Source organism: Odocoileus virginianus, chromosome 6 (assembly GCF_023699985.2).
Source record: "Odocoileus virginianus isolate 20LAN1187 ecotype Illinois chromosome 6, Ovbor_1.2, whole genome shotgun sequence".
Lineage (NCBI taxonomy): Eukaryota > Metazoa > Chordata > Mammalia > Artiodactyla > Cervidae > Odocoileus > Odocoileus virginianus.
In genome coordinates this window covers 85,719,519-85,791,607 of record NC_069679.1, presented here as the reverse complement: position 1 = coordinate 85,791,607, position 72,089 = coordinate 85,719,519, and the positions used below count along the sequence as shown (strand labels likewise).

The following is a 72,089-nucleotide window of genomic DNA, read 5'->3' as shown; positions in this document are numbered from 1 at the left end:
ATAGCTATCCATATTATTTTCCAAATGGTCCAAAAAAATCCATAAACTACTCATTTTCACTGGGTTAGGGCTTCCCTGGTGGTTAAAATGGTAAAGAGTCTGTCTGTAATGTAGGAGACCTGGGTCTAATCCCTGGGTCAGGAAGATCCCCTGGGGAAGGAAATGGCTGCCCTTTGCAATATTCTTGCCTGGAGAATCCCATGGACAAGGGGCCCGGAGGGCTATGGTACATGGGGTCACAGAGAGTCAGGCACGACTGAGCATTAACACACTTTTGTCTCTCCGTTGCTTCCCCTCTTAAGTTTCCATTTGGACAATTGCTTCATGGGCCTGCTGTACAGTTTCAGTGAGGGCTTTCATTTGTGTTTTTGTGCTAGATCCACTCTTTTCCTGGAAACTCTTTTTTTGGTTTACTCCCTCACTTTGCTGGAACATATGCTCCTGGATTCCTAGGAAGCTGTTCACAGTGATAATTACATGTCTGAAATTCTGTTTTTCTGAAAGTGTTTTTGATCTACCTCTATACTTGGTAGATAATTTGCCTGGAGTGGCCCAGATGGTAAAAGCATCTGTTTGCAATGTGGGAGACCTGAGTTTGATCCCTGGGTTGGGAAGACCCCCTGAGGGAGGTCATGGCAACCCACTCTAGTATTCTCGCCCAGAGAATCCCATGGAAAGAGGAGCCTACAGTCCATGGGGTGTCAAAGGGTCAGACAGGACTGAAGCAACTAAACTCAGCACACAATGCAAGTTACAAATCATTGTACCTCAGCCTTGAGAAACCATTTTGTCTGTTGCTTTCTAATCTCCAGGTTTGTTGTCAGGAAGTCTGATATTATTCCATTCCATAACCCCCCCCCCCTTTTTTTTGTTCCATACCCTTTGTTAATGAAATTTCCTACCCCCATCTTCAGGTAATTTATAGAATTTATTTTTTCCTTTTACTCTCTGGTGTTTTGAAATTTCATAATGAAGAGCCCATGTGTTTGCCTTTTATCATTCATTGTGCTGGATACAATGAGATGTTCTTTCAATCTGAAGAGTCTCTTATTTTTTGGTTCTGGGATATGTTCTTGGGTATGAATTTCAAAATACCTTCCTCTCTTCATTTTTGTCTATTTCGTTAGTCTGTGTTTGGGCTTCTTGGGTCAGTACTCTAGAGGCCATATCTTTCTTCCTCCTAGCTTCAGTCTTTTGCTTTATCTGCACTACTTCATGAAGTGTATCTTAATTTTTTTCTACCAATCATTTTTTGCTTGGACCACCAATTTTCCATTTTTCCTAATTGTCTCTCTTCTACCCTTGTCTATGCAGCATCCCGCCTTATGTTTACGATATCTTTTCTTATCTCTCTGATGTTATTCCTTCTAGCTCATTCACTAGAGCCGAGAGCTTCCTTCTGCACCCTCTGCCCTCTCCTCCCCTCCTTCTCCCTTCTCCTCCCCCTCCAGTTCCTCCTCTTCTTCCTCTTCCTTCTCCTTCTCTCAGTTATCATATTTTTGGGCTTTCCCTAGATACTGAAGCTTTTAGCATGCTGGGGCGGGGGCTCGTCTCATGCTTTATGTTTTTTTCTAAAAGTCTGGTTGTTCATTCACATTTAATAGTGATGACTAAAGACTGACTAGAAGCACTGAGCATATAGATTGAACATCTTCATAAATAATTTTCAAGACACCGGGACTGGTGTCTACCTATAGATCTGACATCAGTATCTGAAAGTAAAATTCGCTCAGTCATGTCCGACTCTTTGCAACACCATGGACTGTAGCCTGCCAGACTCCTACATCCATGGGATTCTCCAGGCAAGAATACTGGAGTGGGTGGCCATGCCCTCCTCCAGGGGCTCTTCCCAACCCAGGATCACACCCAGGTCTCCTGCATTGCAGGCAGATTCTTTACCAGCTGAGCCCCCAGGGAAGCCTGACATCTGGCACTGTTTATTCAGGGATCTTAGATTTCCCAAAAGACTTCTCAGGTCACCCACCTGTAAGGCTTATTTATAGAGGCAGAAATGTCACTTAAACTCTTACTTTTGATTCTTAACCTCTCTTTTCTCTGCATTTTGAAGAGTGTGCTGCGTCTTTTCCGCTTGGCTTCTCCTGAGAATAAGCCACGGGCCCCTTGTGTGTGTATCCACGTGCTTGTAGGCAGTTGGTTGGCTTCCTGAGGAGAAGAAGGAAGCAGGTGCCAACCACTCCACAGAAAGACATTTGACTGTCCCCTGTGTATTGTGGGTTGACTTGTATACCACCCTCTCCGCAAACTCACTTGCTAAAGAACCTCAGATTATCAGGAGGTAATCTTTAAGGAGGTAATCGGGTTAAAATGGGCTTCCTCGGTGGCTCAGAGGGTTAAACATCTGCCTGCAATGTGGAGACCTGGGTTCAGTCTCTGGGTTGGGAAGATCCCCTGGAGAAGGAAATGGCAACCCAATCCAGTATTCTTGCCTGAAGAATCCCGTGGATAGAGAAGTCTGGTGGGCCGCAGTCCATGGGGTTGCAAAGAGTCGGACATGACTGAGCGACTTCACTTGAGTTAAAATGAAATCATCAGAGTGGGCCCTAATCCAATATGACTCATGTCCTCATGAGAAGAAGAGGAAATGTGGACACAGATGAGTAGAGTGGGAAAGCTATGTGAAGACACAGGGAGGAGAGAGCCAGTCAAAAGACAGAGAGAGACCACAGAGGAAACAAACAAGGTGTTCTGGGACTTCAGCTTCCAGAACTGTGAGGAAATAAGCTTCTGTTGTTTAAGCCGCCCCATCTGTGGTACTCACTTATCTCAGCCGGAGCAAATGAGTATACTATTGTTTTCAGCCTTTTGACCCACTCTGAACTTTTGTGAGCCTGGATGACCCCACATTCTGCACCTTTCAAAGGGTCCGTGGGGTGAATTGCCTCCCACCCCCTTGCAGGCATCTGGGGTTGGATGCGCCCCCACCCCGCCACTAACTACTCTTCCCTTGGCTTGCTTTCTATCTTCTTAAAATTTGTCGAACTTAACAAAATTTCTTTGTTTTCCTCCTACTGTTTTTATTCTTTTGAGTTTTATACTTAAAAAAATTGTTTACTGTCATTTTAGTTGGTTTCAGGGGAAGGAACAGTTATACATGTATTTTTTTTGAAGTATTTTATTATTATTATTTTATTTATTAAAAAAAAATGTTGGCCTTGCCACACAGCATGTGGGATACTAGTTCCCTGATCAGGGGTTGAACCCATGTCCCCTGCATTGGAAGTGCATAGTCTTAACCACTGGACCACCAGGGAAGTATTTACATTTCTAACTTAAGCTTTATTTCTAAATATCAGGTCTTTTCAACGTAGCAATAGAAATACTCAACAGAAGCTATGAAGTTACAATTCTTTTAACATATTTCTTGATACTGGTACTGATTTATTGCTTCTCAGATCCAAATTCATGCTGTTTGCCTTGGCTTGTGATGTTGAAGCTGCATCCTGTAAACATTTTTTGATTACCGGGTGGCTAGATCCAGGCTTTGTCAACAGGGGACTTTGGAGGGACATTGTAGGGTGAGGGACTCCTGCTCCAGGTTCTGAAAATGAAAGTGAAAGTCACTCAGTCATGTCTGACTCTTTGCAACCTCATGGACTATGGGGTCCATGGAATTCTCCAGGACAGAATACTGGAGTGGGTAGCCTTTCCTGTCTCCAGGAGATCTTCCCAACCCAGGGATCGAACCCAGGTCTCCTGCACTGCAGGCAGATTCTTTACCGACTGAGCCACAAGGGGAGCCCCTTGATGAGTTTTGCAGACGCCCATCTGTGTATTCCTAGTGGGAATGGGGCTAATGGGAGGGGGCTTCCACGTGGGTCTGGTTAAACCCCGGAAGGCAGTTTCCAACTTGCCAGTACTGGCCTCCAGCATTTAGTGAATTTTCCCACCATCCAGATGGCCCTAACCACACCTTCACACGTGAGGTCTGAATCTCAGCCTGGCAGAGTGGGTGGCTTTTTCTCAGATGATTCTTCTTTGGGTGCTCTATCTCAGTCCTATGTTTGCTATTCCCATACTCCCTGGAGCAGGAGTTAGCATACATTTTCTGTAAAGGGCCAGAGAGTAAGTGCCTTAGGGTTTGCAGGCCATGGAGTCGGTTCAGAATTACTAACTCAGTGGACAGACCGTAAATGAACGGGCCTGGCAGACTGGCCCACATGCCCATCCTTGTCCCCTGCCATCAACCCTGTGCTGCTAGTTAACAATTCCTTACAGTACAAATACATTTTCACTACTAAAATGACTGGTATGATTTCTCCTTCTGACTGGATTTTGATAGAAAACATTGAAATTTTAGGGAAGGTATTGGCTTGGCCTTTGCAAGTGCTAACACCGCAGTAGGTCAGCAAATTTGGAAAACTCACCAGTGGCCACAGGATTGGAGTAAGTCAGTTTTCATTCCAATCCCAAAGAAAGGCAATGCCAAAGAATGCTCAAACTACCACACAGTTTTGCTCATTTCACAAGCTAGCAAGGTAATGCTCAAAATCCTTCAAGCTAGACTTCAACAGTATGTGAACCAAGAACTTCCAGATATATAAACTGGATTTAGAAAAGGCAAAAGAATCAGAGATCAAATTGCCAACAACCATCGGACCATAGAAAAAGCAAGAGAATTTAAGAAAAACATCTACTTTTGCTTCATTGACTATGCCAAAGGCTTTGACTGTGTGGATCACAACAAACTGTGGAAAATTTTTAAAGAGATGGGAATACCACCTTACCTGTCTCCTGAGAAATCTGTATGGAGGTCAAGAAGCAACAGTTAGAACCAGACGTGGAACAATGGAAAAATTGGGAAAGGAGTACGTCGAGGCTATATATTGTCCCCCTGCTTAAATTTAACTTATATGCAGATTATATCATGTGAAATGCCAGATTGGATGAAGCTCAAAGCTGGAATCAAGATTTCCAGGAGAAATATTAAGAACTTCAGATATGCAGGTGATACCACTCAAATGGCAGGAAGCAAAGAGGGACCAAAGAGCCTCTTGATGAGGGTGAAAGAGGAGAGTGAAAAAGCTGGCTTAAAACTCAGCATTCAAAAAAACTAAGATCATGTCATCTGGTCCTATCACTTCATTGCAAATAGAAGGGGAAAAAGTGGAAACAGTGACAGATTTTATTTTCTTAGCCTCCAAAATCACTGCAGATAGTGACTGTAGCCATGAAATTAAAAGACACTTACTCCTTGGAAGGAAAGATATGACAAACATAGGAGTGTGTTGAAAAGCAGGGACATCACTTTGCTGACAGAGGCCTGTCTAGTCAAAGCTATGATTTTTCCAGTAGTCCTGTATGGATATGAGAGTTGGACTGTAATGAAGGCTGGGTGCCAAAGAATTGATGCTGGAGAATTGTGGTACTGGAGAAGACTCCTGAGAGTTCTTTGGTATGCAAGGAGATCAAACCAGTCAATCCTAAAGAAAATCACCCTGAATATTCATTGGAAGGACTGATGCTGGAGCTGAAACTCCAGTACTGACTCACTGGAAAAGCCCCTGATGCTGGGAAAGATGGAAGGCAAAAGGAGAAGGGGGCAACAGAGGATGAGATAGTTAGACAGCATCACTGACTCACTGGATATGAATCTGGGCAAACTGGGAGATAGTGAAGGACAGGGAAACCTGGCATGCTGCTGTCCATGGGGTCCCAAAGAGTAGGACGTGACTTAGTAGTCAAACAACAACAACAAATTGGCTTGGGTGACTTGAGCCAGGTGAAAGTCCTTATTCTGGATCTGACAATTCTTGTGCAGTGTTTGCAAGAGAGAGGGACAGTATGGGAGAAGGTGCAGATTTGTGACAGCGTGAAGCCATGAAACTAACAAGTGAGCGAACATTTGAGGCGAGGTTTGCCTGTCTGTGTGTGACAGGAGCTTGGGGGAAACAGTAGGAAAATATTCTCTTCTAGTCAATTGTAAACTTCAAAGCACACAGAATATTCCCTCCAGTTGTCTGCTCTATGAAATATTCATGTTTATTTGAATATAGTTTCCCCAAGATCTTCGGGTAAAATTGATGCTCTCTCCCTGGGGTTCTCTCTCCCCTTGGTTCAGAACGGCCTCCTCCTGGGGAGCACATGTTGATTGCTCTCTGGAGTGGCAGTCTCACCCACTCCCCAAGCTTTTCTTGGGCAGAGTACCTTGCAATTGATTAGCTTTCTGCTTTCTAAATTGCTGTCAAGTGTCAGACTCTCTCCCCGAGATTGTTCCCATCATCTTTATTGGAGGTTTGGGTGTCTGCAAATTCTTCAGTGACACATTTACAGGCTGTCTTTTGCTTTATGCACACAGATGGCTAAGCACAATGATACCATGTATTTTACCAGTTTAATTCTCAGAGGGTAACCTCTTTTCCAGGATTTTATTTCTCCATGTACTGCCAATACCACGAGAATATTTTCTGATCAAAATAGGACAAGAGACATTTACCCTGAGGCTCCCCCCAAGACATGGCTCTGGGGCTTCCTGAAAATCAGATGCTTCTTCCAGGTTCCCTGTGGCTTGTAATCCATGTGATAGGTTAGGGAGAGACGTGGAAAAAATAAAAACAAAAACCCCAAACAAAAACAAGCTCACAGGCAATCCCGATGTAAGAGCAATAGCAGTTGGCAAAACCTTTATCCTGGCTGCCCATCAATTTTTCTCTTCATTATGATACAAGCAGGGAAGGTTATAAGATCAGCTGTTGTAAATGATGAATTAAGACAGAATTACAAGCAGAGGATGCCTTATTGCTGGTGTCAGACTTAAACCTCAGAAGAGAAAAGGGGAAAAAGAGAATGACATTTTTTGTTGTTGCTCATTTAAGGCTCAGAACAGAGCGTTCAAAGGGGCCCAGCTCACCAGTTGACGGCCCCTCCACTGTCCCTCCCTCCGGCTTCTGGGCCCACCAGTACCCTTCTGTGGGTAGAATACAGGGACCGCTAAATGCCTCACAAGAATTCGAGGTAGGTAAGATTGTTCTCTGAGAGTTAAGCTATAAAACTGCCTTAGATCAGTGTGAGAAAGTACGATGTCATCTTGGAAATAAAATATCTTCTAGGCTGAGACATAGTGATGAATGGACTGTCGGCATTGATGTAGACAAAGAAAGTACGTATGAGAAAGGCGGCGAGGAGAGGCAGGGCCTGTCCAGGTCTGTTCTGCAGGACAGGCTTCATCTCCCAGCCCTGTCCCAGAGAATCAGGAGCACCCGCCATGAGCATCCTTTCACTCATCTTCCTGTCTTTGTTCTATTCTCACCAAGCAAATACTGGTTCTCATCTTGTTCCCCATGTGGATTTGTCTACAGAGGATCAATAGCTTGATCTTCAAGCATCCCCGGCATATCTGCCTGATAGCTATTTTCTCCTGGAAATGAACTAATTAGCAGCATAGCAGCTCTGAACATGATGGATTGATATCTGAAACTGGGAGGCTGACAACTCACTTGTCTGCTGTTAGATGAAGAAACTCCAGCACGGCACCAGCTCGACTCCTGTTTTAAATAATCCTAAAGTTTTTCTGAGCTCTTTAATGATAATAATATGTACTCATTATTTTTATTGCCTGGAAACGTTACAGGGGGAAAAGATTAACTTGTAACTATTAAGACCGGCAGAATACTATGATAGTGAAGAGCATGGATTTAGGATTCAGACAACATGGGCCCAAGCCCTGTCTAGTTACCCTCTTTCATAATGTCCATAGGCACTTGACTGTGTTCTATCTGTGTTCAAGATGTTTTATCTACAAAGTGAGTTTATAATAAAAGTATTTATGTAATAGGATTGTTATGAAGATTAAATGAGATTTGTCCATAAAATGCTTATCACAATGCCTGGCACTTGGTAAGTGGTCAATAAATTTTAGCTGTCATCATGATACTTATTAATTATCAAATATTTTTCTCCTTTTAAAATATCAAAGCCATACGTTATTGCTAGAGTTTACAGCAGCCCAAGAGAATCAGTGTTAATAAATGAACTGTAAAAACTTTTGACCAGACATTGTTCTTACATAAAGTCAAAGGAAATGAAAAGTAACAAAAAAAAGAGAGAGAGGTTCATTTAATTAAAAATATCTAATTAATTTCAGATAGGAATAAATGAAATGAAGATAAACACTGTGAGAAGGCAGTGGTGGCCAATATCAAATAGAGTGACTCTATCAATTTTAGATAGAAAGCATGAGATCAAACAGAGAGAAAGAGTGAGAGAGAGAAATTTACCTCTGAGCTGAGACCCCAAACAGTAAGAGGCTAGCCGTTTAAGCTACGGAGGAAAGATTCAGGAAGATGTCACAAAACATACAGCCTAGAGGAGGGAAAGAGCTTAGCACTTTCTAGAAATAGAAAGAAGACCAACGAGCATGGAAGCCTACAGAGGGGCGGGGGGTCTAGGGGAAGATGGGGTTGGGAGGGAGGGCTGGACGGCCTCCTAGAGAGCGGGCTTTCGTGTCCAAGGCCAGAGGAGCCACCCCAGGGCTTGGCGCGGTGCAGTCACAGGCTGAGACTGGGGAAGGGATTGTCACCAGGGTAATTCACTGCTGAGGAAGCAGGGGGCCTGTCTCGAGGGGAATGGCCAGGGCCAGGTGAGAGACGGTCGTGACTCAGGCTGGTGCAGACAGCAGGGGTGGAGACAGATAGATGCCTTTGGGACGCATTTTGAAAGTCATCCTGATAGGGCTTCCTGAAGAATTACTGAGAGAGGTGGGGCCAGGCAGGCTACAGTCCACAGGGTCACAAAGAGTCAGACACGACTGAAGTGCCTCAGCACGCACGCGTGTGGGGGGTAAGGGCCAGAGAGAAGCCAAAGGCTGCAGTAGATTCTTACTTTGAGTGACTATGTGATGAGTGTGTGAGGGTGAGTGGGCTGGGATAAAATGGATTTGGAGGGAAAAAAATTAAGAATTTTGTTTGGAATATGTTTAGACTATTAGACGTCACTTGGAACGTTGTTTTAGATATGTAGGAGGGCTTTTTAGGGAATATTTGTGCTTTCCATGAAATTAAAAAAAAAACAAAAAGCATGTTTTGAGGAGTTCGACCATCTTAGAACTCGATGCTGGGAACTACTAGTCTTGATCAATCCTTTCGTTACACATGAGAGAACATTCAGAAACGTGATTTGCTCTGTAAGTTCAGTGGTGGAGCTGGTCCTGGAACCTGAGCTTACAGACTTCTTTACTTGATGAGCTATATTTCTGTTCTGAGCATTTCATGAACCCCAAGATCGTCTCTATAATTAGAAAAGTCTTCAGGAAACCTAAGCCTAACAATGGCTCTGGCTGAAACAACGATCTTGTTTTCATGCAAATGTGGCCTCATAAATAAAGAGTGGGAGGCAGAAGTGGATAAAGGGCCAAGCTGTGGAAGCTGAATAGATTTCCCTACATACCACAGCTTCTGAAGGGATTGTCTGCCCACCTGGGTTTACTGAGGCTGCCAGGGAAAAAGAGATCATGGCATCATGTCCAAAGAGGAGGCCTTGTCAGGCATGATATAATTATTTAAATGCATATTGTTGTTATATTATATATAATAATATAGCAATTATAATTGTATTATGATAAATAATTATAATACGCATTATAATTATTAAAAGTGTATTATTGGTTTCCTGTCTGAATCCGTGTTTTGCAACCTAGGGGTTGGGAATGGACAGAGAAGTCTTTTGTGATTCCTGAGAAACCAGGACTATAAATTCCGAACAAACCTGTACACAGCATCCCATAAAAACCTCATTACTCACCCATGCTTCCTCTGAATCAGCACTCTGGGCTTTGTCATAGACATCCTGTAAATTATGCACTTATAAGTTTCTCATTTACAACATCTGTCAGAAGCTGGCTACAGATGCGGGTATTTTTTTTTTTTTTTCCTTTTCAACTCTGTAGCCGCTTGCTTTCAGATTTTGTTTTGATTCTTCTGAGTATCCCTGAAGACCTCAGACCTGTTGCTGACTGGCTCCAGAGTACCTAAGAGTATGTTCCAATGAAGTCAGATCGCCTCCTTGACCCAATAGTGGGGGAAGTTGGATGTCAACCACATGCCAGGGGTTATGCCAGACATCAGGAATGAAGAGGGGAAAGAGACCCGTGTTAAAGAGACCTGTGGAGAGCTGAGAAAATCAGTGAGGGCTGAACAACCTGAAAAGACCTACTGTGGGCATTGGCACAGGGCACCGGTGAGAACGGGAGAAGCATCTGACCCAGCTGGGGTAACACCCTGCCTCTCCTCTGCGTCCAGCTCGTCCCACCTGAGAGGCCATGCACGTGCTCCGTCCTCCGCCTGGAATACTCCTCCCTCGGCTTTTGCAGGACTGGTTCCCCCTCTCACCAGCTCTCAGCTAAGCTGTCTCCCTGAGAGCCTTCCTCCTGGGCCGCTCTGCCAAGTTGCTGGCCTCCTCCAGCCACTCTATCACAGGCTTGAGTTTTGTTTTCTTTGTACGTCTTGTCTCCCAGGTCCTTTCTTGCTCATGATCAGTCTCCTTCCTAGAATGCAAACTCCATGCAAGCAAAGACTTTGATTCATCACAATGTCAGGTCTCTGGCACGTGGAAGCTTCTCACACTCCTGCTTAGAGAGTGTGGCGATGGAGAGGGATGAGATGGAACAAGCATGAGGGCTTCTCATAGTCCACGGCCAGACTTGCACAGGGTGGACGTGCTGATAGTGGCCGGAGGGGAAGATAGGTGGCCAGGGCATGTAATTTCCCAGCTGTATAGTCTCAGCAAAGGCATTCAGTCTCTCCAAGCCTCCAGTTCTCCATCTCTAAAATGGAATCTCTAAAACCCCACTTATGGAATGGAAGTGAGGGCACCAAATGTGCACACATGCATGAAAATCCTGTGGAAACTACCAAGGGACCTATTCATATATTCAGCATTTAATATTATTACCCTATACCTACAGGGTCTGTGTGTGGGTATTATATGCTCAGTCGTGTCCGACTATTTGTGACCCCATGGACTGTAGCCCACCAAGTTCCTTTGTTCATGGAATTCTCCAGGCAAGAATGCTAGAGTGGGTAGCTCTTCCCTTTTCCAGGGGATCTTACCGACCCGGGGATCGAACCTGGGTCTCCTGCATTGCAGGCAGATTCCCTGGTTTCCAGCAGGGAAACCCTATCTCGGTTCTGACAATTGTGAGATTAGTAAAGACTCAGTCTGTGCCCTAAGTGACCCAGGTTTGGTAAGGAAGAGAGAGCTGTAAGATGCCATAAAGATCATCTTCCGTGACTTCAAGGCTTCTCAGCCTCAGGATCCAGCCTCCAATTATAACACAGCACCAGTGCGCTCTGCCTTTATTAGCACTGGGATCCCCTGAGCACAGCAGTGGGTCCTTGTGTCTTCAGCAGGGCCTGAGGGGTCTCTCTGGATCCACCTACTCAGGGGGCCCACCTCTTCCCTTGACTGGAGGGGTCAGGCCCGTCTTCACACCATGGGATCCCAATCCTGGGCCTCCAGACCTTGTAGCTTGAGCTTCCTTTTACAGCAGCTGGATCCGTTACGATGCTTACATCATCTCTCTCAGATGCTTGTTCAGTCAGTGGCCATTCCAATGTGACTCTCTCTTCTCTGTGCAGGTTTTATTCTCTGTGGTCTTTTTACCTTGTATCTCTTCCTCCTCTTCCGAACTTTTTTTTCTTTAATACATGTTGCTCCACCCGTCTTTATTTTTCATGAACTACTGTGATTCTCTGTGACTCTATTTTATTTTATATCCTTTCGGATCCCCAGGGCCTAGCAGTATCCACGGAAACCTCTGTGTTCCCAGAATTCTATCCACTTCCTGTGATCGTTTTAGGCACCACATATGGCAGTGTATTTGTTTCTGAGCTGATGCTGACATTAGGCGGAAATTTTTCAAGGCGAGGACTTGGTCTTTGTCACTTTTTTGTCCCCTTTATGGCACACGCCGGGCACAGAGCGAAAGGTCACTGTTTATGAGACGGTGCTCTGAATGGCCCCAGGGATGGTGGTGACCAAATCTGCCTCCTGCTCTTCATTTGTTGCTGCTTAATCGCTAAGTCGTGTCTGACTGTTTTGAGACCCCATGGACTATAGACAGCCAGCTCCTTTGTTCATGGGGTTTCCCAGGCAAGAATACTGGAGTGGATTGCCATTTCTTTCTCCAGGGGATGACCCTGACTCAGGGATTTATACATGTATTGCCTGCGTTGGCAGGTGGATTCTTTACCAACGAGCCACCACAAAAGCCCATTAGATCTCATTAAAACATTCAAGTAAATAGGCTCTTCTCCGCCTCCCTAAACCCAGCCAGGACGATGCAGCCGCCCCCAGGAGTGGTGGGTGAAGAGGAGGAGGCTGTGTTTCACTCGTGCGCCTCTAGTTTCAAGGTTTCTCAAGGGCACTGGCTCTCTTTACTGGGTATTGGGTGTCTAAGTAGAGTTGGGTATTTCGCTTTGCTCTGATTCACTCCAGGGTTGGACCAGCAGCTGTGCCAGAGAAGATGGTGCTGGTGGGCATGGAAGAAGAATGGGGCGGGGGCGGGGGTTGATTAAAAATTAAAACAAAACAAAATAGGAAAATGCTTCCTTCAAAGATTTACAATGTATTTATTCATTAACTTCCCAAAGTTGATTTCTTTTGGAAGATTGCTTTGGCATAGAGACCAGATACAAGGATCAGAGTCTTTCTATACTTTGATCCATAATGCATTACTCATAGTATCGTGAAAAGCAAACCTTGATATGACAACGGAAACCACATCACCTACTGGCACCATTCACCAAAAAGAGCTTCCCCCTGCATGTCACAGGGAATGCAGAGAGACTGCTCCTCCAGGCAAAGATGAAATGTTTCAGCATTTGTTTACTGAACACCTACTAAAAATAACACCTGTCTTAAAATAATAGAATTGGAAAATTCTAGGCATCCCTGATAGCTCAGCTGGCAGAGAATCCGCCTGCAATGCAGGGGACCCTGATTTGATTCCTGGGTCAGGAAGATCCCCTGGAGAACAGATAGACTACCCACTCCAGTATTCTGGGGCTTCCCTTGTGGCTCAGCTGGTAAAGAATCTGCCTGCAATGAGGGAGACCTGGGTTCGATCCCTGGGTTGGGAAAGTCCCCTTGAGAATGGAAAGGCTCCCCACTCCAGTATTCTGGCCTGGAGAATTCCATGGACTGTATAGTCCGTTGGGTTGCAAACAGTTGGACATGACTGAGCAACTTTCCCTTTCAGGCAAAGGGGAGTCTTAGAACATAGTTGTCCAATCCAGTCCATCTGTGTGAATTAAAAAATATATATTTTTGCAGGGATAAAGAGTGATACGTGGAGGAGTCCATCTCTTTGAAAGCCAGTGAGAATGTGATTGTGATGCCCTGGGCTTGATGCTGTTGCTATGAAATCTTTATGTTTTGCCTAATGATGCCTGCTTCTGATTAGCTTTTTTTGGGAAAGAGTCTTTTTCCCCTTCTAACTACACATCTGACTGCACATTTGTCAAAGTGTTGATCAAGGGCTCTTCTTTCTTTTAATAACTGTGCTGTATCCATTCCAAAGCACTTCTTCAGTAATTAATAACAGTGAGATCGGGTTACCTGTGGAGAGCTGAGACATTGAAAAGAGCCAGGGAAAATGCAAGAGAGCGGTGGTGGTGGTATAGTCGCTAAGTCCTGTCCGACTCTGTGACTCCGTGGACTGTAGCCGGCCAGGCTCCTTCTGTCCATGGGGATTCTCCAGGCAAGAGTACAGGAGTGGGTTGCCACTTCCTTCTCCAATGCAAAAGGGTGGTAGCAGCCTAAGCACAGGGCTGTCTGCTGTCTCTGCCCTGGGCCCAGACCATCCCTGCTACCCGGAGACCTTGCCACCCTTTGGGGCACCTCTTGATGCTTTAGTGTAAAAAAGAAAAAGTTGAATTGCAGGAAGAAGCATATGTCATTTCATGGAGGGAACCAGGCATTTTGTACTGGTTTCCCATTTCAAACCAAGAGCGACTCCCTGATTGGTGCAGGCAGACATTTGTTGTTTTCAACATTTGTCTCACATACTAACATGAGCTGCTCCCCCACGCTGCTGTGTCCAGAGACTGGCTCAGAAGGACCGCTCCATCTCTCCACTTGTGTTCACGAGTGCCAAGCTCAGGACCTGCCACGGAGTAGGTGTCCAACAAACCAACGCTGAAACATTCCATCTGTGCCCAGAGAAACAGTCTCTCTGTGTTCATGTGCAAGGGGAACTGAAGGGTGCCAGTCGCACCATCATTTAAATGTGGCAGATTCATGTGCTGTGGTTTCCATTGTCATGTCAAGGTCACTATGAGTCATGCATTGTGGATCAATGTATAGAAAGACTCTGATCCCTGATTTCTGCTTGTGTAGACAGGACATCTCCGGAAGGATACTGAGAACTTGGTCACAGTATCTCAGTTCAGTTGCTCAGCCATGTCCAACTGCCGCACGCCAGGCCTCCCTGTCCATCACCAACTCCTGCAGTCCACCCAAACCCTTGTCCATCGAGTCGGTGATGCCATCCAACCATCTCATCCCCTGTCGTCCCCTTCTCCTTCTGTCCCCAATCCCTCCCAGCATCAGGGTCTTTTCCAATGAGTCAACTCTTCGCATCAGGTGGCCAAAGTACTGGAGTTTCAGCTTCAGCATCAGTCCTTCCAATGAACACCCAGGTCTGATCTCCTTTAGGATGGACTGGTTGGATCTCCTTGCAGTCCAAGGGACTCTCAAGAGTCTTCTCTAACACCACAGTTCAAAAGCATCAATTCTTCGGTCTTCAGCTTTCTTCACAGTCCAGCTTTCACATCCATACATGACCACTGGAAAAACCATAGCCTTGACCAGACGGACCTTTGTTGGCAAAGTAATGTCTCTGCTTTTTAATATGCTAAGTTGGTCATAGCTTTCTTAAAAGGAGTAAGTGTCTTTTAATTTCATGGCTGCAATCACTATCTGCAGTGATTGTGGAGCCCCCCAAAATAAAGTCAGCCACTGTTTCCCCATCTATTTGTTATGAAGTGTTGGGGCCGGATGCCATGATCTTAGTTTTCTGAATGTTGAGTTTTAAGCCAACTTTTTCACTCTCCTTTTTCACTTTCATCAAGAGGCCTCTTTAGTTCTTCTTCATTTTCTTCCATAAGGGTGGTGTCATCTGCATAGCTGAGGTTATTGATGTTTCTCCCGGTAATCTTGATTTCCAGCTCTGTGCTTCATCCAGCCCAGCGTGCTGTTGGGGAAATAAATTGAGAAATGGTGAAGACTGGAAGTGGACCATGTTTTATTGTATAGCTGTCTTATATTTTGGAATATTTTCTGTGTTACTGTAGTACCTATATAAATAATAATTAAAATAGAAAGGAAAGCTCCTAATGGACAAGTCCATTCATAGGCACCCATGTCCATTCTTTATTTCTCCTCTTTACTGGACCCTCCCACACTCCCTCATCTGGGGCAGAATCCTATAATAAATGTGTTTACCTGAAACATATGAAAACATGAAGAAGGCTGGGGAGATATCCGGGTAGCCCAAGGATACTGGCTTGCTTTTGGACCATCTCACAAAATGAGGGAGAAAAATCTAGAAGTTACAGTCTAAGAGGACACAGGCTCCAGTTTCCAGACTTGTGAAGGTCATCAGTAGACTCTATGGACCTGTGGGAATCAGCATTGTTTTCCCCCTGCCCTTAAATGCACACACTGAAGAAGTAGCATGGGACAAATGCACCCAGAACTTCATAGAGCAAGGAGTGTCTTATTTAGGGCATCAAAATTCTTGGGAATCGGGCTTCTCCATAGCATCTCCAGCCCTCCCACACCAGGAAAATCAGCTGAACCAAGACCTGTCTAACCTTGGGGCAAAACAATGTCCTTGCAGAAAAAAAAGTTCATTCTTTTCAGAATAAAAATATATGAGTATGAAAAAATAACACATGCTCAATGCTTACACAGTCATTTACACGTTTATCCTTAATTCTCACAATCGCTCCCTGGGGAAGGAATTCATATTGTGATCCTTATTCTTTTGCAGATAAGGAAGCAGGCCTTAGAGAAGTCACGTAGCTTCCCCAAACGAGGAGCTCCACGTCATACCTGGGAAGGGCCGACTCCAAACCCATGGACTGTGTCCAACAGGTGTCTCTGTGTGTTGGTCTCAGCGTGCAAAAGCAGACTGACTGCGCCTGATTTTCCGAGACAGTTGTGGGTGACCCTCCCTAACGGCTTGGGTTTGGATCCATCAGGTAGCCTCAGCCGTCCCTTCCCAGTGCCCACGGCCCCGGCCCCACTCGCTTCGTTTCTGCAGCATCCTTCTGCTTTCATCTCTGGGCCTTTGCACTTCCTCTTCATTCTGCTTGAATGCCCTCTCCACTGAACTGTCATGACTGGGATCACCGCCTCTTCCCCAGAGCCTCGAGCTGCAGTCGCCGCCCCTCTCCTAGCAAATCAGTCTGTATGAAACCGAACTACTCCATTCCCTTTCTGGTGTTTGTCTATTCTTGAAATAGCCTATTTATTTGTTTATATGTATTTTTTCCTACATGACTTTAGTTCCTTGCAGGGAGGGACTAAGTCTTTTCATATTCACCACTGTTTCCTTAGCACATAGAATGTCAGTGCCTGACCCATGATGGACTCTCAAAAGACATCTATGGGACCTTCCTGGTGGCCCGCGCTTAAGACTCTGTGCTTACAATGCTTCCACAGGTTCGATCCCTGGTCGAGGAAATAAGACCCCACGTTCTGCGCAGTGCAGCCGAGAAAAGAAAGAAAGCCATGAACTTTCCAGCATGTTGACTCTCAATGTATCCTCCTGTATACGATCAGGATGATATTACTCTCAGCCTGCTCTTAGGGGCTGAGGGAATGCATGCATCCAAGTTCCCTGCTTGGTGCTCAATGAATAGGAGCTCTTCTGATCACCATAGGCTGCTTTTCTTTTCACTTCCCAAGGGCTTGAAAAAATGTTTCACTGAACACAGTCTTAGCAGCAAAGTGGTCCCCAAAGCACTGCCTTGCCTGCCCTGAGCCTTGGGGAAAATAATCACATTTTCTATCTAAGGGTGATGTAACACCGCCACTAAAGAAGTTTATCTGTTTAGCCCTATCCATCATGTGTCTCTCCCACCCCTCCCTTGCTGGGAAGGCGCTCACATTTACCACGCGTGTGATAAGCACCGCTGTATTTCTGTCTGCATGTGATTGATCTTTCGCTAACAAATCAGCTCGGCTGGCGGCGCGGCTGCTGTCCCGTTGCTCCTCGTCAGATGGAGGCGTGGCTGGCCGCCCTGCAGACCACTGCAGGGAGATGGCCCCGAGAGCGCCGGCAGGGTCCTCTTTGCACAAAGCTGGGCTCCGTTGAAAAGACCCCAGGCACGGCCGTGGCTCGCTTCTCCCAGGAGGTGGCGGCATTTTCATCTGCCCTGCTCAGGGGTCGGGAAGCCAGGGCCTCCTGGGGTCTCAGTTTGGCCTATTTGTGACTAATTATGATCACAAAAGGATTGAAGAAGGGTCTTCGAACACGGTAGCAGTTAAAATAGTCACACTCTGTGAGGCTCCCCTCCCTCCCTGCCCCATTCACGCCGTAAGGAGAGGTCTGCAGGGCCGGGGTTTCTTGGACGACCTCCAGCAGCCCCGTAGACAGAACCCAGCAAACTCTCCTCACCTTGATGTTGGTGATGAGCGCGAACGTCTATGAAACCTTCCCAGGTGCTCGGCTCTGTTGATCACTTTGCATATGGTGGACTCATTCTTCCAGGAATAATGAGTGAGGAAGCAGGTCCAAGACCGATCTGGTGGGAGTGCGTGCAGACTGTAGAGACAGGATCGTGACTGGGAGATTCCGAAGGTGTACTGTGGGTGTGCTCAGGCACACCCTCTGGACCGTAGCCTGCCAAGCTCCTCTGTCCATGGGATTCTCCCGGCAAGAAGACTGGAGTGGGTTGCTATGCCCTCCTCCGGGGGATCTTCCTGACTTGGGGATCGAACACGTGTCTCTTACATCTCTTGCATTGGCAGGCGGGTTTTTTCTCCCTAGTGCCACCTAGGAAGGGGTGGGGTTGGCATTATCCAGTACTTAAACTAATTCAGCCCTTTCCTGCAAGATATTCCTTTCACCAACCTTGCAAGTCAGGTCACCTCTTACCTACATTTTTGCAGGTGAAAATTGAGATCCAAGAAGATTTAGTAGCCCATCCAAGATTGTACACGGTTACTAGAGGGGCAAGCCCAGGATTTAAATCAAGTTTGTCTGACTGCAGGCTCTCATTGTGTATAGAGATGGTCTGAAAAGGTCAGTCTTCTATGCAGACAGAGGGACGAAAAAGATGCCAGACAGAAGGGTTTTTCCTCTGAGCCTTATAGTTTTCTTCTATGACTAATGCAAAGGCAAGTCTGTCTATACACGCACACACACCCTTAAGAGTAAAACTAGACAAACTTTGCAAAGCACCATGAAGCCAAAAAGACTGAACTATTCAAGGCATCCACTTGATCATTATTTCAGCTTCTACACGTCATCTTTATAGTCTATTGAATTAGTAAGAGAAGTGACTACTTCTTGACACTGACAGAGAAGTACACTGCATATTATAGAAATGGCTCTGTGCAAACCCATCAGATTGCTATAGAGACACAAATTCATACTTTTCACCATCGTAACCCATGATCGTAACCCAACATCCATTCAAATTAAAGCACTGTAACTCTTTTTAGAAGTAGAAGAAAAAAAATACTTGCTGCCTTTTGCTGGTTGATTTACTGGTACATGACAATATTGGGCATATTAAATTTTAATATTGGCTCTGTCTTTTTCACCATAAGCTTTGTGCTGAGGAGCTTAGAAATTATTTCACTTTAAAAGGGACATTTATTGCACTGTATAGGCAGGTAGGTAATTCTGTCCTCTGAGAAACTCATGGATTATTTTCCTTCTGAGACATGAGAACTTTTGATTTGTACTAGTTGTGTCATTTGGATGCAAAAGAAGGGTGATTTATTGTTTCCACTGGCATAAATAATGCTCTGTTTGTTTCTGCACTGTTTTCCAACACCCGCTGTGGATAATGTCTCACAGTTTGCTAGGCAGAGAACTCAGCCTGTTACTGTAAATGTCTAGGAGAGAGAAGTGGAAAACAGCTTTCGATTTCAGCCTAAGGTTCTAATGCATCCCCAGTCATCTTAGAAAGAGATAATCCAGTTATGGTGGCCAGTGCTACGAAGCACACGTTCTTTCTGTAGAACTCTTTAGGGAGCATGTCAACCTTCTTGCCCTTACAACGAGATAATTTCCGGGATAATTTATGCTTTTCTATCAAAGACGAGACATCTCTTTAACTGTGACTACTCTGCGCCCACCCATGTCTCCCATTCCCTTCTTCTCTGACTTCTTATCACCAGTTTTAAGAAATATATGCCTGTCTCTGAAAGTATCATGTGAGAATGCTAGCATTACACAACTTTTGGGGATCTGTACAGAACAGATATGACAGAAACCATTGGTTGCTGATCCAATGTCCCTCTTCTTTTTTTATTTAGTTATAAAAACTGATTTTATTTGGAGTGGCAATATGCTAGCCTGAGATATGAATTTTCCAGCCTCCATTATAAATTAATGTGACCATTCTGGATAATGACATGGAAACAGAAATTATTGGGTAGATCCTCTGAAAACTACAACTCTGAGACAGAAAATTGGTAGAGGTCCATTTTTTTTCCTTTCCCTAACTTCTGCTATCTGTTGGATTTTGGACAGATGGCCGGATCTCTAGCAGCCATATTGGAAAAGGAGGCAATCTTCAGTTCTTGTAATAAGGGGAGTAGAAAGAATGAAAGAAGAATCCTGGATGCCTGATGGTGTAGTGGAGCCACTATGCCAAATCGAGCACCACCTACCTTAGGACACTTTATAAGTGAGAGAACGCATTTCTACTTTATTTAAGCAAGTATACCCATGTGCTATTATGTCCACCTGGGTAAGCCAGTCTCCACAATGTGAAGACATTGATGTATCCTATGGGGAGGTCCACACAGGAAGGCATGATGATGTCCTGCCAACGGCCAGCATTGACTTGTCAGTTGTGGGAGGGAAACCCTGGCTGGCAGCTTGCCTATGACCTCATAAGAGACTCCAAGCCAGCCAAGCTGCTCCTGAACCCCCGATCCTTAGAATCTGTATGAGATATTAAGTGTTTATTATTAGTTTAAGCTGCTACAGTAGTATATAAATAAGACAGACTTTAGGATTCGGTTTGTATTCTTGTGTATCTATTTTTAAACTGATGGGTTAGGTGACTAACACAAAACCTTGATATTCTGAAACCCTATATATGAAAATATCCACAAAGGGATTAAAATGCTTCTTGTTTGCAAGACATCATAGTTAAATATGGTTGCAGACTTAACAGCTTTTTAGCCATCCTTAGGGATATAGCAGATAATTATCCTCATGAATTTCACATTCCACTAAACAGGCATTTTCTTGACCTAGACTAAAAAACCCATGTTCTCCTCACCTACTCTCTCACCATGAAGGTCCCCCTCCCAGCCCCAGAAGGCTGACGTGACCCATATCATAGAGGACTGAGGCTTCTCAGAGCATTTTTCTCTCCTTCTTAACGAAATTTGGTGTTTTGCAGGGAAAACCAGCCTTTGGAAAGGAAAATGCCTTCCCCAATCTCAAATTCAATTTAACTTGGGAGAGTGAAACTGCCTTCCCGATTTAAGGTGAGGTCTGCCTGCTTACTGCTCGAGTTCTCTGATGATGGGCCCCCAGATCTTTTCCTGATTTTCATAAACACATGACATTTCCAGACACCTGGCTTAGCTTTACAGTGGCCAGCACCTTCCTCACAGATCATGCACTCAACTTCAGCCTTTGTGAAGCTTTTCTAATCTGTCCATCATGACCCCAGTGACCCCTGAGCAATATAAGGGGCTGTCTGAAGAGCTGCAGATCATGATGCTTATGCCTGTACTGTCCTTGGGCAGCACCTTTTAAACCGGGTATTAAGTCTCAGTGGGCTTCCGCAGTGACTCTGCGGTAAAGAATCTGTCTGCGATGTAGGAGGCCTGAGTTCAATCTCTGGGTGGGGAAGACCCCCTGGAGGAGGGCATGGCAACCCACTCCAGTATCCTTGCCTGGAGAATCCCATGGACAGAGGAGCCTGGGGGGCTACAGTCCATGGGGTCGCAAAGAGTGAGGCATGAAGCAGCTGAGCACGCACAGACCCATAAAGTTTCGGTACCGGAGGTTTATTAGTCAACTGGTTATGATCACCTACCAACAGTGTTCCGTCCTATGATGACCCAGGTCCTGTCTGCCCGGGGTTCTGCCTGCCCAGGGCTGCAGGATAGCAGCCCTGCGGCATTGGCGAAACTGGGAATGTCGCACTAGTGGCAGGGGCAGGGGGCCGCTGAGGGTTTCTGGGCCAGCCGCGCGTCTGTCGCAACATCAGAAGTGAAGACTGTCGTATCCACAGGGCAATCCATTACCCTTCACTGCAAACCTGTCGATTCGTTCTGAGATTCCAGTTGTGACTACACTCTGTTGATAAATATCAGAGACTTTGGCAGAGTAATGGCAAATTGTCCAGCTGAATTTATTTACATTCCCCTGGATAATCTATCTCCCGGCCTAAAGCTATCATCATCACTTACAGACTGCCTTTTAATTTGGACTTTGTCATTCTCCTCTTTCTCTTCTGCTTCGTCTTCCCCTTTTCTGTGCATTTGCTGGCAGATTAGAGCATTCCTTGTGGCTCAGACAGTAAAGAATCCGCCTGCGATGCAGGAGCCCTGGGTTCCATCCCTGGGTCAGGAAGATCCCCTGGAGGAGGGCGTGGCAACCCACTCCAGTATTCTTGTCTGGAAAATCCCATGGACAGAAGAGCCTGGTGGGCCACAGTCCACAGGGTTGCAAAGTCATACAAGACTGAGCGACTAACACTTAATTAAAAATAAACTCTTGACTCCATTATTAGTTAGTTGGACTCACTCTCTCTTTCTCTCTCCTTCTCTCCTTCCCTTCTTTCTTCCTTCCTTCAATCTTTTTTTTAAGGGGTGTTGAATTTTATGGTTTGCAGACTATGGAAGACAGAGAAGCAGTCATTTTTGGTTTTGCGCTATGCTAGAACATTTGGAGGCTATATATGTATCCCAGCACCACCCGCCACAAGGCTACTTAGGAATATGCATTTGTGATAACACTGGTTGATAGACTAGAAGCTGGGATTGTCTGATCAGAGCTCCTTCTAGAGGAAGGAGGAAGTTGTACACCAGTAGCTTTGGTGTCATCCTGGTGGCTCAGATGGCAGAGAATCCATCTGCAATGCAGGAGATCCTGGTTCGATCCCTGGGTCAGGAAGATCCCCTGGAGGAGGGAATGGCAACCCACTCCAGTATTCTTGCCTGGGAAATCCCATGGACAGAGGAGCCTGGCGGGCTACAGTCCATGGGGTCGCAAAGAGTTGGACAGGACTGAACTATTAACACTTCCGCTTTCTTTCAAAGTTAAGTCATCTGGTGGCAGATCTGGTTGGAAAGGTTTTTTGTTTGGCTGGGGGTGAGATGAGAGAGGGAGAAAGAAAAAAGCCTGGTTAAGATACTGTTTCACTCTTGCTGAACAGACAGCATAAAGGGAATGTCCCACTTACGAGATATCCCGTCCATGGTCATTAAAGAGTGACTGCTTTCTTTTCTTTTAAGAACGGGAGCCTTATTTCAGGCTCTCATCCTGTGTCTAAGGTAGCGATCTCAAAGCAGCACGAAATAGGTGGCAGTGAGCAATTCAGACGCAGTTTATTTCCCGAGCTCAGCTTGTGTATCTGTATCAGCTTCACTTTCCCGAGCTCAGCTTGTGTATCTGTATCAGCTTCACTTTAAACCATTATCAAGTGAGCATATGAACGCACATACACAGTAACATATAAAAATAAATCCATAATGTATGTATTTTCTGATCTCTCTCTCTCCTCTCACCAGCACCTTCACTGTCAGAGGAAATCAACCTTAACCCACTGATGGTTTTGACTGAGATGAAGAGTATTTGTGTTTTTTATGTTTGCAGAAACCAAATGAGACAAGCATCCTGAGTCAGCTTGGTTGCTCTGAGACCCATCAGAGCATCAGAAGAGCAGACCCTGCCTCCACGAGAGTTGTACTAACAACGACAGTTGTCGTTCAGGGCGTTCCGACTGTGTACCAGGCTCACAGTGGTTTTCATTTGTCAGCTGACTTCCTCCTCCCATCAGCCTTGTGAGGTTGGTGGCTGGAGAATTGAGTAGTCAGCCAGTGGGAGAGGATCACCAGCTACACCAAACTGTCCTAAGGATCAAGAGTAACCAGTGAATCTCCTTTCTTTCCTATCTTCCCAATAAAGCTCTCACTTTCTTCACACAAGTCCTTCCGGATGCTTTTTTGGACATCTGGGTTTGCAAGTCCTACCCAAGTCCACTGGGTCATCGACGTTTGACTTGGGCAGAGAGACATGTAATGCGAGCCATTGTCCCTGTTCCGAAGGCCTTTCTGGGTAACTCTCAGAGACGGCTCTGTGGGGCCTGCCTTGGATACACTGCCTTTCGTAGAGCAGGGACTCGGTCCACATTCAGAAAACTCAGGTTACTACCAGTGTGGTTGTTCAGTCACTAAGTTGTGCCCGACTCTGTGACCCCAAGGGCTGAAGCATTCCAGGCTGCCCGTCCTTCTCCATCTTGGACGTTCGCTCAAGTTCATGTCCATTGAATCAATGATGCCATCCAACCATCTCATCTTCTGCTGCCCTCTTACTCCATAAACAGTGACTAGGTTGAAATGAAATCATTTATGAATTAAATGAAAAAAAAAAGAAGGTGTCTGTTGGAAGTCAGGCACTTTTCTAGGCATTGGGGATATATGTGCTAAGTTCTGCCTGTAATTATGGGGGTGATGGACTTGCAGGTGAATGCATATGGTACCTAAAGCAAACAGGAAATAAGATAATAGGAAGTATATGAAGAAAATAAAATTCATGGCTGTAATGACGGGGAGAGGGCTTACTTTGCACCAGGTGGCCTGGAAGACTTCTCCAAGGAGGAACTGAATGAATATGACTGGTGTAGCCCACTGTCTTGCCGTAGGTGAGAATCCCACACATGCTGTTATACTAACAAAAAGAAGTGTAATTATTTACTTCTGTTACATTCATTGGAATTTGCAACCTGAAGGTGGTTATAATTATCGCCATTATTCTCTTTTCTGCAGCTTCCAAGTAATGGAGCAAATGATAAAGCAATGTGCTTAGAGAAGACAACTTTATTTTTCTTCTTGTACATTGACCTTGCTAGAAATCAGAGAAGGAGGTCAGACCTGGATTGAATGCGGACACTGGAATTATCCTCAAGGGGAGGCTTCACGTGGAGACGTTTCCTTCTGGGATTCTGGGATCTGCTGTGATTCCCTGGGTATAAATAGATGGGAGTTGAAACGGACTCATTTCTGGATACTAGTGAAATGGGACCTCTTTTGTGGCATGACGGCACTCAGGATAACATCCCCTAAGTGAGGGGGGGTTGCTCGGGAAAGCCCAGAACTGTGTGGGGAGACCTCTGGACATCGGTCCTGTGCCCTGGGCCTCGGCTTGGGGCAGGTGAAGGGCTTCAGGGCTCAGCCCCGCGTGGGGCGTCTGCTTGAGGCCCCCGTCTACTCCCTCTCTGCCTCCAGGGGCCGCCTGCTCCTGCAGCTTTGGCCCCTTCCCTCCTCACCCGTCACCCGTCACCTCTCCAGCTCCGCTGCCATCGTCTCCTCTAGGCCCCCAGCAGCTCTCTCCCATGGGTCCCCCACCAGCTTCACCTGATGCTCTTGAGTCTGGTCGTTTTTAAATGTTAGGATCTTCAAGGACTAAAACCAGATCACTTTCTCTTTAGTACACCCTGAACTTTTGGCAATTCCTAAGTTATGGACGGAGGACTCCTTGGAGCATCCTTGGAGATGCTTGCTTCTGTAGTCTGTGGACTGGATGAATAATGCGTTTTAATCTGTGAAGGTGGCTGTACCAAAGTGCCATGGACTGGGTGGCTTATAAACAACAGAAGCCATTCAAAAGCTTCAAAGTCCAAAGTTACAGAGCTGGCATGGCTGGGTTCTAATAAGGCTCTTCTTCCAGACTGCAGATGTCTGAAGGGCTTGGGAGCTCGGTGGAGTCTCTTTTAAAACATTAATCCTGTTCATGGGGGCTCTATCCTCATGACTTGGTTACCTCTCAGATACCTCTGAATACCCACATACTGTGGGCTGGGGGCTTCAACACATTAAAAGTTTGGCATGAAACAAGAACATTCAGTCCGTAACAGTGTGTCAAAAATAGGTGCACAAACGTTTTCAAATGTAAATACTGTTTTGATTATTGGAGTAGGAAATAGCAACCCATTCCAGTACTCTTGCCTGGGAAATTCCACGAACAGAGGAGCTTGGTGGGCTACGGTGCATATGGTCACAAAAGAGTCGGACACGACTGAAGAGACTTCATCCAAGTATGCACTGTTTTGATTACAAGATGCAAATTTATTTTAAAGAATAGCTGAATTGATTTTTCCATTGTATACTTTAAAAATCCACAAATAGATCTTTTATCCTACAGTGGCCCGTGATAGCTCGCTCATCTAGTAATGTGTCTGCAGACTTGAAAGGGGGTCTTGGATCGCTACCAGCAGGATGAGGCCTGAGATGGATGATTTGATTTAACACCTGCTAATCCCCTGGTGCTCCATAAATGTACCTGCCAGTTCAGACCCCTGGTTGTGGGTTTGCGGAGGGGCCAGTGAAGTCAACAGAGCTGTGAGCCCTGAGGTAGGTCGAGGCACGGAGAAGCAAGTTCCATGGCCTCTGGCCTCCTCTGTGCAGAGGGATAAACTAGCCTGGGCCCCATTCAGACGTCATTTTCATCTTGGACCTTTGGGGGAGTGCTCAGTTAACACAGCAAACACAGGAGGATTTTACACGGCAGTTTCCAACAATTTGCATTCGTGTGAAGGGTTGTGTCGGAGCTGTTTCCATCTCTGCTTGCTCCGTTTATTCAGCATGAGGGTCTGGAACATGCAGTCCTGCTGGCTTTTATCAGCTACGTCATCTCAAGGTACTACAGGGAAGATCTTTATTATTAGCATAATAAGAGGGAAGCGGGATGCTTGTGGCAACTGTCTGCCTATTTATAGAGCTTGCTCGGTGTTATGTACTGGCTGCTAATTAAAGCTCAGCTGTCAGCGGCAAGACAGGAAAGGAGGAAGCCTTCTCAGCGAACAGGGCGGGCCGGTGGGACAGCGGTCAGGGTGCCTGCTTGGTCCAAGTCTCCCTGCCGGGGGATGGAGCATCCCGAAGAGCTTCTGCTCCGTGGGTTTCTTGCTGCGAGAGAACCAAGCAAGCCCGCGCTCACTTCTGGGGAGAGAACGCCTGCGCCTGTATCTGCTCTTCCCATCCTTCTTGTCCCGGCAGGAGGGGACTGCATCTTTGCTCGCTGAGGCATCCCTGAGGGTGGCCAGGACTAGCTCTGAGGGGTGCAGAGAAGGAGGGTCAGAGGGGAAGGGAAGGAGACTTTGCTTCCTCGGGATTGTCTTTAATCTTTGCATTAGTGCAATTTTAAAAAAGTTATTGCTATATGTATGTGATATAAAATATAATAGTGCAAATATTCAAATATTTACCAAGTCTGTAGGCAAAGTGGACGTTTCCTTTCATGAACCCACCGGATCCCACTTTCTCCTCTAGAGATTGTCACAAGCATCAGTTTGTTCCATGTCTATAACCCATCTATTTATATATATATCTTTTTAAAGATATGTATAAATAAAATATGCATATATTTTATATAAAATATATAAATAAAATAAAATTTTGTATATATACATAAATTTTTTTTAATATCTGCAGTAGATTCACACTGTTTATACTGCTTTTTCTAGCTATTATGTCTTGAACATCTTTCCATGAGAGGAAATACAGTGTTATTACATGATGTCCTAACTCATTTGAGATAACTGCTCCATACTATTTCCATTATGGACGTTCAGTTCAGTTCAGGTCAGGTGCTCAGTCGTGTCCGACTCTTTGCGAGCCCATGAATCACAGCACGCCAGGCCTCCCTGTCCATCACTAACTCCCGGAATTTACCCAAACTCATGTCCATCGAGTCGGTGATGCCATCCCACCATCTCCTCTGCCATCCCCTTCTCCTCCAACCCTCAATTTTTCCCAGCATCAGGTTCTTTTCCAATGAGTCAACTCTTCACATGAGGTGGCCAAAATATTGGAGTTGCAGCTTCAACATCAGTCCTTCCAATGAACACCCAGGACTGGTCTCTTTTAGGATGGACTGGTTGGATCTCCTTGCAGTCCAAGGGACTCTCAAGAGTCTTCTCCAACACCACAGTTCAAAAGCATCCATTCTTCAGTGCTCAGCTTTCATTATAGTCCAACTCTCACATCCCTACATGACCACTGGAAAACCATAGCCTTGACTAGATGGACCTTTGTTGACAAAGTAATGTCTCTGCTTTTTAATATGCTGTCTAGGTTGGTCATAGCTTTATGTACATATTATTTAGTTGATAATTCTTATTCACAACATTCTTTTAGGCTTTTGAGGAAGAGTCTGATCAGGATTCCAGCCCTTTTTATTTTCTTTCTTTTCCTCCTAATTTCTGCTTTTCTTACTTTCCCCCATGTGAGAGGCTGAGTATTTCACCACTAAGCTTTGTTTAGCTCACAGGTAACCTCCTGACCAGGCCCACCTGTCAAAGGCTGTGAGAAAGTGGAAACTGACCCATCCGCTCTGGAGTCTACCTGGAACCAGGACTTTACTCCCTCCCCTGGTAGTATTGAAGAAGCCTGGGTTCTAACTGGGGGAGGATGGTTCTTTGAGACACTAGTTCACCACCTTCTTGGTCTGCTGACTTTCTGAATAAAGCCACTATTCCTGGCCCCAACATTTAATCTCTTGATTTATTGGCTGTCAAGCTTGGACTTGGTAACAAGAGCACCCCAGGTCAATAGATTGACCTTCTGGCCCGTAGGTCACATTCGCCCACTCCTAAATAATGAAAGCAGAGGTAAAGTGCTTGGTTTGCCTCGGAGTGGCAGTGTGGAGAATGTGCAGTGAACCAAGGCCACAGGCAGGCAAATCCTTAGATACGTTTTAAAACAAGCAGCATGTACTGCTCTGCACCTTGCCTTTTTAATTTACCAATATGTTCTGGCCATCCTTCATTGTTGGTGGAGCTAGAACATCTCTTTCTCTTAGTAGCTGCAAGGGATTCCACTAAGAGATGCTCTATAATTTAATTTACTCTTGTCTTACTGACCGACTTGCACGTTGTTTCAAAGTTGTCACTGAATTAAAAAAAAAAAAGGCTTGGATAGTGTGAAATGAAAATATCAGGTGCCATATCAATAAACAAGAAATGTCCCAGCCATCAGCGATTTCTAGCCTTGCAGTCTAGTAGATGCTGCCACCCCCGCAGTGATTGCTGAGGAGCTGGGGGAATGCAGGGAGCAAGGGGAACAAGGAAGAGGGACTGGCCCCAGACAGCTGAGGTGCAATGGATTCGGTGAGCCCAGAGGCTTGCATCTTCCCACACAGAGAACGCTAAGTTCCTTAACTTGACACGGGGTCTTTGACTTCCTCAGACTGCCCGCTCCCTTTGCTGCAAACCTGTATACTGCCTGACCTCCCTTCCTGCCTCCTTGGAGCAGTTTTCTCAGCCCCCTGAGATGCTGTCAGTATCGGACCCCAGCTCCGAGTCCTAAACAGAAATAAAAGAAAAGAAAACAAATAAATATTTAACTAACTAAATAAATAAATTTATTAAAATAAATAAATAACATTTAACATAACTCTCTCCTTTCGGGTTGTGACTATATTTTTAGTTGACAATAGGCATTCTTGCTGCTTTATCTAAAAACAATGTAGATACCTAGTGGAAATTCTAGAAGGTTATACACCAAAACGTCACTCTGGTTGTCTTTGGAGGTGAAGAATTTTGGAGAATGCTCTCTTTCTACTTTATTGCTTCACTGTTTAAATTGCTTTTCACAAGCATGTATGATTTTTATAACTAGAAAATCTGTGCAAGACAATATTTCAATGTTTTAAAGAAGTACAACTTAATTAAAATAGAGTTTGTGTTTAAAGAAGTACAACTTCATTAAAATAGAGTTTGTGTTTAAATGCTCAAATATTTACAGGACGAGCATGTTTCTGGGTTTCTTGGAAGGACTAACAGTTGGTCAGTGTTGTTTCAGGGCCCCTGCAATCAGCACAGGTGTTTTAAGGGGCTCCTTGCCAGATCTTGTGTTGGGGTGGCCGGAAATATCTTTCCTCCTATTTAAGAATTTCTGGGTACTCTTGATCATGGACTCCAAGGAGAAACGCTGAGTTAACTCACCTTTTCTCAGTTTCCAGGCACAGGGGAAAACAGACTTGAAGGAGGCTCCTGGTCATTTTGTGGCCCATCCTGGCGTGAGGCTGCAGCCATCCACCTTTGCTTCGTTTTTAGTAAGTTTGTTTATGTTTCACTGCACTGGGTCTCCACTGCTTCGCATGGGCTTTCTCTAACTGCAGTGAGGCCGGGCTGCTCTCTGTGGGGGGCTCGGGTTTCTCACGATGGCGGCTTTTCTTGTTGTAGAGCACAGGCTCCAGAGCACAGGCTCAGTGGTTGTGGCGTGTGGGCTTCCTGGCCTCGTGGCCTGTGAGAGCTTCCCGAACTAGGGATCAAACCTGCGCACCTTGCCTCGGTAGGGGGATTCTTAACCACTGGACTACCGAGAAGTCCAACCTCTGCTTCTGAGCCATCAGGTTTGGGAGAGGGAAAAGCGTCTCTGACCAGATCTCCAAGGGATTCGTGGGAAAAGGCGAGGCAGCCATTCAGTCTCCAGGGTGCTGATCCTTGTTCGGAAATGAGTGTCAGTTGTGAGTTCAGTTCTGTTCAGTTCAGTCGCTCAGTCGTGTCCAACTCTTTGCGACCCCATGGACTGCAGGCACGCCAGGCCTCCCTGTCCATCATCAACTCCCGGAGTTTACTCAAGCTTATGTCCATCGAGTTGGTGATGCCATCCAACCATCTCATCCTCTGTCTTCCCCTTCTCCTCCTGCCCCCAATCCCTCCCAGCATCAGGGTCTTTTCCAGTGAGTCAGCTCTTTGCATCAGGTGGCCAAAGTATTGCAGTTTCAGCTTCAGCATCAGTCCTTCCAATCAACACCCGGGACTGATTTCCTTTAGGATGGACTGGTTGGATTGCCTCACAGTCCAGGGACTCTCAAGAGTCTTCTCCAACACCACAGTTCAAAAGCATCAATTCTTCGGTGCTCAGCTTTCTTCACAGTCCAACTCTCACATCCATACATGACCACTGGAAAAACCATAGCCTTGACTAGATGGAACTTTGCTGGCAAAGTAATGTCTCTGCTTTTTAATATGCTGTCTAGGTTGGTCATAACTTTCCTTCTAAGGAGTAAGCCTCTTTTAATTTCATGGCTGCAGTCACCATCTGCAGCGATTTTTAGAGCCCCCCCAAACAAAATATGTCATTGTTTTCACTGTTTCCGCATCTGTTTGCCATGAAGTGATGGGACCAGATGCCATGATCTTAGTTTTCTGAATGTTGAGTTGTCAAGGGATCTTCTAATCTAACAAGAGCTCTCCAGATCCTAGATCTAAAATCCTTTTCTGGAAAAGCTGCAATGCGCATTCTGAATCAGGACAGAGCCTGTGGGACCAGGTTTATTTTAATGAAGGGTTTGTTCTGCTCCCCAAAGGATGCTGTGGAACAGCGAGGCAGGAGGCGGGGAGTCAGAGCGGACCTGGGATCCAGGCGGGCAGCATCATCCAGCAGCTGGGGTCTCTGCTACGCTCAGCCACCTATGCTGGGGAGGAGATGACCCTCTATCATCCCAGGAATTGGAGGCTGTAGGTGAGGTAGCATTTCGTTTCCTCTTCTCACAGCTGATTGGTTCATGCCGTTCAGTGAAGGGGCAGGTGCCCCTCCCAGAGCAGGAAGGGAGAATGGACATCAGGAAGGAGGACCACAGTGGGAAGACATCAACTGTTCCCGTAGCAGGCTTTTTTCTGGATTAAAAAAATAATGGCTATAGCAAACAGGCAAATAATAACCATCATTTTGATAGCAAGAGTTGGCCTTTAGGCCCTTTGCTTTCTCATTGCCACTGAAAATAGTCCTGAAAGTGGGGCTTCTTGCGTGGTTTGGAGCATCCTGCAGCTGCAAATAGCAGAGCAGCCAGCCCGATGGGAGGGACCTTTAGCCTGACCATCACCTTCTTTGTTTTGTAAGCATTACAGGAGAGAGGAAGGGCAAAAAGCATTTGAAGAGTGAATAGCTTTGCTTTCTGACATTCTTTTATTTTGCACAGACTTTTGTCCCAGTGGGGTCAGGTTGACACTGGATGACATCAGGAGATAAAGAAAGCACAGCAATTAACATGAATTAAGCATTTATTTCCCTGGAGAAGGAAATGGCAACCCTCTCCAGTGTTTTTGCCTGGGAAATCCCACCGGCAGACGGGCCTGACGGGCTATAGTCCATGGGGTTGCCAAGAGCTGGACATGATTTAGTGACTGAACACAATAACAAAGCATTTATTTCAGAGCCAACACAGATGATTTCAGAGATTTCCCCTTTTTACTCCCCTGTGTTCTCAATAGGGATGATGCTGACTGTCTTTACAGAAACATTCAGGAATACAGGAAAATTAATATTTGTGCATTAGACCAGATATGGCATTGGAAGAAAAACTTAAAGACAGCATTATTCATGGAACAGAGGGAGTCCACTTAGGGTGGGAAGATGTGTGAGGCTTGATGAAACAGTCCTGGATGTAGGTCACTCCAATACTTTGGTCCTCTGATGCAAAGTCGACTTATTGGAAAAGACCCTGATGCTGGGAAAGATTTAGGGCAGGAGGAGAGGGTAACAGAGGATGAGATGGTTCGATGGCATCACTGACTCAATCATGGACATGAGTCTGAGCAAACTCCAGGAGACAGTGAAGGACAGGGAAGCCTGGCGTGCAGCCCACAGGGTCGCAGAGTTGGACGCGACTTAGCGACTGAACAACAGGTTTACATGCTTTAACCTCCCCTCCATGGTAAGCAGTGTGGGATGCTAACATCTGAGCCCTTGGAGGAGGCCTTGGGGGCACAGCACCTACGGTCCTTCCTTAGGTGCCCCTCCTGCCAGAATTCCAGGCAGCAGCAGCAACCTGGAGTCTTTTTCTTCCACAGAGAGGGAGTCCCCTACTCGCTCCTCTTGCCCTAGATCTCTAGGTCCTGGGTTGTTCTCAACCCTCAGGGTGAGAAATCACTTCTGTTCTCCTGATATTTCCCCTGCTTCCTCTGGTGCCCTGGCATCACCTTTCTGCTCTACTTTGCTGGGCTGAGCAGGTGCCCAAAGAAAAGCCTTCCTTGTGATGAGTCATCATCTTAAATTACAGCCAGGTGGCCTTTTAAATGACAAAGCTGTTTGACAGTCATTTTTCAGGTTTGAGACTAAGCAGCCCCTTGAGATCAGCAGAATAGCTCTGATTATGTGCATTTTCCAGATATGGAGAGAAACAGAAGCTCCCCAGAGGTTATGCAGCCAGTCCACAGTCTCTCAGCCACTGAGTAGCAAAGCACGAGCGCTCACGTGAGGATGCCTGGCTTCAAGTCCAGGGCCTGCCTTCTGTAGTCCGTTACCCCTCCTGACGTTTCAGCACACCGTGCCCCTTACGAACGTCTCCATCTTGCAGAACCCTAAGACTAGAGGGCAGTAAGGAAGCTGAAGTGCTCAGTGAGGAAGCTAACTCAGGAGAGGAGAACTCTGATGTCTAAGGTGACAGAGCTAGGTGGCAACAGCGTCAGGATTTCGACTCCCTTTTTCTGACTCAGCCCCAAGTTCTTCCCTTCTTCTCAGCTTCCCATCAAGGAGGCAAATGCCCCTGTACCTTCCTGTGTGTCGGTTGTGTATCTTAGAGTCAAATATGTGGCTGGAAAACGGACTTTCTGTATGGCACAGCCACAGTGATGGCTAATTGAGTTCTTGTGATAGAGCAAGCACTATTTTTTGTGTGTGTGTAATTTCCTATTTAATTTAGTCTTTGCCACAAACCTGTGGACTGTGTTCTGTTGTTGTTTAGTTGCTAAGTTGTGTTTGACTCTTTGCAGCCCCATGGATTGCAGCGTGCCAGACTTCCCTGTCCTTTGCATCAGGCGGCCAAAGTATTGGAGCTTCAGCTTCAGCATCAGTCCTTCCAATGAATATTCAGGGTTGATTTTTTTTTTTTTTTTTAGGATAGACTGGTTTGATCTCCTTGCAGTCCAAGGGACTCTCAAGAGTCTTCCCCAGCACCACAGTTCAAAATCATCAATTCTTCAGCACTCAGCTTTCTTTATGGTCCAACTCTCACATCCATACATGACTACTGGAAAAACCATAGCTTTGACTATATAGACCTTTGTCGATGACAAACTGATGTCTCTGCCTTTTAATAAGCTGTCTAGATTTGTCATAACTTTTCTTGAAAGGGGCAACCATCTTTTAATTTCATGGCTGCAGTCACTGTCCACAGTGATTTTGGAGAACAAGAAAAGAAAATCTGCCACTGTTTCCACTTTTTCCCCATCTATTTGCCATGGAGTGGAGGGACTGGATGTCATGATATTTCTTTTTTGAATGTTGAGCTTTAAGCCAGCTTTTTCACTCTCCTCTTTCACTTTCATCAGGAAGCTATTTAGCTCCTCTTTGCTTTCTGCCATTAGAGTGGTATCATCTGCATATTTGAAGTTGTTGATGTTTCTCCTGGCAATCTTGATTCCAGCTTGTGATTCAAGCCTGACATTTGTGTTCTGTAATTATAACCATTTACAGTAAGAATATGAAGACACTGAGGCTCAGAGAGGTTAAATAACTGCCCAAGGACGCACAGCACAAAGACAATATTTGACTGCAGGTTCGCCTGCTTTGGGGCTTCCCAAGTGGCACTAGTGGTAAAGATGCAAGAGACTTGGATTTTATCCCTGGGTTGGGAAGATCCCCTGGAGGAGGAAGTGGCACCTCCCTCCAGTATTCTTGCAGGAAGAATCAGATGGACAGAGAAGTCTGGTGGACTACAGTCCATGGGGTTTCGAAGACTCAGACAGGACTGAGTGCGCAGCACAGCATTGCCTGCTTCTATCTTTTATTTACCAATATGCAAGGCATTTTCAGGTTGAGAGGAGATTATCCCGTGGTAGACATGGATAGCTTTCAGGGGCTGATCCCTTCTTGACAATGCTACCTGGTTAGCTGGCTAGCAGGAGTGCTGCCTTGATCAGAACCCTCGAACAGCTCCTCTCGGCTCATGAGATGAGGCCCGTAGAGGAATTTGGCTTATTGGGTGTCAGATGTGTGGCCTACATCACCGCAACTAACCTCTTAGCAGCCCAGGGAAGGGATATTTCATTAATAGCATCATGGCAGTCAAGAAACGGAAGCCTAAAGCTGTGGTGTCACCTGGCACAGCCAAGAAGCCCGTGACTGTTGTATCCAAGATTTGAGCATCTCTGTCATCCCAGTCCTCAGTGAGGGTCTGAAACTCGAGTGGGACCCCGTCTCCCACCATTATGAAACACAGAGTAGGCACTCAGAAGAGACATGACATGAAGGCATGAAACACGCCCCCCTGTGATTTCAGACTTCTCCGGAAGGCTTTGAGGGAGTGGGCAGGGGTGGTGGTTCCTGGCCTCTTCCCCAGGTCCCTGGCGACATTGTCACATAATCCAGACTTCAGACTTGGCGGCCTCAGCAAGTGCAGTGTGCTTTCACACGCAGAACATACACGCCCTGTATTTTCCCATCTTCAGGGGAATTCTGCAGGAGCTTCGGAGGGGAGGCATGCATCTTCATGTTGTTACACATCCACTGTGTTATCCGTGGTGTTTGGACAGTTTTCTGCCGTGGAGGAGAGAGGACACTGATCTCACACCTAAGTTTGCATCTAGCATTCTCAGAACAAACAGGAAGAGAGATGATAAATACTTCAAAGTCGGAATGCAACTTTTTTTTACAGTGCTACAGCCTTACAAATGGACCAGCGCTGCTGCAAATCTCCTCGATGAGCTCATTAAGGTGATTCAGAAGAACAGAAGATTTATCCTTGTCAGCCAGGGTTGGGCAGGACGGATCACCAGTGGGCCCATCCTCACACCTGTTCTTAGGACTTCCAAGATCACGCTGACATTTATTTCTAATAGGCCACAGGAAATAGATGAGATAGTTTACCTGTGCCAGAAGACAGAAAAAATATCCTTCTTTTTTTTTTTTTTTGGCAAAAAGCATATTCTTTTTTGTGGGTTTATAATAGATAAGCCACTCAGGAAAGGAGACGTTCTATAAAAGATCCCAAGACACAGCTTGTCTTGGGGAATCAACACGACTTGAGAGGAGGCTATGGCTAGGGGGCCTTTCACTATGAGGCTGCTTGGGGCTAGTCTCCAAGGAGGGAAGAAGGACCATTCCGTTTGCAGCTATCAATGCACGGCTAAGCAAATCACAGTTTTAAATTGTCTGAAAGGAGGCTTTTGCCCAGGTAGCCACTTAATGTCCAGGAAAGGTTATGCTGTCTGTGTGTGTGTTTGTGTGTGTGGCATTCCTTTATCTTGACCACCCTTCACAGACTCCTATGTGTGGCTTCTTCTTTAACCTGGCTTTTGGCAGCTGGCTTGGAATCACACCTGCCCAGTGGGCTAATGTACACCATTCTGGGGGCTTGTAGGAAGTCAAAGGAACAGAGGCAGGAACCAGGGGTGACAGAGAAGCATGAAGTGGGATGCCCTTGCAATCTTGGTGGGACCTCTGTCCTCTTTATATACATAGAAGTAGCCGTGTATGTAGCGATTTGTCTCCAGGTTTACTCGACAGGAGCCGCAGGAGACTTGGGTTCGATCCCTGGGTCGGGAAGATCCCCTAGAGGAGGGCATGGCAACCCACTCCAGTATTCTGGCCTGGAGAATCCCATGGACAGAGGAGACTGGCAGGCTACAGTCCATGGGATCACAATGAATCGGACTCGACTGAGTGACTTAGCATGCACACATGAATGCACATGGGCAAAGAATGAGTATGTAAGGCTGTTTGTTATAAAGACGAAAAAGAAATGGCATGGCCAGTCATAGGTAACTGCTAAGGAAATTATGGTCTAATCATACAGTGGGCTACTATACAGCAGTTGAAAAGAAGGAGAGTTTGTATTTGCTGAATCTGAAACAATTTCCAAGTTGCAGAACAATATGTATCACTGATTGGCTTTTGGGAAAGAAGGAAAGAAACAGACAAACAGGCATGTCTCTGTTGATTCATCCCTCCTGGGGCCCCGCTGATGCCTTTACAGCTCCCTGCCTTGGGTCGAAGGTGTGGGAGGCAGGTGGGTCCACACTCTTGCTGAGAGCGCTGGCGTCTGACCCCTGGTGTTGCTGAGCCAGGGGGCAGGGCAAGCTGCAGGGTGGTGCTTCGCTGCCTCAGAAGCAGCTCTGGACCGATGATGGGTGGAGAGTCTTCATGCTCCGCTTGTAGCTCTTCAACTGGGGTGACTCGGGGTCACAGGCACCAAGTCACCCTGGAGCTCCCGCTGCTCCTGGCGGTGACCCAGCTTGACGATGCCCTTTTATCACCTCCCTCCCTTCCTTTCTTCTCACCTCCTTCCTTCCTTCCTCCCTCCAGCTCACCTCCTCACTCTCTCCCTAATTCGTTTCCTGGCATCACCTTCCAAATAAACTTGAAAAAAGTGTCATATCCAGGAAGAAGTACCCTTAAGGAAGTGTTCTCAAACATCATGCTTGAAAACACAGCAGAGGCGTTTCTCATGTTAAAAAACATTAGTACTGTGAGAAGTTCATACCCCCACCACCTCACCCCAGGAGACGCGGAGCCACCTCCTAGAAGTCCCAGCTTGAGCTGTGTCAGAGCCTGTTATGTTAAGGATCTTCACAGGGAAGATCCTCCCCAGGGCTAGGTTCTTATTTCAGCCCCTGCTGGCTTAGTCCTTAGCTGTAAAGTTCTGCTCTTTCAATCTGGCCTCCAACGTAAAGCTCTCTAAATGCAAGCTTTTGTGGTGTGAACTTCTCTTCCTCTGAAGGGATAGTCAGGTGAAAAAAAAGAAAAAGGCCAAATCTGTTTTCCAAGTAAATCTTTCCACAGTGATTTATTTCCCTGGGAAAGGCTTAAGCTCAAATGTCATTTCTGGCTCTCACTGTGGTCTCTCTTTGAGCTGAAGGGCTGAGGGCAAAGAGCTTGGGCCCAGGGTTACCCCGTGGGGCTGAGTCTGATGTCAGATTCAACCATGTTCCCACACTGCACTCTCTGAAGGTTAGAGACTGGGGCTTGGTGCAGAGAGTAAGCCACGGAATCTGGGGGCAAGCTTACAAAGACATTCCTAGGGGTGCAGGACACGGTACCTGGGGTCTCACAGGATGCTGCCCAGATGCATTTGAGAAGCCCCAGCTACCCGAGTACTAGCTCTGAACGTGAAAGTGAGAGTCACTGCGTCATATCTGACTTTGCAACCCAAGGACTGTAGCCCACCAGGCTCCTCTGTCCATGGGATTTTCCAGGCGAGAATACCAGAGTGGGTTGCCGTTTCCTTCTCCAGCGGATCTTCCTGACCCAGGGATTGAACCCAGGTCTCCTGCTCTGCAGGCTGATTCTTTACCATCTGAGCCTCCAGGGAAGCTCCGAGGAAGCAGCTAAGGGCTCCTGCATGGTGTTCAGACCTCTTATCAGGCCGTTTCCAAGAATGGCCCCAGCTTCGTCTGCTGTGCTCCTTGTCGGTGATCAGAGGCACCTTTCTCTAGAGAGTTCCACCAGTGGAGACCCTTGGATGGAAAAGGTGGGAACGTGAGGCACCTGGGACCAGGGTGGCCTTTTAGACTAGACCCTGCGGGAAATTGACTACTGTGGCTCAGAAGCTTGCTGACTTTGTTGGGAAGAGGCCACTCATTCCTCTCCATCTCAGGGAACTCTGTACCAAGGTCATGGGACAAAAATCTCTGGGACTGATCAAGCCCCCTAGCAATGGTTTCCATGAGCCTCCGGATCTAAACTGGCCAGGTCCCTGACCCCATATTTGGTAAAATAGCCACCCTGTTACCCACTCTATAGCGTCCTAGCCAACCCCCTAGTGCCACTGTTCCAGTAGGTGTTTTCTCTGTCTTGAGGCTATAAAATTTGGCTGCTGCTGCTGCAAAGTCGCTTCAGTCGTGTCCGACTCTGTGCAACCCCAATTCGGCAGCCCACCAGGCTCCTCGGTCCCTGGGATTCTCCAGGCAAGAACACTGGAGTGGGCTGCCGTTTCCTTCTCCAGGCTACTAGCCTGTGAAAGGGTTCCGCTCTCCCTAGTCAAGCGGTGTCTCCCGCTTGAACAAACTTCATTCTCCTCTCATTTCTGCCTCATGTCTGGAAATTCTTTCCCAACCCATTCCCATGACACATCTCTGTCTTCAGGTTTTACAATCTTTGCAGTAAGGACCCTTCTGACTGAAAACAAACAGGCCCAGGAAGTCTTGCTGCATTGCGGTCAAACGCCTGTGAACAGGATGCTGCCTCAGGGAGTGGGGGTTTTGGGGGTGTTGAGAGGCGGCCTCTTAGAATCAGCAATGGTTTACCAAAGGGGCATCTCAGCCCTGGATAACTCACCCCTCCTACCTTGATGCCTGTGTGTATGGTATGTGTGAGGATGAATGCACGGTATGCAAAACAGTGAAGGAGGGGTAGGAATTCTTACCTGAAAAGGACAAATTGCCTCTACTGGGCCTTCTCCCGTTGTTGACAAGCAGGTAGGGGGTGGGGCTGGGGAGCAGCCCTCTACGTGGTGTCCTGGGCTTATTTGTTAATTTGAATCCAGATGGAACCAGGTGGCTCAGTGGTAAAGAATCTGGCTGCCAAGGCAGAAGACGCAGGAGATGCAGCTTCCATCTCTGGGGCGGGAAGATCCCCTGGAGGAGGAAATGGCAACCCACTCCAGTGTTCTTGCCTGGAACATCCCACAGACAGAGGAGCCTGGTGGGCTACAGTCCCTGGGGTCGCAAAGAGTTGGACATGGCTTTGCAACTGAGCACAAGAAAGAGCTTGAAAACATGCTCCCACGGGGGACAGCTGCCCGACTCTCGAGGGCTTGCAGCTTTGAGCCTTCACCCTGGCCTGTGCTGTCATTCTTTCACGTTCTTTCGCTCTCTGCAGCGCTCGATTCCTTCCTCCTCTGCTTCTTCAATACGCCAGTTTTGCTGCAACAACCAACTAGAAACTGGGTGAGCTCCAGCTCGGGAACTGCAGATGGGTAGAAACCGCACTGGACTTCCTGGTCCTCGAAAACATGGATGCCCCCCAGGGGCAAAATAAACCTAAGTCAAAAGGCCACCTGTGGAGAATCAGTCAGCAGAGAACAGGGGTTATTGTTTGACCTCTTACAGCCAGGATCTTGGCAAAGCTATCCTTAAAGGGGGAGGGATGGTGCAGGAGAGTCTAGGGTCAAGGATGTGGACCCTCCCAGCTCTGGGTATTTAACCTCAATTTCCTTATCAATAAAATCAATAATAACCCTGGTTGGATTGTCGGGAGGATTAAATGAGACAGCAAGTGAACTGTTCTTGACACAAAGGGCCTCATTCAGGCTTAGCTATTATTGGTCTTCTTTTGATTTCTATCTGTTACTTACTGTCTTCAGTTAACCCTCAGAGCAACTCCATGGATGCATTTTCCCCATTTTTCTACCCGAGTGTTTAATGGGCGTCTCAAACCTAAGCTGTCCACAACATAACCCCAGATCCTCCCGCTATGATCCCCCACCTCGGAAAACGACTTCAGTTTTCTCACTTCTCTCCATGTTTTTCCTGCATCCTGTTTCCTCCTCTTCCTCTCGCACCCCAACACCCAGCCCCAGCGGCTTTAACTGCAGAACACATCCTGAGTCCAGCCACCGCTCATCACCTCCCCGCCGGTGCCCAGGTCCCAGGCTGGTGGAATGACTTCCTCACTGTTCTCCATTTTCTACTTTGTTGTCTCTCCGTCAAGTCTGTTCTCAACGAAGCAGAGTGGATTTGTACCCTCTCATGCCATCCCAGAAAAACCGCATCATCCTCACACAGACAGACAATTCTAGCCTGTGCTCCCCTCCCGAACCACCTCCCCCCAGGACCCCCATGGAACTTTACCGCTTTGCCATCTCACTGTGGCACTAGCTCACTCATCTCCAGCGATCACACCTACCTCCTAGCCTCTTCTCAGACACGCCACCGCCTCAGCACCCTCTTGAAAGCAAGCAGGATGCTGCGGGCATCCTGGGTGTGGAAAACTTTTTCATGTCCATTGTTTTAGGTTTGTAGGGAACAGATGACAGCTTCCAGGACCTTCCCTGAGTTCCCAAGGCCAAATTCGAACAGTTGCTAATCAGGAAAGGGAGGGGATGTAGAGACAAGGGAGGAGAAGCCAAGAAACAGCAATGCAGCCTCGGGGCAGGTCCTGGCTCCTCAGTCAGTTCAGTTGCTCAGTGGTGTCCGACTCTTTGAAACCCCATGGACTGCAGCATGCCAGGCCTCCCTGTCCATCACCAACTCCCGGAGCTTGCTCTAACTCAGGTCCATCGCGTCGGTGATGCCATCCAACCTTCTCCTCCTGCCTTCAATCTTTCCCAGCATCAGAGTCTTTTCCAGTGAGTAAGTTCTTTGCATCAGGTGGTCAAAGTATTGGAGTTTCAGCTTCAGCATCCGTCCTTCCAGAGATACACATAATAACATCTTTGGGCTCTTCTGCAGAAATAAACCCCAGTGAATAGAAGACGTTAGCTACTTGGTGAAGCGTTCTCCATCCGAGAGAGAGAGAAGGTAACCTTGAGACCCACAGAAGCCCATCAGGAGATCGCCGGAGGCCAGGTTAAAAGCATGCAGGCCCCGCACACACCCCAATCCTCATCAGCCACCCCTCCCTTGAACCACTGCTATAAAACTCCTCTCCAAGTCCCCCTGGGTTGGGCACATAGTTGAGAGGGACATGAACCCACCGTGTCCCCGCTCGCCTGGCAAGGCGATAAAGTTATTCTTTTCTATTTCACTCCAAACTCCATCTTTGAGATTCAATCAGGCATCTCTATGCAGAGCTTTTTGGTATCAGTAGTAATTCTGGGTGCCTACTATGTGCTTAAAAGCAAAGGAGAAAACAGAGCAGAAAAAAGAAAAAAAAAAAGCAACAGATTGAAATTCCGAGATCAAAGAGAACCAAACACTGGTACCTTGAGCCCTAGGCATCATGGGTGCTAATGTACAACATGTGCTTGTTTGCAGAACTCACATACACGGGGAATGGAAAGGATTGGAAGGCAACCTGTGAGTGGTTACTCCCAAGGTGTCGCGTATGTCCTCTTTAGAGCGCGGTTTGGGAAATTGTCGGCACACGATGAAAACCCAGTCTCCCCCGACGTGTTTATGCGTGCTGCACCTTGGCTCACAACACCCGTCCTCTCACATGCAAGGTGGCAGGCTGCGGGCCGCTTTCCAGGGAACGGTAACACAGTCAACATGCCATTTTCTGGAAACGAATGTTTATTGTTTTAACAGCTGTACTCCTCCCTTCCTGAATTAAAAAAAAAAATTACTTGTACCACGAATGACTTACAGAGGTTGGAAAAAGCAGCTTTGAAATTCCCCATTTAAAATATCCTACAGGTTTTACAAAGCGGCCCCCAAACCACAGCATTTTTCCATTTCTGACTTCCTTCTTATCCCCAGAATGATTAGGGAAACAAGCAGCACTTTTTGGCATCCAGAGCTTGAGGTTTTGGGCAAAATTGTGTGTGTCTATGGCAGTGTTCAGTGAGGACCAGCCTTCTCTGGTTACTTGCTGATTCAAGGAGAGTCAGAACCTGCGAGATTCAGAACTCTTTGGAAGTTCCCACTTAATTTTCTTTGAGGTATTTGTCTTCAAAGAAAGATTTGCTTTTGAAGGGCTGCTGATGATATTACAGAGCTAAGCTCCCTGGGTTATTTGTTTTTGAGATTGTATATAAACTACGAACATTATTATGACACAATTACCAGTAAGTAATCATCCAATTGCCATAAACATGTCCCTCTCGAAATATTGCAAATTAATATTCATGCTTTCCTTGAGTCCGCCATTCTGAGCTAATGTGTATCTGCATAGTTCATCAAAATGTACATTTTTTTTTTCTCCCAGCCAAAGGGAAAATTATAGTTCAGTTCTTCATCTTGAGGCATGGGAAGATTCTTTTGACGGGAGCATTAGTTGCTTTGAAACACAATTTCCCTGTTTCTGATGTAGCCACCAGCAATGAGCTATATGCTTTCAGGTAAAATATTTGCACTACCTTAGAGTTATGTTGTTCAAAAATGCTTTTAGTCATTCAGTCCTGGCTGTGGAGAAAGCACTCCAACTACATGATCATATATAATTGTCATATGTCATGATCATAGTGTGTGTTTTTTAATTGCTGATAATTTAGTCACTGTTAAGGGGGGAGATCCTAGAATCTCACTGCCAATAAATCACTGAAGATTCTTCTCCCTAAACCTCATAAATCCACCTAAAGAAAGAAACTCCCTAACATGCTATGATTTAGAACTATAAAATTTGCCAAGGTGATTATAAAGAGAAATCAGGACTGAAAAAGTAACCCTGGAATAAGTTAATATATTTTTATACTGAATGTCAGTGAACTTAATTTAACTCTATACAAAGCATCAAATGATAATACAGATTTCTGCTAATTCAACAGGCTATATCAAAGATGATAAAAGTATCTTATCAGCATTTTTCCATTTCTGACTTCCTTCTTATCCCCGGAACGATTAGGGAAACAAGCAGCACTTTTTGGCATCCAGAGCTTGAGGTTTTGGGCAAAATTGTGTGTGTCTATGGCAGTGTTCAGTGAGTTCCTTCAGTAAAAGGAAGTGATTCTCGAGCCTCAGATAGACTCTGGATCAAATGCATATCTGTAAATGTCTATGCACAGAGGTCTGCTTGTAAATGTTTCACAACTGGCTTTCCCAAAACAAAGTGGGAAAAGGCCTGATTTATCACTTATCTTAATTTTTGTGTCATAAGTATTCACCATGGCCAATTTCAAGCTACCAGTGTGACATCTCTGGTTCCTCAAAATTGGGAAAGGAGTACAACAAGGTTGGATATTATCATCTGTTTATTTTACTTACATTCAGGATACATTGTGTGAAATGCCAAGCTGGCTACAAGATTGCTGTGAGAAATATCAACAATCTCAGATAGGCAGATGATAACACTCTAATGGTAGAAAGCGAAGAGGGATTAAAGAGCCTCTTGATGAGGGTGAAAGAGGAGAGTGAAAAAACTGGCTTAAAACTCAACATTCAAGAAACTAAGATCATGGCATCCAGTCCTATTACTTCATTGCAAATAGAGAAAAAGTGGAAGCAGTGACAGATTTTGTTTTCTTGGGCTCAAAAATCACTGTGGATGGTGGCTGCATCCATGAAATTAAAGGATACTTGCTCCTTGGAATAAAAGCTATGACAAACCTAGACAGCATATTAAAAAGCAGAGACATCACTTTGCCAACAAAGGTCCGTATAGTCAAAGCTTTGGCTTTTCCAGTGTCATGTATGGATGTGAGAGCTGGACCATTAAGGCTGAGTGCTGAAGAATTGATGCTTTTGAACTGTGGTGTTAAGGAAGACTCTTGAGAGTTCCTTGGACTGCATGGAGATTCAACCAGTCCATCCTAAAGGAGATCAGTCCTGGATATTCATTGGAAGGACTGACGCCGAAGCTGAAGCTTCCATACTTTTGCCACCTTATGTGAAGAATCAACTCATTGGAAAAGACCTCGATGCAGGGAAAGACTGAAGGCAAAAGGAGAATGGGGCAGCAGAAGATGAAATGGTTAGATAGCATCACCACCTCAATGGACATGAACCTGAGCAAATTCTGGGACATAGTGCAGGAGACGGCAGCCTGGCATGATGCAGTTCAAAGGGTTGCAGAGTTGGACGTAACTTACTGACTTAACAGCACCAACAACATGAGCATGCAGAGCTGGGAAGAAGTTGGTCCTTGTGAGCCAGGATATGATGTACATGATAATCCAAAATTAAGGAGAGAAATTCATTTGAATGAATTTGAAATTCATTTCAATTGAAATTCATTTCAATGTATGACAAAAACCACTGCAATGTTGTAAAGTAATTAGCCTTCAACTAATAAAAATAAATGGAAAAAAAATAAATCAATGGGAATAAAAGCCTAAAAAATGAAAAAAAAAATTATGGAGAGAAGAGTTCTCAGCGGGTCCTCTGTCTTTGACATTAACATGTCAGAAATAAAATGTGACATGGGTTGCTATGATACTGTCTTGAGGACCAATGGGCTAAAGCAGAGAAGTGAAAAAGAGTTCTGGCTCAACACTGCTATTGTGACCTTCGGAAGCAGACCCGTCCTCTTTGGAGAGATCAGGACTTGGTGGGAACAACTTGGGATCTGGCATCCGGCCTGGGTTTGGGTGTGGTCTTTGCCACCTCATAGCTGTGAGTCTGTGAATGAGACTCTTAATCCCTCTCAGCCTCAGTTTCTTCATTGGTAAACAGATTCTACAACTCACTCTGGAGGATTATCCTAAGTGTTAGCTACAAAGCAATAGCCTCTCACATACTGCTTGGCAAATGGTAGGTGTTCATTTTTGTTATATGAACCTGTTTGTCCATTCTTTATTTGAAATAGTTGGGCTACATTATATCTTAAGTTCCTTTTTAATATCTAAATCTCAGAAAAGATTCTCTTCTATTACACAGATTCAATTAGATAAAAGATGATAAAGAAGTATTTAAGAGCATCTAAGAAGTATTTAATAAAAGTTTAAATGGATGAATAGATACCTGAAATTTATATTATCTCTTGGTTTTACTCCAAGCTAGAAATCTGAGGGACAAGTTTCACTGCTTTTTTGAAGTAAATCATCCTCCAGATGTAATAACCAGGGAGCTTCCTTGGTCACTCAGACAGTAAAGAATCTCCTTCCACTGCAGGAGACCTGGGTTCAATTTAGGGTTGGGAAGATGCCCTAGAGAAGGGAATGGCAGCCCACTTGAGTATTCTTGCCTGGGAAATCCCAGTGGACAGAGGAGCCTGCTGGGCTACAGTCCATGGGGTGCAAAGAGTCAGACACGACTGAGCAGCTAACATATCTAATAACTTAGCAAGTACTAGTGATTCTTCTCTCTTAAATTAAAAAAAAAAAAGGTGCCCCTTTTTCTTTATCTATCTGTGGTCTTCTAGGTTAGTCTGCCATTATCTCTTCATCTTGAACACCTCATCCTTGACAAGATTGTCTCCAACTCAACATTTTCAGCTCTTTATAAGGATACAGACTTTCTTTTATTTATTTTTGTCTCAAATTCCAATATAGCTCCTGGCACAAAATAGATGCTCAATACATGTTTGTTTGATTGCATAATGAATGAGCCAACTTTTGGGAAAGTGATTAACATAGTTTTCTGTTCTGGAAGTTACCTTCCAAAGTGATATTATCCATGATTCCTCATGTGTCCCCTTGTATGCCATCAACTTTGGTGATTTCAAGTTCCAAGTTGTAGGCCGTTCTACACCATGGACCTCATGTCTCAGGGTCAAGGGTCAGGGTCAGGACATTTCGTGGCGCTGCTCCTCCTGGGTGGACCCAAGTGTGGGGAGTCTGCCCGAGCCTGAAGTCTGGCCCTTCTTGTCGTATGTGTGCCTTTCCTGTGTCCACACGCTCGGGGGTTCCCTTGGACCCTCAGGTGAGCCTTTTTACAAGAAGGGGTTACTAACCGAGCAATTAAGACTTATTAATAGTTTCCTGAATTAGTGCAGATTGGGCTAAACTTTACAGGGTTGAGCACGCTGAGGTTTTACATGACCTCAGCTCTCAGGAGTAGCTTTCATGAGCCTGAATGAAAATGGCATGTAAAGATAGTATTCAAATTACGTGTAAGGATTATTTGCTAATACAGGACAGCACAGTCACCAGGAACCCTGGAGAAAGACACAGCCACTTTTCTTTCCTTCAGCTTGACATTTTCCTGATCATACCTGACACTGAAGGATCTCACATCCAATATGTTGAAGGGAGGATTTGGCAACTTGGGCTGGAATGGACAGAAGTGAGCCAGCGACAGAAATATCTGCCTCTGATCATTTAAGGTAAGACAGGAATAGAGCTTTCTGTATGCAAGCCAAGTGGAATTATTAAGGCTAACCTTCTCACTCAGCACTTAATAGATAATCAATTTTTGTTACTAGTAGTGGAGGGTAAAAATCAAGGAGGGAATGAAAATGCTCCTCTCTCACACTTGTGAAGGGTTCTGAGTGTGCAAAATGACACTAGATATGTTATTTCATTGAATTTTCACAGCAACATAAAATTGACCGGGGCAGGCCTGCATGCATTCATTCTGGAAGATGCATTTAACAAACATTTGGGGGGCCATCAGCCACCAGCCACAGAAATCTCTCTATGGTCTTTGCTTTCCACCACTCAACTTTGACACCCAGTTCCTGTCTCACTGGGCTCATGCCAAACTTAAGAGGAGACCCATTTACCCCTGGTTTCTGTGAGAATCCTGGGGCTTAGGTGGTTCCATCCACTGGGGAGGGGATTTTGTTCAGCTGTCATCTTTCCGTAGAGGTTTACATGGGGAGACGCCAGCAGTCTTTGCTTAGTGACCTCAGGAAGGCAGGCTTTGTTCTGAACCTACCACCTTTCTTCTTTGTTGCCAAAAACATGTACATCCTTCCGTCTTCCACCTGGTTCTTCCCCTTCGCTCCCCTCAGGGTCCTGTTCTCAGGGAAAGCCTTATCCCTTCATACCTTCCAACATGTCCTTGCTATGCCTCCACTTACGCCCTTCTCTTAATCGGGGATTTGGACACCGAAGCCAGGAGGTCCGTGGGATGCCTTCTTCATTCTTTGGCTGAGGCCAAGAAGACAGAGCCAAACACCTCTCCAAATGGGAGGAACAGAGAGAGATGGAAGAAGGAAGCAACAGACAGAGGCTTGATATCAAAGCCGTCTAACACCAACACAGCAGCAAGAGCAGGCCTGTGGCAACTGACCAGCGTGAGGTCAGCCTCTCTGCCTATGGTTAGGGCTACAGCTGCAGAGAAAGCGGAAAACCCGCCCTGCAGAGCCGCTGGCTTTCTCCGTGGAGTGTTGATAAGAAAGCCCCTAAAGCTCCAAGCTCAGCTCTATCAGATAAGAGAAGACTAGAAAAATGTGAGCATTAGAGGAAGAATTCAAAGTGATGAATGGGATGGAGGCCCGGCCTTACGGTTTGAGACTGAAATAATAAAAAGTGCCTAGTTTATCCAAGCAACTGTTAACTGGGAAAGCTGAGAAGTGCCAGCAATTCCAAGCAGAGGGGGGTGAAATGAAATAAGCCAAGGGAAACTTTATATGGGAACATAGCTGGGAACTGTTCTCACCAGTGAAAGCGTTTAGCCTCTGGAATGATTTCCTTTTGGAGGTAAGGAAGGTCAGAGGCACAAAAGATTTAAGAAAGATGCTTAATGTGATGTAGGAGACACATCCCCGGATTTCACAGCCTGGAGGGACACTGGGGATCCCATGAATAACAATGTCATGATGGTAACGACCCTCATCCCTTTCACGGTTTGTGGGTATTGAGCCAAAACTGCTTTTTTTTCCCCCTGCTACAAACAATAAGAAGGTGAAGCTTCCATTCCTATTAAGTTGAGTTATAAACCCCTTGGAAAGATCTATACTTTCCATAGTGGTAGAGAGTCTCACACTGGGTTCTGATCACTGCAGAGGAACCTAGGATAATTCTACCCGGGTCGAGCAGACAGGAAGGAATGGGATGGGGTAGAGAGAAACTTCCTGTTCCTTCCAAGGAGACTGACCTGCCAACAGCCCTCGCTGGTCCCCGGAGCATCTTAATCTCCCACAGCAGAGGGGCGTGTGCTTCCTTCTGCTTCTGCGGCCTCGTGGGCCCCGCGCTCTCGGCATCACCAGATGGCAGCAGAGATCGCTCCCTGCCTGCGGCTCCCCGGTCCCCGCCGCCCAGCAGGACACGAATGTTCACCAGCGAACGCGGGGCCGCCTCCTCTGCTGAAAAAACATATTGATTTCATTCGAGGAAGATAAATTCATAAACTGTACAACCGTATTCATCAGTTCATTTCGGGGGAATGTGATATAGGAGTGGTGCAAAAATAAAACTCCCAGCAGCAGGCATCATCTGTTATCTCTTCCATATGTGCAGTCCCTAAAACTCCTGAGAGGGTGAACTGCTACCGAATCTGACAGCTGCCTTTCTGAGTATCCTTGTTTAACCCATAACCACTGTGTGGAGCCTGTCCAGGGCGCTGACTCAGTCTTTGTTTTATCATGTAAATCACGTAATGCAACCTCTGACTGGCCTGAATGCCTGCCTGCGTGGGTTCTGCCCAGATCGCTAAATTCGTTTTTTTTTTTTTTCGTCCTGGCCCTCAGCTTTGCCTTGGACCTGGTCCTGAAGCTTGCTATGTAAACACATTCTTGCCAGGTTCTACCTAGAGATGAGACATAAAGGGGTGTGTGTGTGTGTGTGTGTGTGTGTGTGAGTGTGTGTGTGCATGTGAGTGTGTGTGCATGCTTGTGTGTTTGCGGATATACACTGGGTGACCTTCTATTCTTTCTAATCCCTGGGGAAAATGTTCACCCTAAATTTTTGTTTTGTTTTTTTTTTTCTCTTCTACATTTTCATTCTCATGGCTATTGCCCAAAAAGGTGTTTAAATTATACATAGCTGCTAACCGTACATTTATATAAAGCTCTCATGACAAAATAATAGGAATTGTAAATAGAACCTGTAAAATGTTATTTTTAAACAGAGATCAGTTCAGTTGCAGCAGCATGCCTGACTAAATGGACTTAAAATACCACTTCCCTAACAGGGAGGCGGTTGCAGGCATGCTTACTTCAGTAGCTGGATGACAACTGGGCGCTGGCCAGCTTTTTCCTACCCTCCTGCCTTTCTCCTCATGGCTATAAGCCTTAGTTCCAAAATTACTGCTTTACCCTGTGATAAAGGTCCATCTAGTCAAGGCTATGGTTTTTCCAGTGGTCATGTATGGATGTGAGAGTTGGACTGTGAAGAAAGCTGAGCGCTGAAGAATTGATGCTTTTGAACTGTGGTGCTGGAGAAGACTCCTGAGAGTCCCTTGGACTGCAAGGAGATCCAACCAGTCCATCCTAAAGGAGATCAGTCCTGGGTGTTCTTTGGAAGGACTGATGCTGAAGCTGGAACTCCAACACTTTGGCCACCTGATGCGAAGAGCTGACTCATTAGAAAAGACCCTGATGCTTGGAAAGATTGAGGGCAGGAGGAGAAGGGGACGACAGGGGATGAGATGGCTGGATGGCATCACCGACTCAGTGGACATGAGTTTGGGTGGACTCTGGGAGTTGGTGATGGACAGGGAGGCCTGGCGTGCTGTGGTTCATGGGGTTGCAAAGAGTCAGACACGACTGATTGACGGAACTGACTGACGCTGTGATATCCAAGAGACACATAAAAGAGACACTTTCTCCCATGTCTTTCTGTTTATCGGGAGAAAAAAAATCACTTCTAAAAGTCCTAGAATTCCTTCCAGGTCCCACTGCTGGGAACTAGGTGACAGATGTATGGAATGACCGTTGGATAGGCAAACAGCGTGGGATGGTGGCATCGTTCAAGAGTGATTTAGTCTTATTCTAAAGATCATCCCTAAAAATAGCTTGAAAGGAAGCTCCTTCCAGTGGGCAGCACTTTGAGCCATGCACCTGGCTATTCACTTTGCCTGGAAGGAGAGACCTGCGCAGTGGGTAATGGTTTGGCTGGTGCCCAAGGACTCGGAACAAATAAGGTTGGGGCACAGGCGACAAGGAGGTCTGGGGAGTGAGATACGAGGATGGAGCTCTCAGGATGGGCACAGAGTGTGCATACATTTGTGCCCACGTAATGCCAAGCAAAGAACAATGGTGGAGGAAGAGGCTTTTGACAACTAGATGGCAACATGAGTGCCCAGTCTGCCCATGACAGAAACTAAACCTGAGCTCCTGTGAGGGCTCCATCTCTTGGAAAGAGCGGCAATTTGTCCTCCCTACAATGCTTCTTCCAGATTCCCATGTGTGAGTTTTTGAAATGCCACATTTGTCGTGATGATCTTCCATATAGCATCTCTTCTGACCAGGAACTCAGTTTAGAATGAAAGAAGCATGGCAATAGGTCCATACCTATGAAATTCATGTTACTCAATGGACATGAGTTTGAGCAAGCTCCAGGAGTTGGTGATGGACAGGGAGGCCTGGCGTGCTGCTGTCCATGGGGTCACAGAGAGTCGGACACGGCTGAACAACGGGACTGAACTGAACTGATACATGTTTCATCATCCCAGAGAAGCTGGCCTAAGATAGCAGTAGCATGGCCAGTTGAACACTCAGTTATCACACTGTATATAATATATGATGCCTTTTCTTCCATGGGTAGAATGCATGGTTCTAGGGTCAAATGGGAAGAACTAGTAGTGGCCTCTATCACCATTCTCCCTAAAGATACAAGAGCAACATTTTGTTTCCAGTCTTACAACTTGGGCTCCGCTGGTTTGGCGGTCTCGGTTCCCGAAATGGGACCTCTTTTCCCAGATATGTGACAAAAATTCCACTGAACTGGAAACTGAGATTGCCACCCGGCCCTTTGGGCCACTTATGCTGCTGAACCAACAAGCTGAGAAGGGAGTGCCACTCTGAGCTTGCTGAGATGGAGATTCTGACGGCCAAGTTAAAAGTAGGGTTGCCACTATGTGATGGAGCACCCAGAGGGAGCTGTGATGTGACCTGTGGATTCTGGATGATTATACTGTGTCAGTGTGGGTTCATCAGTTGTAAAACCTGTACTCTTTGGTGGGGAGTGTTGATAAGGGGGCAGCTATGCAAGTGTGGGGGGTGGGGATAAACGAGGAGTCTCTGCACCGCCTTCTCAGCTTTGTTGTCAACCTAAAACTACTTTAAAATTTATTTTTTTTTTACATTAATGGAAAATGATAGTGACCTAATACAGATCCTTCATTAGCAGAGTCCTGAATCACCCTGACAGGTAAAGCACCATGACCAGCTGAGGTATTGAGTGAGGGCAAAGGTAATATAGAGTAGGCAGTGAAAGAACTAAGTGATAACACTTTACATTATGTTATTATATTTGTATTTATTACTATTTGCTGCAGTTATTTATTTTACCATTTTCTCACTGATGTATAAAGTGACTTAATTGTTATTAACTCATATTTTGTGAGTTATGAGCCATCCACAGGGGACTGTGACTGAACTAGAAAAGAAACAAATAATACTTAGATAAGGATAAATTCACATATAGGATGTGTGTCTTCCCTTCAGGTGAATAAGTGAGTACATCTTTAATTTTACAAGGCAGAGGCATGCCATTGTTATCGCCTTTAGTCAAGAGCTAAATACGGGCTAAAGCGCTGGTCTGGACGGCTGAGAGAACAGAGGAGTGGGCTGCACCTGCTTATCTGTTTCTGTTGAGACGGTGGTTGCAGTTCTTTCAGAAATATATCCAGAAATAGGACTGCTGGGCCACACAGCGTTTCTCTTTTAGGTTTCAAAGTGACCTCTCTACTGTTCAGTAGCCGCACCCGTGGCAGCTGCACCAATTCGTTTCTACCAACAATGTATAAACGTCCCCTTTTCTCCACAGCCTCAGCAACATGCTACTTGTCCCCATTTTAATTATGGCCATTCTGACAGGTGTGAGGTGATACCTCACTGTGATTTTGATTTGCATTTCCCTGAAGATTCATAATGTTGTATATAACCTATGGCCATTTGCATATCTTCTTTGAAAAATGTCTGTATGTCTATTTAGGTTCTTTGCCCATTTTTAATTGGATTATTTGTTTTGCTATTGATTATTGACATATATTTTGGATATTAGTATAGCTCCTTATCAGATATATATTTTTCCTATCTTGTATGCTGGCTTTTCATTTTGTTGATTATTCCTCATGCTGTGCAGATGCTTTTTAATTTGATGTACTATCACTTGTTTTTGTTTGTTTATTGCTTGTTCTTTTGGTGTCATGCCCCCCAAAAAATTATTGTCAAGACCAATGAGCTGGAGATTTTCCCTAGGTTTCCTTCTAGAAGTGTTGTAGCTTCAAGCTTAAGACTTGAGTCTTTGGGCCATTTTGAGTTAATTTTTTTGTGTAGTGCAAGATTGCTACAAATTTATCTCTTTGCATGTGATTAGTTTTTCCAGCACCATTTATTGAGGAGACTCTCCTTTTCCCATTGAGGGATCTTGGCTTCCTTGTCAATATTAGCTAATTGTATATGTGTGGGTTTGTTTCTGGACACCAGATTTTGTTCCATTGGTCAGTTTCATTTTTATGCCAGTACCATACTGTTTTGATAACTATAGCTTTGTAATATGATTTGAAAATAAGACATGATGCTTCAGGCTTTGTTCTTTCTCAAAGTTGCTTTGGCTATTTGGGTGCTTTTGTGGTTCCATACAAATTTAAGGGTTGTTTTTAATATGTGAAAAATGCCATTAGTTTACCTGTTGTCAACTCAGCATCACCATCATCTCCTTCTAGGTTCTCTTCTGTACCAGAGAAGAGAAGCTGAGAGCTGCATTTCCCTTCATCGTGTGGTTCTGGGATTGAGTTTGCCAATGAGAGGAACTCAGACAGGATATGTAAGACAGAAAATAAGGATAGGCTATTATGATTCTGTGGCAGTGGCAGTCCAGGCATGTGGGATTATATACAGACTTCACAGCAAGCTCTTGAGGGCAACTCTCTTTGCTGATGTAGACTGAAAAGCTTGGTGGGAGATTTACAGAAAGTGTTAAAAATTCTAGAGGCTTCTCAGTGAGCCCTTAAGAACTTTGGGGTTTCAGGCTTAGAGTGTCTGTGTGGTTTCTATGACCTCCACTCCCTAGGCACTTCCATCTGCTAGGTAAGCACCAAATTTCTTGTATTAGAAGCATTAGTTTCTGGAATACTTAAAATGGCTTCTGTTATTCTGATGGATTTTGGCTGATTTAAAGATCCATTAAAGGTCTATCTATTATATCTATGAACTATATTATACTTTTTATATATCTATGAACTATATTATAATTTTATATGTCTATGAACTATATTATATATATACTATATATATATCTATGAACTATATTATATATATTATATATATGAACTATATTATATCTACTATATCTATGAACTACTACATCTAGTGAGTGTATGTGTATACATGTGTGCAAAATGAAAAAAGTTATCTTCAATTATACAATAACATATCATTACTGTGAAAATGAACAATATAGAAGTTTAGAAAAGAAAGCCTCTTTCTATAAGCTCCTTATTTCTCAAAATCACTTATCAGTTTTGGCCACTGTAAAAATTTTACAGCTGTTAGTTGGTGCCTCCCAGAATTTTTCTATAGATTCAATTTTCTCTACTTTTTAAAAGAACAACAATGTAATTATGCTGTATCTATTGTTCTAAAGTTTGTTTTCTGGGTGTAGCAATATTTTGTAATCATTCTCTCAATTATATGAACACAAACAGAGCTACCTCATTTTTTTTTTAATTTAGCATTCCAGTGTCATCATTTACTTAGCCATATTTACCACTGATGGGTATTCAAGTTATTTCCAGTTTTCCCTTTTCACAAATATTACAAGTGAATACTCTTGTGGGTATATACTTGCGTATCTGCATGAGTATTTTGGCAAGAGAGACATTTATAAGTAGACTTGCTGGGTCAAAGTGCTTGCTTATGTCACAGTGTGGCTTGCAAAAATACTTGGAATCTTATGAAAAGCTCTGAAATCATACGTAGGTACACATTCCTACTAAAACCAAGGAAAAGTCTTTTGAATTTGATACTTAACATGCTGCTAACCAATATCACGTCAACTCTTCACCTGGAGTCTATTTGGAGGAAGACTGATTTTGGACGCACTACATTTAAAGGGCGTTTATATTTTCACTGAAGGCTGAAAAGGCCCCAGGAAGAATAAAAGTGAGCCTGGTTCTAACCTGAACTCATCAACATTGCCTCAGGGGCTTCTACACTAGGACTACATTCTCTGTCATTTTCCAGAGCGCATCACAAACTGTAGCTGTGTTAGAAGATATTTGCTTCCAGCTTCTTGTTTTCAGACTTGCGCTTAACCATTCCTGAAACCCCAGTTCATCGAAGGGCTGTTGGGCTTCTTAGCTGGTCAACAGACAAGTGATATGACATACAAGCACCAAACTTCTGTAATAAGTGGGCAGAATCCAGTTCAGATGCTCCTGGAAGCCCCCTATGAACTAATTTGATCCTTTGGGAATGGAAAATAGAAGCCAGGGATCTCATTGGCAGAAATTTTTTTCTCATTAAGTACTTGCTGGCTCTTTCTGGCTGGCTAGTCCCAAAACACCAGGGCATGAGACCCAGGTTTGAAATTAAGAGGAGTTTTAATATGAATGAGTGAGAATTGGTAATTACTGAGTGCTTACTCTGGGCCAGAGAATTTATATAGATCTTCTAAATTAATCTCCCCCATAACCCTGTGACTTAGTTGGCCATATTCTCATTTTCCCAAAAAGGGAAACCGCAGCAGAGAGGGCATAGGTAAATTTGACCAACACCATCCAGCTAGTCATTGGCATAGCTGGGGTCCAAAGGCAGGTCTGTCTAGCCTCCTCCACGCCCCCTGCATCCTTCTGCCCCGCTGGGACGACTGTGTGATTTAAAGGGAAGAGAAGTACTAGGCATAGGCATGATGAAACTTGGGACCAACAGTCATGGTTTGTTCCTATTTCTATAGTTTAAGTAAAGCACTGTTCTCAGAGTAGATTGTCTTAATGTAAAAGAAAAAAAAAAAAGAAGATGTTCTGCGATGTTTGTTGGTATCAGCAATCCATGCACTGATACATATTTAATGCAGGATTTCTCAAATCAGCACCACTGACCTTTTGGACTGAATCATTTCTCGTGGGGGATTGACCTTTGTACTGTAATACGTTTAGTCGCATCCTTAATGTCTGCTCACTATATGCCGGTAGAATCCCAAGATGAGGCAATCAAAGATGTCTCCAGATATATCTCCTATTTGACAGCCACTGATTTAATGTAGACATAAGTCAGGAGACAAAAAGTAAATAAATAAATAAATAAATAAATAAAATCTGTAAAGAATTGCCATCAGTTTCCTAGTTATCCAACGCATATGGCTAAACAGATTGGGGAATAGGGGAGGATTTTTAGCATGAAATGCAGAAAAAAATAGTCTCACTTTGACTTGAGCATAAATAGGAACGATGTATGTGCAGTTAGTGAAATGTAGAAGTGTTATCCTTACGGGGACTCTGGGTAGGTGTAATAACTTCAGCTTTTTCAAGCCTGCGTCATGACCTCCCAGGAAAGTAAAATTAGGCAAACAGCTTATAATTATTGAGCTATTTAAAAAGCTCTGAGGAGGCAGTGGCACAGACTTAAATTTAGGTGTGCATCTCTCTCTACTCACAAGTACACCATGTGACCCCAAGCTCACTTACAAGAACTCTGAGTTATTTCATACCAGGCCTACATGGGCTCAGGGAAATGGGGGCCTATGTGGTTCCCTTTTAGGGAACTGGCGTACTGGAATGGGAAGAGCACTGGATTGGCTGGAGGTCTGGATTCTGGCTGGACTAGTCAAGGTGTGTGCCCGGGGCAAGTCACTTTAATGCCTTGAGTTCAATTATGCAGGGATGAAAGAAGAAAACACCTAACTGACCATAACCGCTTCTGTCTAAAGTAAGGGGTAGTAGATGGCTGGCTTTAGAGGCCCCGGTCCCTTTCCCCCAGTCTAGATTCTCTGTAATACCTCATTATAACCCCCTCATCTCTGATTCTGGGGGTTCAGCCACGTGGAGCGCTTTGGCCAGTGGACATTAACAGGCTTGACGAAGCAGAGGGTGAGAAAGTGCTCGTGTGTTTCTGCTTACACTTGCCTTCTACCATCACTGTGAAAAAGGCACACCCTGCTCGTCCTAGGAGGAAGATGAGAGACGAGTTGCTTTATCACTCTAGTGGAGGCCATCCTAGAATCCCCAGAGGTGTGAGTGGGTTCAGCCAAGGTCAGCAGAGATGCTGAGCTGAATACCCCGGTTGCGTGAGCAGTAGGCGTTTGCTGTCGTGTGTCACTGGGCTTTTTCTAGCACAGCACGATTTTGCTACAAATTAGCATTTTCTTCCATCACCTGTGCTGGGCAGCACCCTTGGTAGGCAACATCACCATGACACTGATGTCAGACACACAAAGCATGTGGGAAAGTAAACTCAGAAGAAATGAGATTAGGCTTGGAAGGGCTTCCTTGAATCTAGAAGTTAAGTCTATCCCACCTCCAGGGAGGGTCCAGACTGAGAAGGAAAGAGAGTTGGATCTCTGCATTACCAAAGGAGAAAAGAATGTTGAGTTTCTAAAGAATCCTGAGAGAAATGGGGCTAAGGTTAGAGAAGAGGGAAAAGGAGAGATTTGAGGGACAGAAAGAAGATAATCAAGCTGGAGGCTGAGCTGGGGTGAACTCTGCCAGGGGGAGCTGGTGTGTTGGTGGTGGGGGGCCTGGGAAAGAATGTGATGTGGAAGAGTCTGCTTTCCAGGGTTTGTTGTCCTGTCGACTATTATTATCCTCCTAAGTCAAACCTCAGTGACATATAAGTATGTCCACATCAATCAATCCCTGGTCCTCTAGGTTACCAGGCAGATCCCTGTATGGGGCAGGTGCTATATTCAATATTTTATAATAACCTACAATGGAAGAAATCTGAAAAAGAATATATGTATATGTGGTTCATAAGAATGTGAATCACTTTGTTGTACACCAGAAACTAACACAACATTGTAAATCAACAATACTTGAATTTAAAAAAAATCCACGATGGCAAAGAACTTCCCGTCCATGAGAATTGCTAAAATGAAAACAAATAATGAAATAAAAAAATTAAATGATTTCAGGCCCTGCCCTGCTTGTGGTCCTTCCTGCCCATACCTTGCATTCACTTCCTTTCTCACTGTGCCTTCCACTTGGGTCACTTTTCAGCTCTCAGACTCTTTCCTTCCAAGCATCTGCCTCTCACAAGCCCTACCACCCTCTCACTCCACATTCACACACACTTTTTGGGGCAGAGCCAGGGGTGGGGGTGGGGGGTCCTTTTTAGCGTCCAGACCTCAGCCTGAATGTCTGGTCCTCTGTGAGAATTCAGATCCCTAGCTCCTGGTCGGCTGCTTCCCCTTCGTTCTGTCTTGCTTTTACCATCGTTAGTGATTCATGATCGTTGTTTGTGTATCCGGGCTTCACGGTCGTCTCTGCCATTCATCTGTGCACTCTGCCAAAACACAGGCCACGGCCTTGTCACTTGCCTTTGTGCATGCGGTGCTCAGCACAGTGTCTGGCACCCAGCAGGTGACCTGACTTGCCAAGAATGAATGAACACATGAGGAGCTTTATGGCGATCACAGGAAAGAGGATGTGGTCCACAGTGGGCTTGATGTAGAGAAGACACAAGACATCTATAGATGGAGAAGTCAAAATGAAACCCATTTCTGGAGGACAGAAACTCAGAGTGAGCATTTCTAGGCAGCCAGAAGAATCCAAGGAAGGGCCCTGGGCAGAGGGTCCACTGATACAGGACCGTATTATTTTTATCCAAACCTTAGTGAAAGGGTCATCCCAGGATGATGGGATGACCATCATACTGGCTCCTGGGATGACCATCATTCTGGGAAAGACTGGGGGTGTCTCAGTGACAGCCACTGGGGTTTCATCAGGGAGAAGGAGGTGACAGAGGATGAGATGGTTGGATGGCATCACTGCCTCAATGGACATGAGCTTGAGGAAGCTCTGGGAGATGGTGGAGGACTGGGAAGCCTAACATGCTGCCTTCCCTGGGATCACAAAGAGTCTTAGTGGCCTAACAACAACAAGGTTTGCATCTGAAAAATGTGGGGGATTGGGGACTTGATCAAGGTGATTGCCAGCATCCTTTCTAGCTACAGGATTCTCAACAGAGTGGGGAAAAACAGGTAATTATAGATGGGAGACAGACTTCTATGGATTTGCAGAAAGGAGGTGGGGGTGATGACTGGTGAATCAGTGCACAAGACAGCCAGTGCCCTTTGGGAGAATGTTCAGCTCCACGGCTAATCTCTCCCCCTGCAGGGCTCCCTCTGATGAATAAACTGGCTCCTTTATTTGGCTGCGATTCCCTTTGTAAATTAAAGGATATTCTATGCATGCTAAATGGTGAAAATGCATTTGTAGCCTAAATATCTGATATTTAACTATGATGAATTACCCAGGCTAATGAAAGGTTGACAAACCTCAGCCGTGCGTCACACGCTCCAAAATGAAATAGAAATCAATGAAGCAGCTAAATGCCCCCTTAAATGCCAATCCCCTTTTCCATCTAAACCCTCTTCTCATTCTTTCATGGAAATAAATGGAAGGGATCTTCATTACATATTCATTTTTTTTAATCCATTTTGATAATTAGGCTGAAATAAGGGGTAGGTGAGGGTTTATTAGGGAGTAAGCATATCTGATAAGCATTAAATTGCTTCTGATGGCTTTATGTATTTTATAGTGTTAGCAAATTAGCTCAGTGTTTGATCTAATGGAGCCCAATGTTGATGAAGACTAGAGATTTAACTGCGTGTTCAATAGAATGCCGCTGACCTGGGGAACAAGACAGGAGATGGAACAGTCCAGGCATACTCTTCATTCTTGTCCTTGGAAGCACGTCCCTTGCTTAAGATTCCTCTAACTGCCTCCCTGTAGATGACGCCTCAACTATTATTGCCAATTGAGACCCTCTGAATGTTGGTCTTTGGGGTCCGATTGCCTCCCGCACAACTGGACCTGACTGTCCCATGGGGCATGCAGTCAACAAGTCAAATTCCCTCCCCCATGTCCCCTTCCCTTCCAGGCTCCCCATCTGTCATCTAACTCACCACCCTCTTCAGGACTCAGATTCAAAATCTCACGGCTTTCCATTCAGCACACACACAGTGCCGTTTTCCTTCGAGCTCACTCTCCTGATCACATGCGGTGCTTCTGCATGATCTCAGAGAGGAGGGTGTTAGACTCTGGATTACATGAGTGAACACGGGGGTGACCAGGCAGGGCTCCTAGCACTCAGAGTCACCAAGTCCAGGTGGGAGCTAAATGTGCCAACAGGTAATTAGAGTCTCATGCCTAAGGGGTTATATGGCACAGAAAAGGCCACCTGAAAAGGGTGGGAGTGGGTGGTGAGCAAAAGCTTCAGTGATGAGATGACCTTGACCTTGGTCTGGAAGACTGAGTTAGTGTACCAAGTGTTGGTGTTGGAGATGGCAGGATGGAGCCAGTGAAATGACTAATTATCCCCGTAATTTACCTTACAGCTTTTGCATTGTGATATTCCCCAAATGGGGACTAGTTGCCCTCTCACAACTGTTCCCCATTTTGAATATAGCAAGTGTAGTTCCAAGTTTTCCCATCTTCAGGTCAAGTTTCTTCCATCTTTGAGAGGATGAGTTCACAAGTCAGTTACAAGATGTGTCCATCATGCTTGGTCTGTGGGGCAAATGTGACCTGGTGACTGCTTTTTTGTGAATAAAGTTTTATTAGAACACAGCTATGTTCAATCATTTTGTTTCTCTGTGGCAACTTTTGCTCTGGAATGGCAGACCTGCTCTCTGGTCCTTTACTGAAACAGCTTGCTGACCCCTGATCTTGTCTATTATGACCACATTTTGTGCCTGGGGCCCTGAGGTTTGGACATGACTCCACAGTTTAAATTACAGAAAACAGCAGGACGGCTGTTGCTGGAAAGTTATTTAGAACCTGCTCTCCTCTCACCCCCACCCCCAAGGGTGCATCGGCGTACTCTAAGTCAACCAGCGACAGTGTCAGCAGTGTCTTAGGGAATTACTGCAGCTACAATTGACAGCACTCATGACTGTGTTTGAGGGGTTTTGAGAAAAGAGTCATTTGAACCTTGTTAGGGTTTGGCATTGCCTTGAGACAATTTACTGGAAGGTTACTGGCTTCTACCAGGGTAAGTTTTAGGACAGAGGAGCTTGGGAAAGGGAGGGGAGATGGACACAGAGCACCCGCCAAGGGTCAAGCATTCTCTGCGGTATCTAGCACACGGAAGCCCTAAATACTGGGGTACCCTGATTTGTTCTAATTTGTCACCTATCCAAATAACTTAAGTAATAAACTATGCTAAGGCCCAGATTCTCCTGACAGAAGAGTGTACAGTTGAGTTCAGTTCAGTCGCTCAGTCGTGTCCGACTCTTGGAGATTCCACGAATCACAGCACGCCAGGCCTCCCTGTCTATCATCAACTCCAGAGTTTACTCAAACTCATGCCCATCGAGTCGGTGATGCCATCCAACCATCTCATCCTCTGTCATCCCCTTCTCCTCTTGCCGCCAACCCCTCCCAGCATCAGGGTCTTTTCCAATGAGTCAGCTCTTCGCATGAGGTGGCCAAAGTACTGGAGTTTCAGCTTCAGCATCAGTCCTTCCAATGAACACCCAGGACTGACTTTCTTTAGGATGGACTGGTTGGATCTCCTTGCAGTCCAAGGGACTCTCAAGAGTCTTCTCCAACACCATAGTTCAAAAGCATCAATTTTTCGGCACTCAGCTTTCTTCACAGTCCAACTCTCACATCCACACATGCCCACTGGAAAAACCATAGCCTTGACCAGACGGACCTTTGCTGGCAAAGTAATCTCTGGAAAGAGTGTCCAAGATCCGTTAATTAACGTATCTGAAGGCTGGTTCCACCATTTAACAGCTGTGTGACCTTGGGCAAGTTACTTGCCATCTCTGTGCCTTTTTCTTCTTAAAAATTTGTAAATGGGAAAAATAGTAGTACCGTTAGGATTATTGAAAGAATCACCTGAGCTCACTAAGCATGTATCTATCTATCTATATATATGTGCATATATATATGAGCTATTATTTTTTATTGTTTGAATCATTTTCTTTTTAATCTTAGGTCTCCTGTTTCCATGCTAGCTGGTAAAGCCAGCCTGCCAAAAGACGACATAAGGTATTTTATTCGACAGTGTGGGCTGTGTTCATATACTATTTATCTCAGTGTTAGAAACCCAATAAAATACTTCCTATCAAATAAAGTCTTGCTCTGGGTACCTTCGTCCCATGTTTTTCTTTTTTTTTGTTATAGTTGTGTGTTTATAAAGTTGCATGTACACCTATTCATTAAATGAACCCACAGCTTCAGTTAGCTTAGGGAATAGAATATTGATTTAAACCATACTTTAGGAGGCTTATCTATCACTTTGAACAAATAAAAACCTATATGAAATTGGATTTCACTGTGTGAGACAGGAAAAAACATCCTCCACTGAATACAGCCTATGGATGTAAGGCCAAGTTCTGGAGGCATCGTCAATATATTGGTTCCTGCTTTCACTTTTTAATGATCTCTGTCAACTCTGATAAAGATACGCTCACTTTTACTGAAGCAGAATTTACCCTGTCCCCATTATTATTTTTCTAAACACACTGAGTCTACCTTCAGCCGTCACCATCTCAGAATTGACATCTCTACTTTCCAGCTTTGTGAGAGTTGGAGAATCAATGTGTTTCCCAGAAATTTTGTCTTCCTTTGGCCGGGGATGTTGAGATTTCTCTGTGTGGTGTTTGACTTCTTTCCAAACTACTTTCATGGAGGGAAAAAGACTTTGAATTGCAAATACCGCCTTCATCAGCTCTATCCTGCTCTGTCCCCCTTTCTCAGCTTCTAGGCGTGCAGATACATAGTTGAATCAGAAGTTGTCTTAAACCTGATTCAGTTTTCCAGTCCTGAACAGAGCCTTTTCAGGCTGATGGCAATTTTCTTCTACTCTCCTAGTTATAGACCCCTAGAAACGTGCTTATCCAACTCAAGACTCATTTCTAGCCTCATAAGCAAGCAGGGATGCGTAGCTGATTTCTGGCTTGTTGGGGTGTCAGCCAAAGGGAGCCATGTGAATTCCATCATCAGTCCTCAAATCAAGGTCATGTTCTCTCCATGGCTTCCATGCTTCCTGGTGGTTGGAATCCTGCAGGAACTGAAACAGTCATGGAAACCACAAGGTGGGAACAACCCGTTGAGGATGGGAAGCGGCTAGACAGATGGATCCTGAGCTCCTGACAGCACAGACCAGCTATAGCAGCCGTGGGCTGTGTGAGCTCAGACTGTCCCAGAAAGAGGCATAAGCTACTTGCTCTGAAGTGTGACGTGTTAGTTGCTCAGTCGTGTCTGACTCTTTGCAACTCCATAGACTGTAGCCTGCCAGGGCGCCTCTACCCACGGAACTCTCCAGGCAAGAATACTGGAGTGGGTAGCCTTTCCTTTCTCCAGGGGATCTACCTGACCCAGAGATCAAATTCAGGTCTCCCTCATTGCAGGCGAATTCTTCACCCTCTGAGCCAGTAGTGATGCCCACTTGCTCTAATCTCTCTTGTCTTAAGTCCTTCCTGAGAGGCCGAACTGGTGCCCTCACTAATCTAGAGTTTGGGGCCTAGACATTGGGGTGCTACTGCAGTAGGACATAAGATATGAGGCCTCTGTTTTGTAGTTAGCCTTAGGCAGCTGAGCCATAGACACTGTTCAGAAGGTGGCCTGGGAAAGTGCTGGTTAAAACCTCCTGCATCTCAGGAGCCAGGCCTCACGCCAACAGAGCTCATGGCTCCAGTGGGACCAGCTGGAAAAACTCAGGATGTTGGTCTGTGTTGGATGCTTCCTCCGCTTATTTGAAAGGCCACCAAAAAGGTTAACTCAAACGGACAAAGAAATAGGAAAATCAGGAGATGACACAGCAGTCCCCAGCCTTCCTCAGGGGTCTTGTAAGCTCTTGGCCAGACAGTGGGAGACATCCCTGCTGGAACACCATATCACAGGCACCGTCTTCCCATCCGAGGCTTTTGTTTCTCATGTCCTTGAAGAAGTCACCATAAAGAAGAAGGAAGAGGGAATTGGCCGGAGCATGGAGGCCAATAAACAACAGAGTTTATGCACAAAAAGTAGACCTAGACGAGACTTTTGGTCCATCTAGTGTCCAGAAGCAAATGTATCTTCAAGTTTTTGAGGACATAGTATTTCCAAAGAAATTGCAAGCCTGGTTTGCAAAAGTCTGTGATTATTCACCCTCAAAGTAACCCCATTTCTTGTATCTACTACCAGGAAATAGCAAATGTGTGCAGGCCTCTGGTGGCTCAGACGATAAAATGTCTGTCTGCAATGTGGAGACCTGGGTTCAATCCCTGGGTTGGGAAGATCCCCTGGAGAAGGAAATGACAACCCACTCCAGTACTCTTGCCTGGAAAATTCCATGGACGGAGGAGCCTGGTAGGCTACAGTTCATGGGGTTGCAAAGAGTCAGACACAACTGAGAAACTTCACTTTCTCTTTCACTTTCAAGAGACGCACACCCTACAATAACCATTTCAGATGAAGCATGGAGGATAATGGGCAAGGATGCCTCTCCAAGAAAAACATGAGCTTACAGATGGCCTATCCAAGGAAATGGTTCCACTGCCCAGCAGGACATGAAAATTGCTATAGACAAGGAGCTGCTATGGTTTCATTCATTCCTTTCCTAAATGGGAGTTTACATTGCTGTGGTCTGGATCCCACTCAGCCTTGTTGCCGTGGTGACGATGACTTTCCGATAGCTCAGATGATGAGTATCCGTAACAGACCTAGTGGAGAGAGCTGCACAAAGCCCAGGGTGGCTAGATTTGAGCTGTCCACGGGAACAGAGGACAGCTCCGGGGCCTGATTTGGAAATGCTGGGAGGAGATTCCATGCTTGGGAAGAAGAGTATGCAAGGATATTTGATTGGGAAAAAGGGAAGTTCATACCAGAGAATGCTAGTTTTCCCCAATTTCTATTTTCCTCCCTCTTGGATAATAGAATTCCTAAGATTTACCCCAATTGCATGGATTCCTAGTCAAAAGTTTCCATTTTTTAGACTCCCTTAGCTAGTTCGGCTGCTTGACAAAGTTCTGCTTGATAGCACAAGAGCAGGGGGTCTGGGTGCTGCTTCTTTGTTGAGGCTTTAAAAGAAACAGACATGTTTTCCCCTTCAACTTCCCCTCCTCTCAATTTCTGTTGACTGGAATATGAATATGATGGAAGGAGCTGGAGCAGCCATATTGGACCATGAGTAAAAAGAATCTGCATGTTGAAGATGCCAAATTACCAAATTGTAAGGCACTTTGTTCTCTGATACTATGGAGCCCTACACAGCCCTGGACTGGTTTGTATGGACTCTTGAGAGAAGAACAGGCTACCCTGTTAGACTCACTCTTACCTTGGCCTCTGTTCAAGCAGCTAAAATGGTATCCTAAGCAGTACCTCACAATACTATTTCTTTTGAAATGGAGATCTGAGAAGCTGAAATGGAGATTCCTTAGAAGAAATGTTGGGAACATTAACAGTGAGTTCCGAGATTCTCCTGCCTGCCCCATGAATTCTACACAGCAAGGCCTGCACCAGCTGTTCAAAGGCCCATCCAGAGGCCCTGCTGAAGTGACAGGAGGCCTGGGCTTTGTCATTCTGTGGCCGCGTAGGGAGCAGCTGATGGGAGGGCCTGGTGCAAATGCTGTAGCAAGCTGCCCACAGACAGGCACCATCTGTCTGGACTGCAGTGGCACCAAGAGCTGCCAGGCCTGGGATGATCTAATTGAAAAGAGGGCTATGACCCCCCACTCCTCCTCGGGAGGAGGAATCACTGCAGCTGCCACGGGTCACCCGCAGCCGCAGAGGACTGCCCGCTGCTCACGTGCTCTGCCTGTCAACTGTCCCCAGGTTTTCAGCTCGGCTTGAACACAAGTGGTCAGCGACTTTAGAGGCACTTTTTCTGCACTTCAAGAAGAGGCAAAATGCCTTTGGTCCCAGAGCCAGAGGAACTGTATTAAATTTTGCAATCTCATCCTGTGGATTAGCGCATGGTATAGGATTCCAGGCAAAGCCATGGAAAGAGCATTGTATTTCGTATAAAAGATTTACATTTTCACACTAGGTCTGTCAAGCCCTTAGTCTAATGGTTGAGACAGGGCTCCAGAACTAATCAGTTTCAGGTACAAATCCTGGTCCTGCACTGTGCAACCCTAGGCTAGTTCTTAAATGCTTTCTAAGCCTTAACTACCACCTCGAAAATGGGTGTTTTTGTGGTGCCAGTTACCTGCTTACCTCTTACACGGTGCCTATAAATGTTGGACAGTATTGATAATTTTATTATTATAAGTGTGCACCTCTCCAGATGTATGGCTTAGCTCATCACCAAAGTCCTTCTGTAATGGAAATCCTGAGAGACCAGAAACTCTGGTGGGGTTGATGATTGTGGATGGATGGGTGCTGGGGTGGGCTGCAATGCAGCAGAGGGACAGTAAACCAAATATACCTGACATAATTACCTTGGGAGAAGAGGGGCAGAAAAGAAGTCTGTACTTAGGCAGTGAGCCTTTATTAAATACCAAGTCTGAGCTGGGCTTTATTCTGCCTGGAAAGAAAGGAATAGACGGTGTGTCTGTTTGATGGGAGTTTCTGTTCTGGTGCACAGAGCCGTCAATACAGACATGAACAGTGACTTTTTGGTAACCAACTTTCCCAAACTCATCCAGCTCACTGGTCAGGTGATAAAGAGCCTAGTTTTTTTTTTTTTTCCTTTCAGATGCCTGAACACTGAAGATTTTAGATCACAGTTTTTAGATCGCAGTTTAATCCCCAGCCTTCTGTGAGCTGCCTGACCTTGGATGAACTGCGCCCCCTCTCAAGGGAAAGGTCTTTCCCTGGTACACAGTGGAGATGCTGGTCCCAGCTTTGGATGGTGTGGAGGTCGTTGTACTTTCGGCTCCCTAAGTCCGCCCCGTCAACGTCAGCCTGAGCGCACCTTAAAAATTAGGGGAGGATGTGTTTCCAAACAGAGGTGCTTGGCTAGTGAGGTCCTGTTTGTAAGTGCTTCCAGGGCTGGTTGGAGCAGAAGGCAGAGGGTGGCAGGGGAGCGTTCAAGTAAAGAGCCTCCGAAAGGTGCTGGGGATTAAAAAGCTATTACATGGATGGAGGGTTAATAAGAAACATTCATTTGAAATAAATGGAAGATCATTCAGACAGGGAAGGAGATAATTAGAATAGGACGTGGAGTGAGGGGGGCAGAGCTCGGGCAGAACTCACCAACGGAGAGGCCAGCAGGTTCTCAGCCGCCACCCGCGCTCAGGGCCCCCGGGGGAGCAGGGCTGGGCCACACCCGCGTGAGGACAACGTGCACCTGCAGGTCAGGCCTGCAGGGTCTCCCCCGGATCAGCAGGTGGGAAGTGTGGGCCCAGAGCTTCATTCTGGGTTCAGGTGGACACACCCAACTCCACACAGTCAAGCTGACCCGCGTGATGGAATGAAGCGTTCCATTAATCTGACGTAGTGGTGTTTTGTTTTGCATTAGTACAAGCCTGCAGACTTCCCTGGTGCTCAGATGGTAAAGAATCTGCCTGTAATGCGGGAGACCTGGGTTTGGAAACTGGGTCTGGAAGATCCCCTGGAAGAGGGCGTGGCAACCCACTCCAGTATTGTGGCCTGCAGAATCCCATGGACTGCACAGTCCGTGGGGTTGCAAAGAGTCGGACACGACTGAGTGACTTTCACTAGACTTCTCTAAAGACCCACTGGAGGGCTTCCCCGGTGGCGCTAGTGATAAAGAACCCACCTGACTAATGCGGGTAGACCTAACAGACAGGGGGTTCGATCCCTGGGTTGGGAAGATGATCCCTGAGTTGGGAAAATCCTCTGGAGAAGGAAATGTCAAACCCACTGCAGTATTCTTGCCTGGAGAATCCCATGGACAGGGGAGCCCAGTGGGCTATAGTCCATAGGATCGCAAAGAGTCAGACATGACTGAAATGACTTACTATGCATGCACACACACAAGCCTTCAGGCTACTAACAGTCTTCCCCAGTTACCTAAGATGTCTTAAAGGGGAGGGGAAGATAGAATACATGTAGACAGATAATGAACTCCGAGTCTGATAGATCTGGTTTCAAGGCTTGATCTTGTCACAGACCAACTGTGTGACTTCAAGAAAGTCATGCAACCTCTCTGTTTCTCTGCCTCAAACGTGGGAGATGTAATACCTGCTTTCTGGGATTGTATGAGGATTTCAGATGATGGAGAATAGATCTGAGCCTAGCATAGTCCCAGACAGATATTAGACAAGCGATTCCCCATCCAGCAAAGATTCTTAATTTTAAATGATTACATAATACAAGGCAAAATGAGTAGTACTCTTTTTAGGATCTATTTTAGTTTTTCAAGGTTTTAAATACCTCTCATTTGGTACAGAAAACACAAGATTATCAGTAGGCGTTGTGTGAGTCCAGTTAAGTGCAGAATTTGTGGCTGTTGTTTCTCCTACCACACTTTGTTTTTCTACTGTACTGTTGTTCTTGTTGATTTTGCTTGTATTGTGTGTGTTTGGTTTTTTGGCAACCCTGTGTGGCTTGCAGGATTTTGCTTCCCCAACCAGGGATTGAATCCGGGCCCCAGCGGTGAAAAAGCCAAGTCCTAACCGCTGGACTGCCAGGGAGTTCCTACTACACTTTCATTTTAAGTAATTTTTTTTCCCCTTAGAAATCTGTAGGAATCATAAGTATAAAAGAAAAGGTAGAATTAGTCTCAAAAATATTGTTTCCAAGTAAGATCAAGCAGAAAGCTATCTCAGATGCGCACCGCGCTGAAGCTTTCGTCTTCCGTAGTGTGACCGCAGAAGTCCCTACATTCTTCTCCAGTGGTCTCTGCTTTGTCCCTTCCAGGCTCACCCAGACACTGGAAGAAGTTTTCAAAAGCACCTACCGCCAGGGGCTGCAGGCTGGGTTACCGGCTCGCACACACCATTCCTTTCCTTTAAACAACAACCTGGATTGGCATCTGAGGCTGGAGAAGTTGGACGTGTCCCCGTGGCCACTCAGCCGGCAAACAGCTGAGCAGGACCGACCCCCAGGCAGACAGGCCATGGGCCGCGTCAACGCGGCATCGGGGGGATGCAGGCCAAGGCTCCCCTTTCCGGGAGGTGGCTCGGCCACATCACTGCTCTCCACTGGAAACGAGGTTTTGAAAGTGCCAGTTACAGCAGTAGCCCTGCTCCCCACAGAGCAAGAAGCCGTGGGCCCCGAAAGCAAAATGAGGCCGCAGAGGCGGGAGAGATACAAGGACCCGTGTCTGCTCCGAACCGTGGTGGACAGGATGCCTCTTCTTCCCATGGGGCTGACTGCTAAGCGCGCTCTCAGCCCCGGGTGATGGCCCGTCCATCTGTGCGGTGACAGCAGCCAACGCCTTTGGGCTGATCACCCCTCCGCCCGCGGTCCCCATACCCCGGCTGATCACCCCTCCGCCCGCGGTCCCCACACCTCGGCTGATCACCCCTCCGCCCGCGGTCCCCATACCCCGGCTGATCACGCCCTCCGCCCGCGGTCCCCATACCTCGGCTGATCACCCCTCCGTCCGCGGTCCCCATACCTCGGCTGATCACCCCTCCGTCCGCGGTCCCCACACCTCGGCTGATCACGCCCTCCGCCCGCGGTCCCCATACCTCGGCTAATCACCCTTCCGCCCGCGGTCCCCATACCCCGGCTGATCACGCCCTCCGCCCGCGGTCCCCACATCTCGGCTGATCATGCCCTCCGTCCGCGGTCCCCACATCTCGGCTGATCACGCCCTCCGCCCGCGGTCCCCACACCTCGGCTGATCACGCCCTCCGTCCGCGGTCCCCATACCTCGGGCTCCTGTCCCTTCCGCTGTGGGACAAAGAAGACTGGGAGAGAAAGCCTCTGGCCTTGAGGTGTCTGCACGGATGCTGGAGTGGAGGGAGGTGGTGAGATAAGGGGCATTTCAGGCTGTTTCTTCTGCTTGTGTGAGTAGCACATGATTGATTTCAGAAAAAGAAATTTATTTCCCTGCAGACGTATTTTTATCATCTGCTTGAATTCCTTGATGCCTTATTCACCATATGTATAGAAGGGCCAGGTCTCCTTCAGAGAGAAATGGAAGGGAAAATGGATAACACTTTAAACTTGGGATGAAAAAAAAAAATACACACACACGCGCGCACGCACACACACACACAAACCTCTGCCAGATAAAATGTTCCGTGACCTATGAGCTTTGGAATGGGTCAGAAGGATTATACGAAGGCTGACATTTAGAAATGATGAGATCTGTAGGCTGCTGCGTTTGCATGTAGCACGCCAAAATACCTTCCCGAGCTCGCCTTCCGGGGGAGCCTCCATGAAGCCCCTCTGAATAGCAGGCACTTTAACCCCGGGGGTGAGAGCCAGACTTCAGAGTCACTTTGTGCTGACTTTTACAGGGTGAGATGACTTTATTTAAAGGGACATATTCAATTTAGTTAAACCCTCAAATTTAATGTACTCCTAAGGGAAAAAAAAAGGCTTAGGAGAGGCTAATATTAATGGAAATGATTTCAGAGGGAGTTATGGAGAGGAGGCCGGGAGGTTATGGTGGACAAGGAAAGGAGGGATGGGCAGAGAAAGGGGAATTTGTATGCAATGAGTTTCTTGGACATAAGCCTTTTTTTTTTTTTTTTAAATTAAAGTCTGGTGTGTTTAACATTTAGGTAGGAGTGCACACGCTTACCTGGGATGAGTTAGTTCTGGGAGACTGAAAATATGGGTAATTTTCAGGACCCCTTTGTTATTCTGGTGTAGAGTTAGTGCTTCGGTAATACATTAACTAGGATGTAACCTAAAGCATCCAGTTCTTGAACAGGGCAGTTGGAGAAGATATTTTTCAGACAACAGCTGTCCCTGGTAATTTGCACAGATGGAGGCCGAACCGGGGAGCAGACAGCCGTCAACACAGGCTGGCAAAGGTGTGCTTGCACTTACTTGGGGATACCAGCGAGTCAGACATCCTGGAATGCACTTTCAAGCAAAGTCTCCCGAGGGGCAGACCTGTCTCTGGAGTGCTTTGGAGCACTGGAGCGAGATCACTTCACCAGCTGGCTTCTTCCACAGCGGTTCTCTGCCTCTCTGCTTGGGTCCTGCTGGGAATGGGCCATTTATTTAGGACTGATCCATGGCACTTCTCCCTCTCAGACTTTCCCAGGTAGGAGACGAGGGGCTGTGCAATGGAAATGTCAATCCCCTACAGTCTTCTTGCCCGGCAAAGCCCATGGACAGGATAGAAACTGAAAATGTGGCAAATGAATTGAATAACCGAGAGGCCAATGGTCAGCATAGCTGCATGGACACCTGCAATGGTGAATGCAGTCGCTCGCTGTCTTCCAAGCTGGACGAGAGCAATCTTGTATCTCAGTTTCCTCCTGTACACCTTGGTGGGCGTCACTCCCTCACAGTCTGATCCAGCGGGCTGATCCTGTTCACCATCCTTTGCTAAGCCTCTTCGACATCCCCTATATTATAATAAACTAAAAGAGTGATATTGAGAGACTTCAGTAAGGGGCTGATTGCATTGAATGTGAGCTTCCCTGAGGTCCAGAAGTAAAGAATTCACCTGCCAATGCGGGAGCCGCAGGTTTGATCCCTGGGTCAGGAAGGCCCCCTGAAGAAGGAAAAGGCAGCCCACTCCAGTATTCTTGCCTGGAAAATCCCATGGACAGAGGAGCCTGGTGGGCTATAGTCCATGGAGTCCTGAAGAGTTGGACTTGATTTAGGGACTAAACAACAACAACAACAACAACAAATAGTTGAATGTACCAAGAGTAGTATCTTAAGGCTCAAAAAATGATGTGCATGTTGGAAGCATGTGATAGAAACCACTGTAGACTGGCTTAGGTAAAAGAGATAATTTACTACAGGGATGTATTACAGAAACTCATAGACTCAAAGGAGGGCTGTGCAGAAATGCTGATTATATATTTCCACGTGAAAAATATTTATGTTAGTAGTTCCTGACCTCCTTTTTTCCAGCTGTCAAGAGTTTAGGCCTCTTTCCCATAAGACTTGATTTCTGTAATTTGGAGGAGGAACTCTGATTGGCTGAGCTTGAGTCGTTGGCTCTTGAGCCAATCACTGTAGCTACAGATATGAAACACTGGCTGGCCAGGATGAGGTCACATGTTCCTCTGTTTGGACCCTGCTTGGTTTCAGAGAAAGGGAACATGGTGGGAAATAAGGAGAATTCGGTTATTATAATTTGACACATAGTAGATGTGATATTCCTACTTATTTAGAACAAGATCATAATCAATGTTTTTCTTCATGGTGCTATGCTGCTAACTTGGTGACCTATATTTCACAATAAATATTATCCCTTTCAAACTTATAACTTGGCTTAACCAGTCATTTCGTATGTTATATTGGCCCAGTTTGCTTTTAATCACTATTGAATTGCATTCTGTTTTGTTAAATGGGTTTCTTTTAGGTCATCAAATACTCTTCCAAAAAACTGAAAAGAACAAAAAGAATCCTCTCCGGTTGTTCATATAACATTCCCACTTTCTCTGTGTTCACGCTAAATCCATCCTTACAGCAAGCACCCCATTGCTGAAGTTGGAGGAAAGCGCCTGCTGTTTTTCACAAGGACGTCTGTGGGTGGGGGACTCGGTCAGCACTCCTTTTGCTTATCGCATCACTTGATTTATCTGAGGGTGGAGGCAGTGAGGGGGAAGGTTTGACAGGCAGTGATAGCTCAGCTGGTCAAACTTCAATACCACTGCAGGAGGATAAAAACTTCAGCCAAACAGACCTTCTAAATACCGCTGAGAAGCAGGAATAAACCACGCAGACAGGAATAAGGCTCCTGTCCAAGCATCACAGCACCTCTGTCACACTTGTGCAAACTCAAAACACACACATATGTATGCATATATCCTTTCCTGTTATTACCGGTAACCAGAGAGCTAAGGGTATAGGTTTAGCATCACACAGACTCAAGTGCTGACAACTTATTTTTACAGGGCAGCCTTGAAAAACCCAATAGAGGCAAACCAAAAGAGGGGAAGAAAAAAAAAAAGGAGGTGAGGGCAC

At 45.8% G+C, this 72,089-nt stretch overlaps 1 long non-coding RNA gene across 1 annotated transcript; it reads left to right on the top strand.

Annotated features, from left to right (window-relative positions):
• The first annotated feature begins 11,760 nt into the window (after positions 1-11,760).
• On the top strand, positions 11,761-23,333 carry LOC110141415 (uncharacterized). Its single transcript, XR_011488102.1, has 4 exons — positions 11,761-11,876; positions 16,010-16,220; positions 20,613-20,700; positions 23,042-23,333. It is a non-coding gene; the product is annotated as an uncharacterized lncRNA (long non-coding RNA).
• The last annotated feature ends 48,756 nt before the right edge of the window (positions 23,334-72,089 follow it).